Raw genomic sequence first — 72,089 nt, 5'->3', positions numbered from 1 at the left:
TTCATGGTTTATAAGGTCAATTGATTTTTGACAGGGGTGCCAAGGCAATTCAAACAGGAAAGAATCATCTTTTCATTAAATGGTGCTGGGACAACTGAATACCCATAGGCAAAAGAATGATGTTGACTTCTTCCTTACACCATATACAAAAATAAACTTCAAATGGATCATAGAGCTAAATGTAAGAGCTAAAACTGTAAAGCTCCTAGAAAAAAACTATAGGAGTAAATCTTTGTGATTTGGGGGTGTTCTGGTTTGCTAATGCTGCTGTTATGCAAAATAACAGAAATTGATTAACTTTTATAAAGGGGATTTATTTGGTTACAAAGTTACAGTCCTGAGGCCATAAAGGTGTCCAAACTAAGGCATCAACAACAGGATACCTTTACTGAAGAACAGCCAATGGTGTCTGGAAAACCTTTCTTGGCTATGAAGGCAGGTGGCTGGCATCTGCTGATTCTTTGCTCCAGGGTTCTAGTTTTAAAATGGCTTTCTCCAAAATGTCTCTGGGTTTGTCTCTCTTAGCTTCTTCAGCTCCTGTACATCTAAGTGTCAGGGGTCCTCTTTTAGTTTCTTCAGGGCATCTCCAAACATCTCCAAGCATCTCCAAGTGTCAGCTCTTAGCTTCTCTCCAGAATGTCCTGCTCAGCTGCTCTGAGCTAATTCTGTTTGTGAGCTCTTTTATAGGACTCCAGTGATTAAATCAAGACCCACACTGAACGGTGGGACCACACCTCCATGGAAATAATTCAGTCAGAGTTATCACCTACAGCTGAGTCACATCTCCAAGGAAATACTCAATCAAAAGGTTCCAACCTAATCAACACTAATACATCTGCTCCCACAAGACTGCATTAAATAACATGGCTTTTTCTGGGGAACATAATATATCCAAAACAGCACAGGGGGCTATAAAAAAGCACAAGCAACAAAAAATAAAATAAATTGTATTTCATCAAAATTTAAAACTTTTGTGCTTCAAAGGACACTATCAAGAAAGGGAAAACACATCTTGCAGAATGGGAGAAGATATTTGCAAAGCATATATCTGATAAGGTGCTAGTATCCAGAATATATACAGAACTCTTACAGCTCAATAATAAAAAAAAAAAAAAAAAAATTAAAAATGGGCAAGGGATTTGAATAGACATTCAAAGAAGATATAAAATGGCCCAATAAGCAGATTAAAAGATGCTCAACATCATTAGCCATTAGGGAAATGTAGATCAAAATCACAATGGGATAAAATTCCACTAGGGTGGCTATAATAAAAAAACTAGATAATAACATGCTAGCAAGGATGTGGAAAAATCGGAATCCTCACACATTGCTGATGAGAATGTAAAATGGTACAGCCACTTTGGAAAGTTTGGCAGTTCCTCAGAAAGTAAACATAGAGTTACCATATGACACAGCAATTCCACTTTTAGCTATGTACCCAAGAGAAATTCAAATGTATGTCCACATAAATACTTGTACACTAATTTCATAGCAGCATTATTAATAATAGCCCAAAAATAGAAGCTACCCAAATGTCCATCAACTGATGAATGGATAAACAAAATGTTTTGTATCCATACAATGGAATATAATCATCAATAAAATGGAATGAAGTGCTGATACATGCTACAACATGGATGAACCTTGAAAAAATTATATTACATGAAAGAATCTAGTCACAAAATGCCATATACTGTATGATTCCTTTAATATGAAATGTCCAGAATAGGTAAATATGAAGATGCAGAAAGTGGATTCATGGTTGCTTAGGGATGGGCATGGGAGATGGGGAATAACTGCAAAAGGGTATGGGATTTCATTGGGGGATGATAAAAACATTCTAAAATTAGATAGTGATGATGGTTGCACAACTCTGTGAATATACTAAAACCACTCTGTATACTTTAAAGGAGTGAATTTTATGATATGTGAATTGTATCTCATAAAGGTATTTTTAAAAGAGTTCATTTTTCTGTGAGAGCTTCTCATTTTAGCTGTACTGAACTCACTCTTGTTTTCTACCCCTGTGGTCTTGTACTTGCTGTATCTGGAATGATCTTCACAGTTATGTCTACCTGGCAAATTCCTATTTATTCTTCAAAACCCAGCTCAGACATCACCTCTTCTGAGGCTTCGGTCCTCCCAGGAAAACAAACACTTCTCCATGTTGCCTCTTTGTTTTGTACTTACATGGACAGTTACATGTCTCATCACTGTATTGCCGCACTTTGTTTTCCTTTGGCTTGGGTCTCCCTGTAGATTGTGTTCCTCCTTTACCACAGGGTCCATTGCTTACCATATTTGTATCTGTCCTCGGTGCTCATAGCAGCTCCTAGACATAGCAGGTTCTCAGAAGCCCTTGTTAAATCAAATTCAAAATTTTGAAAGCATATGGGACAAAGAAAGCAACAAAGCATTACATAAGGTTATGGTCACAAATGGTATTTCCTAACTAGACTCCTAAGAATGTGCTACTAACATGACATTTGAGGCTCCTGTGGTTATAAATGTTCTGAAATCTATCCTTCTATTATACTGGCTCCACTGCCAAAAACCAGCTAGATTTCCTTCCTCCCTGGCTTTTTCTCTCTCCCCCTGTCTCCTTTTTTTCCTTCCTTCCTTCCTTCCATTTTATTCATTAGTCAACTAATACATATTTTTCCATTTAAATTTTTTTATCTTTAACCTTTCATTTTGAAATAATGACATGCTTACAAAAAAAAGTTTGCAAAAATGGTTCGAAAAACTCTGATAGGCCCTTTGCCCAGCTTCCCAAATGTTAACATCTTACAAAGCCCCAGTACAATTATTAAAACCAGGAAATTAATACTGATACAATGCTATTAATAACTTACAGACCTTATTCAGATTTTGCTAACAGTCCCCTTAATGTTCTTTTTCTAGTCTGGGATCCAATACAGACTCACAATCATGTCTCATTAATTTCCTCCAATCTGGGACCAATTCTCAGACATTCATGAGCTTGACACTTTTGAGAAGCACAGTGCAATTGTTTTGAAGAATGTCCCTCAATTTAACAAAATCGTATTGAATATTTACTGTACTAGGCTCTGGAGGACTTTAGCCTAGATTCAGTCCTTGCCCTCAAGAAGTGGATCTTATAGTGGAAAGGAGCAGAGAGACACAAATTAATAGGCAATTACAATGCAATGCAATAAATGCTACAATAGACGTAAGAGTACAATAGAGAATGAAGAGGACATTAGCAGGCAGGACTGGTTAGGTCTTGGAGGACCTGGAAAGACTTCTTGGAAAAGGCAACATCTACACTAAGAGCATAAGGATAAGAAGGGGTGCGCCAGTTGGAAAGTGAGGACCTTTCAGAGAAGAGTGTTCCAGACAAAATTTAATTCATCGAGCATTTGAGAATACCACAGTCATTTTAAGGAATAGCCTACATATTCCTTGTAAAAATCTTTATAATCAGAACCACATTTGAACATCTTGAAGTCATCTGCTTTGACCTTTTCTGTCTTGTCAGAATTTATTTTAAAACCCTTGACATTCTGACATTCATCCTTGTACTTCGGCAATTTCAGAAGTCTCGTTGATAAAATTAACTTCAAGAAGGAACAATAAATGTGAAGTTAAAGAAAAAAAGATTTTTTATTGAGGTGAATTAATACAAGTAAATTCTGAGGTACATGAGCCTCTGAAGATAATTAAGGGTGATATAAAATGAAATTAATTTATCAGAGAGACTCTGGCCTTGGTCATAGTCATGAAGCAATCACATAAATGTCATCATAAAGTTAGACAAAATCATGCAATTGTGTAACCTTTTTGTATCTTGTAATGCCCAACAGGAATAGTTTCCATTTGGACACAAATGTCATGATCAGATTGTGTAAGACGTAGCTGACCAGAGTCATTTAAAACTGGGCATCCACAGGTTGACTTGTAAACAGGAGACTGCCATCACTCAGGTTCAAGTGTTTCGGGTTGGAAACCTTTGAATAAGATTGTCTGCTGTGCTTTAGAAACAAATTATTTAAGGAGAATAAAATGGGGCTACAGGTAAGCTGTATACCTAGAGCACATCTTTAACCCCTTCCTTTTTTTTTTTTTTTTTTTTTTTGTTCTGTGCATTCCCTTCTGGTAACAGCCTTGTCCCCCCACCTTACCCCAAAATGAAATCATAATCCCTCATCTCCTTTGCCACCATGATTAGCTTGAAGGGTGGAGGAAATACTTCAGCAAAGTAAATCTGAGCTTTTTGCTGGGATATTTCAAACTGGACTGGGAAAAGAAGCCCCATTCCTCTCTAGTTGTGGAGTTAAGTGAGCAGGAGTCTGGAAGCCATGGCAAGACACGTATCCCCTCAATATTGAGAAAGCTCCAAAGCAGACAGGGGAAGAAACGAAGAGGCTGTGCAACAGCTCTGATGGCATTGGCTGAACCATCCTTTGTTCAGTTGTATTTCTTTCTTTTTACTTGTATTTATTTTTAACATCTTTAATGAGATAGAATTCACATAGCACACAATTCACCCGTTAAAAGTGCACAATTAAATGATTTTTAGTAGATTCACAGAATGATGCAACCATTACCACAATCAAGTTTGGAAGATTTTCACACTCCAAAAAGAAATAGATTTTCTCTGTTATACTTTTCTTTATTTCATCTATTTCTGCTCTAAACTTTATTATTTCTTTCCTCCTTGCCTTGGGTTAAGTTTGCTCTTCTATTTCCAGTGCTTTGAGATGGAAAGCTAGGTTATTGTTTTAAGATCTTTCATCATTTTTAGTATAAATTCCCAGTAAGTTTCCCAGAAACTTATGTATTTCCCTCCAAGCACTGCTTTAGCTGCATCCCATACATTTTAGTGTGTTGTGGTTTCATTTTTATTCATCTCAAATTATTTTCTAATTCCCTTTCTGATTTCTTCATGAGTGTGCCACTTAATTTCTACATATTTGCTAATTTCCCAACTTTCTTTCTGTGGTTGATTTCTAATTTATTTCCATTGGGGTCTGAGAATCTACATTGTTTCATTTTAATCCTTTTATGTTTATTGAGGCAGAAGAATAGACTCAATCTGAAAGGTCTTGGAGAACTTTCAAAGGGCTTTAAAAAGGGGTTGACATTTAAGTTACAGAAAGATCACTCTGAGAAAAGTGCAATGAGTGGATTAGAAGGGAAGTATATGGCAGGAAGGAAGACCAGTTAAGAGCCAATTGAAAATAAGTCACACAAGAGATGACAGCTTACTGACCTAAGGTTGTGACATGAAGAGGGTAGACAAACCAAAAATATATTCAGGGAGGAATATCACCAAACATGAGAATTAATTAGATATAGGGAAGAAATCTAGAATGACTCCTGAATTTTAATCTTGTGTGACTAGATAGATGCTAGTAATATTGACTGAGAAAAGGAAAATACAGTAAGAAGCAGGTTTGTATGTGGGACAGGTGGTGATTTTGCTTGTTTGCTATTGAGTATGTGGGTCATGAGCCCAGGAAAGTTTTCTTGTTAGTTTATTGGCATATAAAGGAACAGAGACACTAGAGATATGAATGCAACTCTTCAGAGGTAATTAGAGTGAAAAGAGAAAGGCCAAGGGAAAGTAGACGGGCCCAGGCATTAAAGGAGAGGGTGAGGGCAAGAACCAGTGAAGGTCTTTTTGACCAAAAGAAGAAAGAGCAATGAAACAAAGTTTCAGTGGCTGAGAGATTTCAAATGAGTCGAGATGTCTCTCTGGAGGGTATTCTTACGTGTTACATAGATATCCCTTTTTAGTTTTTAGTGTATTGGAATAGCTAGAAGGAAATACCTGAAACTGTTGAACTGCAACCCAGTAGCCTTCATTTTTGAAGACGATTATATAACTATGTAGCTTACATTGTGCGACAGTGTGATTGTGAAACCTTGTGGCTCACACTCCCTTTATCCAGGGTATGGACAGATGGGGAGAAAAATGGGAACCAAAATTAAATGAATAACAGGGGGGATGGGGAGGATGGGATGTTTTGGGTGTTCTTTACTTGCATTCTTATTCTTATTTTTATTTTTTTTCAGAGTAATGAAAATGTTCAAAAATTGATTTTGGTGATGGATGCACAAGTAAACGATGGTACTGTGAACAATTGGTTGTACACTGTAGATGTTAGTAGGGTATGTGAATATATCTCAATAAAACTGAATTGAAAAAACAAAAGAGCCAGTGAAGGGCACCAAGTGAGGGTGATCATGCCAGGAGAGCCCCCAGAGGCCTGCTGTGCAGAATTCATCATGTGAGAGTCAACAGGAGTGAAATTACCCTACTCCTTCAGAATCAACCACACATGAGTCTATACAATCGTTTTCTGATATTCTTCTGACAAATATTTGATTTTTGATAAGTCACAGCTAAACATTTATTTTTCTTCCTTAGAGTCTGTCTACAAGGACAGCTGCTGTTTCTGTCAGGTATTTCTTCCCCCTTCTTTTGAAAACAGCAATTCCAGGGGAAGTGTCAAACCAAATGACCCCACCCTCACCCATCAAGGAGATCAAGAGTGACAGGGCCTGTGTCCAAGATTAGGCCAGTCAGGTCTGCACCTCTTAGAATTTGAATCTTGAGTTATGGAATTCAAAGCAGTGAGAGCTCACCTGAATTCCTGCTATATCCTGAAGAGACTGCACACTGTTTCCTCCTATTTAGAACCCAAAGCTGCCCTAGGTTTATCCAGCCAGAGCCAGTGCTGGAACTAGGGTGAGGTGAGTGAGGCGCTTGCTTTGAGTGCAAAATTTAAAAGGATGCCAAAAAACTCGGTAATCAAGACAAATATTTTAATACAATATTTTAAAAATCAAATGTAATGCAAAAATCCACAATGAACAAAATATCAAAATTTTCAGGACTGAGTTAATGTTACTAATTTTTCCTTCTGCCTCAGGCAATATGGCTTGGCATGGGACTGTTTTTTTACATTTTCCTCTGATTCCATAAGCCAGTTCATATCCTTCCAATAAATTTCACCAATAAATTTGCCATGAGTTAGCCAGAAAATGTTTCCTTTTCTTACAACAAAAATCCTGAATGATATGGAGTCTGATGTGATAAGTACAATTCTAACCAATCTGCCTTCTACTTGAATGGTTCTGTGTTGTCCCAATACAAACCTGAAACTGACCTTACATGGAAGAGTGTTTAAAACCAGAGATAAAAAGCTACCAATTGGAATTGAATCTCAAAATAATTATGTTGAGTCAAAGAATTCAGATTTTAAAAAAAAAGAGTACATACTGTGTGATTCCACTGATATAAAACTAGAGAAAACACAAACTGATCTATAGTAACAGAAAGCAGATCAGTGGTTGCTGGGGAAGGGGGCAGAGAGGAATTACAAAGAAGAATGAGATTTTTGGGGTTTCACTATCTTGATTGTAGTGATGGACTCAGGCATATGCATATGTCAAAATCTATCAGATTGTACGCTTTAGAATACGCAGTTTATTCTACGTCAATTATACCTCGGTAAAGCTGCTTTTAAAAAGCCACCAATTAGCTTTTAGACTTTGAAGATATACAATAAAATAATTTCCACTTTTGGAGACCAGAAAATTTGCTTCAATGCTACATGTTTTAAGTTGATGTTTTAGATGTTTGATGCATTTGGCTTTTTCCATTTCTTCCTTTTTCTATATGGAGGTAGATTTATTAATATAATCAGAAGTTGTTCCAAGGAGATTGCTCCCATAAGGAATGTTTTCCTAAGATTGCAATGGAATAGTAATTTAGTCTATGAACTGCAAAATATTCCAAATGGGAAATGCAGGAAAAGTATATATAACGTGTTGTTCTTTTAACCTGATTTGCTACCCATGAAACTCTGCAGTACAGATAGTTATTAACATTTGAATTAGTTGTCTTCCCAAGATCATCATCCATTTGTAAGATGTTTGTCTCTTAGGTCATATTTTCTCAAAGGAATAATGAGTTCCTAAACTAATCCTCCAAATCCTGTTTTAGCGTAGCCACAAATTCAGCCTTGAAAATAAAAAGGAATAAAAAACTTTTCTTGAAAAATAAGTGTTACTAGTAAAGAAAATAACATTTAATTACAAAAAGATTTTTTTCCTTTTTTAATTCAACTTCAAAACTCACCCTTGAGGGAGAGTACTTGCATACAGAAGTTGAATAGATGGTCAATGGAGCATCTATGGAAATTCTGAAGGGGGCTTTTAGGTACATTGAAGGGCTTTAGTGGCTTATAAAGAATATTAGCTGGTTCTCTATTATTTTTAAGTCCACTTTATATTATAACTTTCCTCATCCAACCAAGTGGAGATAATTGATAAAGTAATTTTTGATAGTCAGAATTTATGTTTGGCTTTGCCTTAGGTCTTGGAGCCAGTTTCCTTTCCCTGGAATTTGGCATATATAATGCTTCAGACTTCAGACTCCCTTTTCAAGCCTGCTTAATGCAATATAAAATCAACCATGGCAAAGGGAAAAGAGCTGGCTCTTCTCGTTTCTCCTTTCCTATCCATTCTCCCTGCCTTAGCATAATCTATATGCTTTCTTAAAAGAAATTATTTTTGCAAGTCTTATAAATCAATGGGTTTCTTTCTTATAAATCAATAGATTTCTGTTTTGTTTGTATGTTTTACATGCATTCATTCATTTTAAAGAGTGCAAATAATTTTTAATTTAAAAACTAATGTTCGGTTACCAAAAGGATATACAGAGGCGGGGCAAGATGGCAGACTGGTGAGCTGTATGTTTTAGTTACTCCTCCAGGAAAGTAGGTAAAAAGCCAGGAACTGCGTGGACTGGACACCACAGAGCAATCTGTCTTTGGGCATACTTCATACAACACTCATGAAAACGTGGAACTGCTGAGATCAGCGAAATCTGTAAGTTTTTGCGGCCAGGGGACCCGCGCCCCTCCCTGCCAGGCTCAGTCCCGGGGTAGGAGGGGCTGTCAGCTCCGGGAAGGAGAAGGGAGAATTGCAGTGGCTGCTCTTATCGGAAACTCATTCTACTGATTCAAACTCCAACCATAGATAGACTGAGACCAGACACCAGAGACTCTGAGAGCAGCCAGCCCAGCAGAGAGGAGACAGGCATAGAAAAAAAACAACACGAAAAACTCCAAAATAAAAGCAGAGGATTTTTGGAGTTCTGGTGAACACAGAAAGGGGAAGGGCGGAGATCAGGCCTTGAGGCGCATATGCAAATCCCGAAGCAAAGCTGATCTCTCTGCCCTGTGCACCTTTCCTTAATGGCCCTGGTTGCTTTGTCTATTAGCATTTCAATAACCCATTAGATCTCTGAGGAGGGCCGTTTTTTTTGTTTTTTTTTTTTTAAATCCTTTTTGCTTTTTCTAAAACAATTACTCTAAGAAGCTCAATACAGAAAGCTTCAAAGAATTGAAATTTGGGCACGTCAAGTCAAGAGCAGAACTAAGAGAGCTCTGAGACAAAAGGCAATAATCCAGTGGCTGAGAAAATTCAATAAACAACACAACTTCCCAAGAAAAGGGGGGTGTCCGCTCACAGCCACCATCCTGGTGGACAGGAAACACTCCTGCCCATCGCGAGCCCCATAGCCCAGAGCTGCCCCAGACAACCCAGTGTGACGGAAGTGCTTCAAATAACAGGCACACACCACAAAACTGGGCGTGGACATTAGCCTTCCCTGCAACCTCAGCTGAATGTCCCAGAGCTGGGAAGGGGGAGCAGTGTGAATTAACAGAGCCCCATTCAGCCATCATTTGAGCAGACTGGGAGCCTCCCAACACAGCCCAGCAGCCCAGAACTGCCCTGGGGGGACGGCACTCACCTGTGACATAGCACAGTCATCCCTCAACAGAGGACCCGGGGTGCACAGCCTGGAAGAGGGGCCCACTTGCAAGTCTCAGGAGCCATACGCCAATACCAAAGACTTGTGGGTCAGTGGCAGAGACAAACTGTGGCAGGACTGAACTGAAGGATTAGACTATTGCAGCAGCTTTAAAACTCTAGGATCATCAGGGAGATTTGATTGTTAGGGCCACCCCCCCTCCCCGACTGCCCAGAAACACGCCCCACATACAGGGCAGGCAACACCAACTACACACGCAAGCTTGGTACACCAATTGGGCCCCAAAGACTCACTCCCCCACTCACCAAAAAGGCTAAGCAGGGGAGATCTGGCTTGTGGAGAACAGGTGGCTCGTGGACGCCACCTGCTGGTTAGTTAGAGAAAGTGTACTCCACGAAGCTGTAGATCTGATAAATTAGAGATAAGGACTTCAACTGGTCTACAAACCCTAAAAGAACCCTATCAAGTTCAGCAAATGCCACGAGGCCAAAAACAACAGAAAATTATAAAGCATATGAAAAAACCAGACGATATGGATAACCCAAGCCCAAGCACCCAAATCAAAAGACCAGAAGAGACACACCACCTAGAGCAGCTACTCAAAGAACTAAAGATGAACAATGAGACCATAGTACGGGATATGAAGGAAATCAAGAAGACCCTAGAAGAGCATAAAGAAGACATTGCAAGACTAAATAAAAAAATGGATGATCTTATGGAAATTAAAGAAACTGTTGACCAAATTAAAAAGATTCTGGACACTCATAGTACAAGACTAGAGGAAGTTGAACAACGAATCAGTGACCTGGAAGATGACAGAATGGAAAATGAAAACATAAAAGAAAGAATGGGGAAAAAAATTGAAAAACTCGAAATGGACCTCAGGGATATGATAGATAATATGAAACGTCCAAATATAAGACTCATTGGTGTCCCAGAAGGGGAAGAAAAGGGTAAAGGTCTAGGAAGAGTATTCAAAGAAATTGTTGGGGAAAACTTCCCAAATCTTCTAAACAACATAAATACACAAATCATAAATGCTCAGCGAACTCCAAATAGAATAAATCCAAAAAAACACACTCCGAGACATATACTGATCACACTGTCAAACATAGAAGAGAAGGAGCAAGTAATGAAAGCAGCAAGAGAAAAGCAATTCACCACATACAAAGGAAACAGCATAAGACTAAGTAGTGACTACTCAGCAGCCACCATGGAGGCAAGAAGGCAGTGGCACGATATATTTAAAATTCTGAGTGAGAGGAATTTCCAGCCAAGAATACTTTATCCAGCAAAGCTCTCCTTCAAATTTGAGGGAGAGCTTAAATTTTTCACAGACAAAGAAATGCTGAGAGAATTTGCTAACAAGAGACCTGCCCTACTGGAGATACTCAAGGGAGCCCTACAGACAGAGAAACAAAGACAGGACAGAGAGACCTGGAGAAAGGTTCAGTACTAAAGAGATTCGGTATGGGTACAATAAAGGATATTAATAGAGAGAGGGAAAAATATGGCAAACATAATCCAAAGGATAAGATGGCCGATTCAAGAAATGCCTTCACGGTTTTAACGTTGAATGTAAATGGATTAAACTTCCCAATTAAAAGATATAGATTCGCAGAATGGATCAAAAAAAATGAACCATCAATATGTTGCATACAAGAGACTCATCTTAGACACAGGGACACAAAGAAACTGAAAGTGAAAGGATGGAAAAAAATATTTCATGCAAGCTACAGCCAAAAGAAAGCAGGTGTAGCAATATTAATCTCAGATAAAATAGACTTCAAATGCAGGGATGTTTTGAGAGACAAAGAAGGCCACTACATACTAATAAAAGGGGCAATTCAGCAAGAAGAAATAACAATCGTAAATGTCTATGCACCCAATCAAGGTGCCACAAAATACATGAGAGAAACATTGGCAAAACTAAAGGAAGCAATTGATGTTTCCACAATAATTGTGGGAGACTTCAACACATCACTCTCTCCTATAGATAGATCAACCAGACAGAAGACCAATAAGGAAATTGAAAACCTAAACAATCTGATAAATGAATTAGATTTAACAGACATCTACAGGACATTACATCCCAAATCACCAGGATACACATACTTTTCTAGTGCTCACGGAACTTTCTCCAGAATAGATCATATGCTGGGACATAAAACAAGCCTCAATAAATTTAAAAAGATTGAAATTATTCAAAGCACATTCTCTGACCACAATGGAATACAATTAGAAGTCAATAACCATCAGAGACTTAGAAAATTCACAAATACCTGGAGGTTAAACAACACACTCCTAAACAATCAGTGGGTTAAAGAAGAAATAGCAAGAGAAATTGCTAAATATATAGAGACGAATGAAAATGAGAACACAACATACCAAAACCTATGGGATGCAGCAAAAGCAGTGCTAAGGGGGAAATTTATAGCACTAAACGCATATATTAAAAAGGAAGAAAGAGCCAAAATCAAAGAACTAATGGATCAACTGAAGAAGCTAGAAAATGAACAGCAAACCAATCCTAAACCAAGTACAAGAAAAGAAATAACAAGGATTAAAGCAGAAATAAATGACATAGAGAACAAAAAAACAATAGAAAGGATAAATATCACCAAAAGTTGGTTCTTTGAGAAGATCAACAAGATTGACAAGCCCCTAGCTAGACTGACAAAATCAAAAAGAGAGAAGACCCATATAAACAAAATAATGAATGAAAAAGGTAACATAACTGCAGATCCTGAAGAAATTAAAAAAATTATAAGAGGATATTATGAACAACTGTATGGCAACAAACTGGATAATGTAGAAGAAATGGACAATTTCCTGGAAACATATGAACAACCTAGACTGACCAGAGAAGAAATAGAAGACCTCAACCAACCCATCACAAGCAAAGAGATCCAATCAGTCATCAAAAATCTTCCCACAAATAAATGCCCAGGGCCAGATGGCTTCACAGGGGAATTCTACCAAACTTTCCAGAAAGAACTGACACCAATCTTACTCAAACTCTTTCAAAACATTGAAAAAAATGGAACACTACCTAACTCATTTTATGAAGCTAACATCAATCTAATACCAAAACCAGGCAAAGATGCTACAAAAAAGGAAAACTACCGGCCAATCTCCCTAATGAATATAGATGCAAAAATCCTCAACAAAATACTTGCAAATCGAATCCAAAGACACATTAAAAAAATCATACACCATGACCAAGTGGGGTTCATTCCAGGCATGCAAGGATGGTTCAACATAAGAAAAACAATCAATGTATTACAACACATTAAAAACTCGAAAGGGAAAAATCAATTGATCATCTCAATAGATGCTGAAAAAGCATTTGACAAAATCCAACATCCCTTTTTGATAAAAACACTTCAAAAGGTAGGAATTGAAGGAAACTTCCTCAACATGATAAAGAGCATATATGAAAAACCCACAGCCAGCATAGTACTCAATGGTGAGAGACTGAAAGCCTTCCCTCTAAGATCAGGAACAAGACAAGGATGCCCGCTGTCACCACTGTTATTCAACATTGTGCTGGAAGTGCTAGCCAGGGCAATCCGGCAAGACAAAGAAATAAAAGGCATCCAAATTGGAAAAGAAGAAGTAAAACTGTCATTGTTTGCAGATGACATGATCTTATATCTGGAAAACCCTGAGAAATCGACGATACAGCTACTAGAGCTAATAAACAAATTTAGCAAAGTAGCGGGATACAAGGTTAATGCACATAAGTCAGTAATGTTTCTATATGCTAGAAATGAACAAACTGAAGAGACACTCAAGAAAAAGATACCATTTTCAATAGCAACTAAAAAAATCAAGTACCTAGGAATAAACTTAACCAAAGATGTAAAAGACCTATACAAAGAAAACTACATAACTCTACTAAAAGAAATAGAAGGGGACCTTAAAAGATGGAAAAATATTCCATGTTCATGGATAGGAAGGCTAAATGTCATTAAGATGTCAATTCTACCCAAACTCATCTACAGATTCAATGCAATCCCAATCAAAATTCCAACAACCTACTTTGCAGACTTGGAAAAGCTAGTTATCAAATTTATTTGGAAAGGGAAGATGCCTCGAATTGCTAAAGACACTCTAAAAAAGAAAAACGAAGTGGGAGGACTTACACTCCCTGACTTTGAAGCTTATTATAAAGCCACAGTTGCCAAAACAGCATGGTACTGGCACAAAGATAGACATATAGATCAATGGAATCGAATTGAGAATTCAGAGATAGACCCTCAGATCTATGGCCGACTGATCTTTGATAAGGCCCCCAAAGTCACCGAACTGAGCCATAATGGTCTTTTCAACAAATGGGGCTGGGAGAGTTGGATATCCATATCCAAAAGAATGATAGAGGACCCCTACCTCACCCCCTACACAAAAATTAACTCAAAATGGACCAAAGATCTCAATATAAAAGAAAGTACCATAAAACTCCTAGAAGATAATGTAGGAAAACATCTTCAAGACCTTGTATTAGGAGGCCACTTCCTAGACTTTACACCCAAAGCACAAGCAACAAAAGAGAAAATAGATAAATGGGAACTCCTCAAGCTTAGAAGTTTCTGCACCTCAAAGGAATTTCTCAAAAAGGTAAAGAGGCAGCCAACTCAATGGGAAAAAATTTTTGGAAACCATGTATCTGACAAAAGACTGATATCTTGCATATACAAAGAAATCCTACAACTCAATGACAATAGTACAGACAGCCCAATTATAAAATGGGCAAAAGATATGAAAAGACAGTTCTCTGAAGAGGAAATACAAATGGCCAAGAAACACATGAAAAAATGTTCAGCTTCACTAGCTATTAGAGAGATGCAAATTAAGACCACAATGAGATACCATCTAACACCGGTTAGAATGGCTGCCATTAAACAAACAGGAAACTACAAATGCTGGAGGGGATGTGGAGAAATTGGAACTCTTATTCATTGTTGGTGGGACTGTATAATGGTTCAGCCACTCTGGAAGTCAGTCTGGCAGTTCCTTAGAAAACTAGATATAGAGCTACCATTCGATCCAGCGATTGCACTTCTCGGTATATACCCGGAAGATCGGAAAGCAGTGACACGAACAGATATCTGCACGCCAATGTTCATAGCAGCATTATTCACAATTGCCAAGAGATGGAAACAACCCAAATGTCCTTCAACAGATGAGTGGATAAATAAAATGTGGTATATACACACGATGGAATACTACGCGGCAGTAAGAAGGAACGATCTCGTGAAACATATGACAACATGGATGAACCTTGAAGACATAATGCTGAGCGAAATAAGCCAGGCACAAAAAGAGAAATATTATATGCTACCACTAATGTGAACTTTGAAAAATGTAAAACAAATGGTTTATAATTTAGAATGTAGGGGAACTAGCAGTAGAGAGCAATTAAGGAAGGGGGAACAATAATCCAAGAAGAACAGATAAGCTATTTAACGTTCTGGGGATGCCCAGAAATGACTATGGTCTGTTAATTTCTGATGGATGTAGTAGGAACAAGTTCACTGAAATGTTGCTATAGTATGTAACTTTCTTGGGGTAAAGTAGGAACATGTTGGAAGTTAAGCAGTTATCTTAGGTTAGTTGTCTTTTTCTTACTCCCTTGTTATGGTCTCTTTGAAATGTTCTTTTATTGTATGTTTGTTTTCTTTTTAACTTTTTTTTTCATACAGTTGATTTAAAAAAGAAGGGAAAGTTAAAAAAAAAAAAAAAAAGAAAAAAGACAAACAAGGAAAAAAAAAAAAAAAAGATGTAGTGCCCCCTTGAGGAGCCTGTGGAGAATGCAGGGGTATTTGCCTACCCCACCTCCATGGTTGCTAACATGACCACAGACATAGGGGACTGGTGGTTTGATGGGTTGAGCCCTCTACCATAAGTTTTACCCTTGGGAAGACGGTTGCTGCAAAGGAGAGGCTAGGCCTCCCTGTATTTGTGCCTAAGAGTCTCCTCCTGAATGCCTCTTTGTTGCTCAGATGTGGCCCTCTCTCTCTGGCTAAGCCAGCTTGAAAGGTGAAATCACTGCCCTCCCCCCTACGTGGGATCAGACACCCAGGGGAGTGAATCTCCCTGGCAACGTGGAATATGACTCCCGGGGAGGAATGTAGACCCGGCATCGTGGGACGGAGAACATCTTCTTGACCAAAAGGGGGATGTGAAAGGAAATGAAATAAGCTTCAGTGGCAGAGAGATTCCAAAACGAGCCGGGAGATCACTCTGGTGGGCACTCTTACGCACACTTTAGACAACCCTTTTTAGGTTCTAAAGAATTGGGGTAGCTGGTGGTGGATACCTGGAACTATCAAACTACAACCCAGAACCCATGAATCTCGAAGACAATTGTATAAAAATGTAGCTTATGAGGGGTGACAATGGGATTGGGAAAGCCATAAGGACCAAACTCCACTTTGTCTAGTTTATGGATGGATGTGTAGAAAAGTAGGGGAAGCAAACAAACAGACAAAGGTACCCAGTGTTCTTTTTTACTTCAATTGCTCTTTTTCACTCTAATTATTATTCTTGTTATTTTTGTGTGTGTGCTAATGAAGGTGTCAGGGATTGATTTAGGTGATGAATGTACAACTATGTAATGGTACTGTAAACAATCGAAAGTACAATTTGTTTTGTATGACTGCGTGGTATGTGAATATATCTCAATAAAATGATGATTAAAAAAAAAAAAAAGAAAAGGATATACAGAAATGACAGAGTGGGACTTCCAAGGCTAGGTCATAAATGACATTGTGGCTTCTGCCTTGCTGTCTCGCATCCCTTGCAATGGGAAAGCCAATTGCCATATGAGGAAACTCGAGCAATCCTATGGAGAAGTATGTGGCAGGGACTTGAGGCCTCTTGCCAAAAGCCATGTGAGTGGCCATCTTGGAAGTGGATCCTCTATCCCCAGTCAAGTCTTCAGATAAGACTACATCCCCAGTCAACATCTTGGCTGCATCCTCCTGAGAGACCCCTTAGCCACTGAGCTAAGCCACTCCCCAATTCCTGACCTACAGAAATTAGGTGAGATAATAAATATTTATTGTTGTTAAGAAAAAAAAAAAAAAAAAAAAAAAAAAACTAATGTTCAAAGATCTCTTTGTATCCCAGGTTGGATTATGAAACAAATAATATATATATATATATTGATTGTGCCAGTTTGAATGCATTGTGTCCCCCAAATGCCATTATCTTTGTGGTCTTGTGTGGGGCAGACCCTTGGGTGCTGGTTGGATTTGCTTGGAGTGTGCCCCACCCAGCTGTCGGAGATAATTTTGATGAGATGTTCCCATGGAGGCGTGGCCCCACCCATTCAGGGTGGGCCTTGATCGGTGGAGCTATATAAATGAGCTGACTCAAAGAGGAAAGAGAGTGCAGCTGGGAGTGATGTTTTGAAGAGAAGCAAGCTTGCTAGAAAGGAACGTCCTGGGAGAAAGCCGTTTTGAGGCCGGAGCTTTGGAGCAGACGCCAGCTGCCTTCCTAGCTAACAGAGGTTTTCCGGACACCACTGGCCGTCCTCTGGTGAAGGTACCTGATTGCTGAGGTGTTACCTTGGATGCTTTGTGGCCTTAAGACTGTAATTGTTTAGTGAAATAAACCCCCGTTTTATAAAAGCCTATCCATCTCTGGTGTTTTGCATTCTCCAGCATTAGCAAACTAAGACATTGATTTATAAACATCCCTTTTAATGTAATTGGAATTCTGTAGCAGAAATCTCCCCATCTAACTTTATGATAGAACTCTAACGTGTTTTCAAGAGTCAAATCAGTGGTGACTTCAGAAAACTGGAGATTAAAGGGAAAAAAACCTAGTTCAGAAAACAGAGCGAAAGCCTAAATACAAATAAAGAAAGCAAGAACCAACAATGACATCTTCAACCTGGTGAATGCAGCTGATCCAAACCTTGCAGTTTTGAAACATCACATATGTAAAAACTCTTAGAGTGATTTCCAGCTCACCAAAGAGAAAGTGCTGCTCTACATGACAAATTACAATGCTAAGGCAGATTGAGGGAGAAATACAATCAACCATTTGTTGATTGTTTATTTTTTTTAATCATGTCCTCAAGCATCTACAGATGTAAGGGACCATGTGGCCTCAGACTGGAGCTGTTTGCAAACAGCAGGATTGCCTGGCCCAAGAAATGGCACTTGCTGTGAAATGAAAGCTGCCCCACTAAAACTGTGTTTGGTTAGCACCTAGGCCTGTGAAATTGGCATAGCACATTCTTCATGGGCATGCTGCCAGCCGAGCAGATGGGAATGAATGTAACCCTGCCAGAGAATCAGTGTGTGCAGTGAGTTCACAACTGTGGGTAGATTCCTTTCCAAGAAGGTTGCATCTACTTAGTCTGCCTGGCAGAAATTTATGGCTTTCATGTCTTCAAATGGCATTAATATGTAAATAATTCCCCAAATCAGTGGTTCTGGAAGTGTGGTTCTGTGAACTAGCAGCATCAGCACCATCTGGGAAATTGTTAGAAATGCAGATTCTTGGGCCCCACCCCAGACCTACTGAATCAGAGAGGTAGTCTCCAGCAATCTGCTTTAACAAGCTCACCAGGTGATTCCAATGCAGATGAAGTTTGAGAACCTCTGCTCTAAACCATTGTCTCTCAGACATTAGAATTGAGGTTTTTATTGTTTGTTTTTTTTAATACTGGTGCCTGTGTCCCAGCCCCAGTGATTCTGATTTAATTGATACAGGCTGCAGTCTGGATATCAAGAGTTCTACCATCTCCTCAGGTAATTCTAGAGTGCGGCAAAGTTGAGAAGCACAGCTCTCAGTAATCAGAGACAAGGCACGGCAAAGTCCAGGGAGGTCACTAGGCATCCTCCGCCCTCAGACAATGAAGTTATAGGCTGTTGTGGCAGCCCATGGCTTGAGCAAAACAGGCCTGCAGATCTTGGTGCACAGCAGTCTACATGACCTAGGCAGCTAATGTTTAACCTATTGTCTTTGTAAGCCAGTAAAGAGAAAAAGGGTAAATTGACCTTAAAATGTACCTAACGCAAGCTTCAAGGACAAAGCTTCAGACCTCAGTAAATGCAGAAAAGTCTTTTTCCTAGAAGATATAGATTTTTGTTTAAATAATTCTTTGATCAATGGATCACCATTTTTTAAGCCTTTAGATAATAGAAAACGTATAATCTGTGGCTTTGGGGAAAGTCCTCTGTGCTCTGTGAATGACGTAATTACTTTCAAGATCACCCTTTCTCACAGCACCATGTTTAAATTTGCTTCCAATTCCAGGGTGCTTTTAAAAATCTCATTGAACTGGGCGTCTTTTGATGTAATATCCCAAAACCCTATTCTACTTGTGTCTCACCCCTCTGTGTCCCCCAAACACTAAACTATCACCTTCAGCCAAGGAAATGATCTGCTATCAGAAAACATAAACTTCAAACATCTAAATTAGATAATGAAAAGAAGAAAAGAAAGCCCCTTTAAACCACAAAGTTACCCAGCACACTTGGTATTCTTAAGTATTTGATTAAGAGAATAAAAGCAGGAAAATTTGAAGTGCCAATTAATTTACTGTACTTTCTCAATGCCTTTCACATCAAGGCACACATAGAAATGATAATATTTGCACATCCCACTGGAGCAAATGGGAGGTGCTGCTGACCAGATGATCCCCTGAAGGCTGAGGGATCAAGATCTTTCCCATAGCAAATTCACTGTTGGGAAGCTCTCAATTGATGAAAATCGAATACATGGAAGGAATCTTAATTTAAGTCTATGGAAAGTGAGATTTAACAAACAAATATTTGGTGTCCCTTCCATTTTTCAGCAACCAACCTTCTGTAATATGACCCTTGTTACTAATACTGACTCTGTTGAGGTTCAACTTAACCCTGATAAGAAACAACATTAGATGAGAAGTGACTGGACATGACTTCCTGGGGTGGAATATCAGTTCTGCCATCTACCAGCTGTGTGACTTGGACAAGCAATGCAATCATACTGTGTCTCAATTTCCCTACATATAAATTGGGGGAAGTGATAGTACCTATTTCAAAGGGTTATTGTGCAAATTAAATGATCTAAGGCATGGAATACATAGTAAGCTGGGATTAAGTGGTCACTATTATTATCAGCAGTGATTATATTTGATGATGACATTGGGTGGACCTATTGCTAGCCCCCAGTCTCATGACTCATGCCTCAGCTCAGTTTCCCCTGCTTCCCCAACAGATAGATCTACTAAGGGAGTGGACATCCAGTATTCTAACACGTGCACAGTACAAGGCACAGCAAAGTCCAGGGAGGTCACTAGGCATCCTCCGCCCTCAGACAATGAAGTTATAGGCTGTTGTGGCAGCCCATGGCTTGAGCAAAACAGGCCTGCAGATCTTGGTGCACAGCAGTCTACATGACCTAGGCAGCTAATGTTTAACCTATTGTCTTTGTAAGCCAGTAAAGAGAAAAAGGGTAAATTGACCTTAAAATGTAACTTTAAAATGTGAAATGGGAAGCAGACAGGAAGTGAGAGGCTCTTGATCTCACAAAAGGGCAACAATGTTAATCTAGTCTACCTGCTTCCTGGCCCCAAGTGTTAATACTCTTGTGGTTATTTACAAAGCTCCATCCTATAATTCTTTCCTTCCTGCACCAACCCCCCCCCCCCATGTCACAGTGACCTGTTCCTGAAACAATACTCCCCCATCCTTAGGAATGCCTTTGTCTTAAACCCTTATAAAAGGCTTTCTGTCCTCTTTGCATCCCTAAGTAGTCCTCCCTGTGAATACGATGCCCGCCTGGACTGAGAGAGGCGTCATGATGTCTCCACAACTTCTCACCCTGTAAATAAGCCTTGAATAAAAGTTCATGTATCAGAAAATGTTCATTGTCTTCTTTGGCTTCTGGATTGGCATGGCCCTCATGGGCTACGACAATTGGCAGAGCCAGCCAGGAGAATCAAATAGCTGCCAGCCAGAGACTAAGGAAGTCCTGGGCACTGATAACATAAACTTGGGGAGGGGAAAGGAGAAGGCCCTGGGTGGGATACTGGGGAGGCCTGCAACGTCTATGTGGGGAGGGCTGCCCACCCTCCCAGAGGAATGGATGTCTATGTGAGGAGGGGTGGCTACCCTCCTAGATGAGTGGAATCTGCCGAGGGAGTATGGAAATGTTTATAACTCTCTGGCTGGACAAATAGCCATCCTGCATCAGGCCACAGGACCACTGGGGATTCAGAAAGAAAAAAAGGGCCACCAGATTGTGGCTGCGGAGTGCTGGCCATTGTTAGAGGCTGTGTGCGCCGCTACTGAGGAAGCTTTAGCAGCTAAGGTGGCCGTAAGCCACCTCGGAGGTAAATTAAAGCTAGAAAAAGATATGAGGCTAGCACAAGCGGAATTGAAAGATGCTCTGGATAAAAGTTTAGAAATATTGGCATACCAGCACACTAGAGTAAGAGGGCATAAGCTGCCCAAAGGGCAAGTTAGGTATATCCTGGCTTCCCCTGACTGGGACCCTAAAGTGTGGGACCCCGTTGATTCCTCATCAAAAGATGATGAGCCCCTGTCTGACTGGGAAATTGATACTAAGGAAAGTAGGTGTGCTTGACCTCTGGTCCAACAGAGGGTTAAAGGAAAGACAGTTCAGCTCCCTGATCCCCCATGGAGGGAAGACAGTGGGTCAGTAGCAGCAGCTTCTAATCAAAAGGTGCTCATTTCATCCTGGGATTTTTCCCTGGCTGAATTAAGAGATATTAGTAACCAATATCGACAAAAGCCTAGGGAGCCATTAGTGAACTGGTTGCTCCTGTTTAACTTTGTGTTAAACCTTGCTAATATGTTATTTAGAATATTTTTAGATTTTTTTCCAGTCAAACTTTGTTAGCCTTCACGTCGGGAAAACAACAATAGACATTTGCTGTGCTTCCACAAGGATACCTTCAAATATGGAAACCTCCAGAAGAGCCTGACTACTCTATCAAGTTCTTGGGTATTGTCTGGTTGGGTAAAACTAAGGCTATTCCTTCAGTTGTTGTTGTTAAAATGCAAAGTTATCCCACATTGCTTACTTCTGAACAGTTGATAGCATTTCTTAGTTTATTAAGTTATTGGGAAGTGTTTATATTCTATTTAGTAAGAATTTTAAAACCTTTGTACACCCTAATTAGAAAAGGAGAAGTGTGGGAATAGGATTTTCCACAGCAGGCTGTGTTTAAAAAGACTAAGTGAACTATTTTGCAAGCACAGGCTTTAAGGCGGGTGGACCCCGATATACCCTGTGATTTGGATATGGCCAGTGCCAATATTGGCTTTGGGTGGGGTTTGTGGCAAAGGCAACAAGCTACATGTGTACCTATTACATTCTGGTCCCTTTAAAAGAGCAATTGTGCACAGTTTGTAATCTTCTGTTGTGAGTGTTGAAGGTCTAACTCAGGTGCCCAGTGACCTTACAGAAGCCCATATCCATACAGGTATGAAGCAGATACAGGACACTATAAATGAGCCCTATTTGAGGGAGTGCTCAGGTGTGCACACTGTAAAAATGGAAAGTCTACCTCCTATGATGAGATATTTTTAACACTGGCACTTTAAGTATGTGAAAGAGTAGCATGCTCTGTTTCCTTATGATCCTACCGAGGTGGCTCCTCCCATTGATGGACAAGGAAATACACCTAACTCTGCAAGGATTGGCACATGGACAACCTGCTACCTGGACAGCCATGACTGTCCAGCCCAGTACTGACACCTTCTGGTGGGAAGACATCTGGACTGCCTGCCACAAATGTAAGGTAACCGTTTTTCATGTCTCTGCCCACAACACCAATTCATTACCAGGTAACATAGAAGTGGATGCCCTAGCAAAATTCCATAGCCTAACACCAATGATGCATGAAGTCACTGAATGGCTGCACCAGAAAACTAGCACCAAGGACACCAGATTCCTGTCACCTGGTGGCAAGTAGACTATATTGGCCCCCTTCCTCTGTCCAAAGGGACAAAATATGCCTTCACCACCGTGGATATGGCTAAACACTTAAAGGATGATAGAAACAATGGACTGAAAGACTGTATCAGCATTAAGTCCAGATAAAGGGAGTTGTGCCTTCAAGCCACAATGGGGCAATGATAATAACTTTCTCTTGCCTGTGCCACAAACACTAGAAATTGGGGAAAATAAGGTCAATTGGCTCTGGTTCTGGCCCTTGCAGCCACACTGGTTGAGAATCCTAAGCCCATGGGTATTAGAATTACATAGGAAACTAACTGTAGTTCTGACACTGAAGGGCTCCCTGCAGGAGGAGAAAACATGGTATTTAAAACCCCCTCACCTGGAACTCTCTATCTGCTATGAAGATTCAGCTTATATATTGTTAAATCACTCAGCTGTCCAATTTAATGCTTACATATGTTGTTAATTCTTATTTAAGAAAATATGTGTTGTTATTTCAATAATGCATTAATTAAATTAAAAAAAAAAAAAACAAAAAACAATGAAAAACATATGCAGAGCCCCCTTGAGGAGCCGGTGGAGAATGCAGGGGTGTTGGGCTCCCCCACCTCGATGGTTGCTGATGTGCTCACAGACATTGGGGACTGGTGGTTTGATGGGCTGAGCCCTCTACCACAGGACTTGCCTTTGGCAAGACTGTTGCTGCAAAGAAGAGGCTAGGCCTCCCTAAAATCATGCCTAAGAACCTCCTCCCGAATGCCTCTTTGTTGCTCAGATGTGGCCCTCTCTCTAGCTAAGCCAACTTGGCAGGCGAAATTACTGGCCTCCCCACTATGTGGGATCTGACACCCACGGGAGTGAATCTCCCTGGCAACGTGGATTATGACTCCCGGGGAGGAATCTAGACCCGGCATCGTGGGATGGAGAACATCTTCTTGACCAAAAGAGGGATGTGAAAGGAAATGAAATAAGCTTCAGTGGCAGAGAGATTCCAAAAGGAGCTGAGAGGTCACTCTGGTGGACACTCTTAGGCACAATATAGACAACCCCTTTTAGGTTCTAATGAATTGGTATAGCTATCAGTAAATACCTGAAACTATCAAACTACAACCCAGAACCCATGAATCTTGAAGATGATTGTATAAAAAGGTAGCTTATGAGAGGTGACAATGTGATTGGAAAAGCCATATGAACCACACTCCCCTTTGTCTAGTTTATGGATGGATAAGTAGAAAAATTGGGGAAGAAGAAAAAAGAAAAAAAGGCACTCGGTATTCTTTTTTACTTTAATTGTTCTTTTCCACTTTAGTTTTTATTCTTATTATTTTTGTGTGTGTGGTAATGAAAATGTCAAAAATTAATTTTGGTGATGAATGCACAACTATATAATGGTACTGTAAACAGCTGAATGTATGCTTTGTTTTGTATGACTGCATGGTATGTGAATATATCTCAGTAAAAGTGAATTATAAAAAAATAATGCATTAACTAAAATGTTTTGAGTATTTAGCATTCTAACAAGTCTGATGTTAATGGTAACAATATATTGTGAAATGTTTGCTTAGGAACAAACTCCAGAATTATTTTGGTTAAACCTCACAATGATCAAGGTTGGAAAATAGTAAAAACTAGATATAGAATAAAACTACTGCCTGGTAGTTTTATCCTTTAGCTATTTTAGCCCAGGTGGTACTTGTGCTAAACGGTGAAACTCATTAACTAGGCCACAGCACTACTTGCCAATAGGTTTATTATCTCTTTGTACCACTATATTATTACTATGTTGTTTATTCTATTGTTGTTGTGAATTATGGATATAAAGTCTGTTGTATGGTCAATGCAAACTGTTGTGCAGGGGTGGATTGTGGCAGCCCATGGCCTGAGCAAAACAGGCCTGCAGATCTTGGTGCACAGCAGTCTACATGACCTAGGCAGCTAATGTTTAACCTATTGTCTTTGTAAGCCAGGAAAGAGAAAAAGGGTAAATTGACCTTAAAATGTAACTTTAAAATGTGAAACAAGACAGGAGGTGAAGGCTCTGGTCTCACAAAAAGGCAACAATGTTAATCTAGTCTACCTGCTTCCTGGCCCCCAAGTGTCAACACTCTTGTGGTTATTTACAAAGCCCCATCCTATAATTCTTTCCTTCCTGCACCACCCCCATGTCACAGTGACCTGTTCCTGAAACAATGCTCCCCCATCCTTAGGAATGCCTTTGTCTTAAACCCTTATAAATGGCTTGCTGTCCTCTTTGCATCATGCGATCAACTTCCCTGTGAATGCAATGCCAGCCCGGGCTGAGAGAGCCATCATGATCTCTCCCTGACATCTCATCCTGTAAGTAAGCCCTGAATAAAAGTTCATGTATCAGAAAATGTTTGTTATCTTCTTTGGCCTCTGGACTGGCATGGCCCTCATGGGCTGTGACAGCTGTATTCAGTACAAAGCCCCCAGACCCCAGGGACAGGTGCTGACCTAATAGATCTCAACTGAGGATGGTATGACAAGCTAGGGGATATTTAGAAATGTTCGGAGACTTCTCTAATTCTACAATGGCTACCAGCATTTGGCCAGTGTTGCTAAATATCCTGGAATACACAGAAAAACCCTAGCCAAAATGGTGGTAGGCCCCATATTGAGAACCAAGAAAAAACGAGGCCAGATCCCAGAGTCATGACTGGGGTATGACAGATCACCAGAACAGGAACTTGAGAACAAGAACTAAGAATGAACACCAAGGTACAAATGTTTATTTGTTTATTAAGGACAACTCTTAACACAAACATCTATGGAAGGAAGGGGACAAAAGCAGGGTTGGGCAGAGACAGAAGTCAATCTATTTCAGCTGACCCCAGAGGAAGTGCTAGAGCTAGAATGGCCCATCAAAGTTGTCTCAAATTGGTCCAGGATGGCAGGGACTTGATATTCCCTTGATCAATCATAGGATATGGGCAGCTGTTCCGGTTTGCTAATGCTGCCATTTTTCAAAACACCAGAAATGGGTTGGCTTTTTAAAAAGAAGTTTATCTGGTTACAAAGTTACAGTCTTAAGGCTGTAAAGTGTCCAACAATAGGGTACCTTCACTGAAGAATGGCCAATGGTATTCAGAAAACCTTTGTTAGCTGGGAAGCACATGGCTGGCATCTGCTCTGGAGTTCTGGTTTCAAAATGGCTTTCTCCCAGGACGTTCCTCTCTAGGTATCTGGGGGTATTCTCTTAGTTTCTCCCAGGCAAACTCTGGACTAGCAAAAGTCTGCTTTCAATGGCCGTCTCCAAAACGTCTCTCCAAACTGCAGCTCCAAAATGTCAGTCCTTGCTTCTCTCCAAAATGTCATTCTTAGCTGCTCTTATAGGACTCCAGTAAACTAATCCAGACCCACCCTGAATGGCTGGGGTCCATGTTTCCATGGAAACATTCAATCAAGAGGTCACACCCTAATCAAAGATGTCACTCACAGTTGGGTGGGTCACATCTCCATGGAAACACTCAATCAAAAGACTCCAACCTAATCAACACCAATACATCTGCCCCCACAAGATTGCATCAAAGAACATGGCATTTGGGGGGACATAATACATCCAAACTGGCACAGAACCTGTGGGAAGGGTGTGGCCTTGAGCAAAACAGTCCTTCTCAAATACTGCCCATGGCTGCCCACCCACAGCTCTCCTAACAGCTAAGTTAACAAATCCTTCATTAAAGGAGGATCTGGGTGGCAGATCACAGGGATGGACAAAGTATGTTGAATAACACAGAAGCCTAGTGGTCAGTGCTAGGACACTGTGTCCCAGGTCAGCTTTGCATTATGAATGCCCTGATTAGAAAACATTATTTCAATGTCCAGAGTTGTGTTGTTGTCTCTCTAGTAGGGAAGTTGTGCATAAACAGGACAGTGATCACTTAGCCTTACTTGGAATTGTCTGAAAGAGGATTGGTCAATAACGCCACGGAACATTTCCAGACTCTACAGCAAGACACTCATTGTCCCATTATCTGTTCTTGCCTGCTCTTACAGGCAATTAACATGTTCAACGTTCAGGCTCATTGCCTCCCAGCATGGTTGTGTTTTAAGCATTACTTCTCTCTTCTTTCTTCAACCCTTCCCAGAAGACATGAACAGCTATTGTCTATGCTAACCCCTGTCATAGGATTTTGTAGGAGTGGGCTTTTGACACCAGCTCTGGCTTATTCAATAGTATAGTCCTGCCTTGAATGTATCTTCTTGGTTTGAACTCTATTAACTCACTTAGTCCTGGTCAATCTCTTTTCCCTAGAATCTGGACCATGTCCTTGATCCCTACATGCTGTCTGGGATCCTGTTTTAATCTAAACTAAGATAATGTTACTCATTGAGTATTGCTAACATATCCACTGCTCAGAGAATCTTACTGCAGGATCCCGGATCAATTTAATTAGACACATTAATTTGGATTTTATGATTTTGACTTCTGGCCCAGCTTCCTTGGAAACTGGCCCTATAGTCAGGTCAGTCCCCCAAACCTTTGGCCCTTATGTTATGGGAATGCTCAGGAACGACTATAGTTTGTTAATTTTGGGGGGGTATGGTAGGAACAAGTTGGTGGAATGTAATTATTTTAGGTTATTTGTTTTTCTTATTCCTTTGTTTTGGTTTTGTTTGAAATGTTCTTTTTTATTGCTTTTTAATTTTTGATAAAATTTTAAAAATAAAAAATAGTCTACAACTTTCCAGGCTATTTGGGGTAACTCTAGCTCCCCCAAAACTCTGGGCAGTGGCTTTGCCACTTAGATGTTTTCTGTATAAATAATATATTAACCATTCGATACCAATCTTATCCATTCAAAAAGGACTTTGCAAGCATTAATATTATTCTTTCATATCACTCCTATAATAGTTTCTTTGGTTGGAAGGGGACAGAAAGTCACTCAAGTTTCCTCAAGTAATGGTTGTTTATTGTAAAACTCAATGATGGAGGCCAAGGTCTCATGGGTATTAAAGAACAGGGACCAGACCTGAAACAGAAACTGGAATTGTATCCAAGGACCCTCAGGGGCAGGAGCTCTGACTCTTCTGTCAAGTGCTCCACCATTAGCATGACCCAGCATCTCCCTGTCTCTTCTTCTTTTTCTGTCTTCTTGCTACTTCTCCCACTAAAGACTGTCTCATCTTCTCATTTGAGCTTCCTCGTAATCTGCGTTTGCTCTTGGCGTCTATTCCACATTATACCCCTCTCTGCATTCTTTCATATCCGTTCCTACTATTATCCAACTGATCCTCTCTGTTTCCCACAGCAGAATCCCATGAGTGAACATATGATTAGTCCAGCTTGCTCCTCTCTAAATAGAGCTTTTTGAGCCAGGCCACCTCACTAGCTGCTCTCAAGCCTATATTTTGACTCATTCCAATCAGCCATACGGGAGGCATATTTATATGATACAAAACACAACTACCTTTGTCTGCCTCTTAGCAGAGGCTGTGGATATAAAAAATACTGTGATAGCCATGTCCATTACAACCACATTTCCATTTCTTCCCTCCTTAGGTTCTAGAATAATAATACCTTTCTAGACAGAGTGACCATGAGTACATCTGGGTCAATGACATCTCTGGCATCAATATAATTCAGGAACATTTGTCTGGTACAGCTGAAGACAAAATGACTGACCTAAAGATTGCATCAGCAGCAGTATCTGCAGATGCCTTCCCAGCTCTGGGGACCACCAACATATATCCATACCAGAGAGCATGTGTCAATCAATGCAAGACCAATTTAAAGCATTTAACTTTATTTTATGGCACATTTTTACCCCTGCTGGTCAATTATTATTTTCCTAATTTGGGCATAGCATAAATCCACAAAATCCTTTCGACAAATGTATCATTTTTAACAGCAAATTGGTTTTAGTTCTTGGCCTATAAATTCTAGTACTATATCTAGCACATTAGGTTTTAACAGATGTACTAATTAGTAATGTTTTAAGTAGCATAAAATAGTTCATCTTGTATGGACAACATGCTAAGGAAGATATTCCCCAAACTTGGAGACATGGGAAGCTATTCTTGAGATATCAAATCTGGCCATCTGAGTAATGTAGAGCAGACTGAACTCATTTGCTAGCTTAGCTTCAGCTCTTTAGGGTTTGGAAGCTTCTAGGCAGGAAAACAAGCAGAAAAGCTGCACTGTGGGTGCCCCCAAGTGGGTACACTCTGGTATGCATGCTGAGAAGTTGTTGGCCAGCTCCTCTAACATTAGGTCATGACTCTGAAGTGTTTTTAAAGATGGAAAAAAAGCTATAAAAGTGTGTGGGTGCTTCAGCACACCTCTCTCTGTGTTATAATATCAAGTGAAACAATATTTAATGTTTAGGGTTATAACAGATCATTTATTTTCTGGGAAATAGAGGAAAGTTTTCCAGTTATGCTGCCATATAAAAGTATGAAATGTAAAAAGTACGGGCTTTTATTTGTTTTTCTTATTCCTTTGTTTGGATAGGGTTTATTAATTTTCTTGGGGTATGGTAGGAACATTTTGGAAGCACAATAGTTATTTCAGGTTACTTGTTTTTCTTAATCCTTTGCTTTGTTTTGTTTGACATGTTGTGGTTTATTTGTATTGTTTGTTTGTTTGTTTTAATTTTTCGATAAATAAAGTTAAAAAAAGAAAAAGAAAATGTATGGGCTTTAATGTCAGCCAGAACTTGACTTTGACAATTGGGCAGATTTTAAAATTCTTGACAGCAACATTTTGTGACAAAATACAATGGAGCAAGGTCTACAATACTTTGAGAAGTGAAACAGCATTATGTTTAAATAAATAAGCAAGAAACATCAAGGAACTAAATAAACATGACTAAAAATCAAAAGGCTTTGGTTTCTGTTTCTGACAAAAATGGAGTAACAGGGACCAGATTTACACTCTACCTGAAACAATTAAAAAACCAGAAAAATGCATGAACAATGATGCCTAAGACATTGGACATCAGGCAATCAAGGACAGTGATCCCTGAAACAAATTAGATAAGCCCCATGCTTACTACTTGGGAAGAACTTCCAGGCTAGGGCACGGGAAGAGGGAACCTAGGCAGAACTCAGTGGCCTCCCTGAGGGGAGTTCAGAGAAGTCGAAGTGGCATAAATTCCCAGGGCAGAGAGTACGGGAAGGGAGAGAGCTGAACAAAGAAATTCTGGAGATCTGCAGAGAATCTCCCTTAAGTGTACAGTTGAGTACTCAACAGGAGTGCTGAATAGAAAACTGCACAAAGCCAGTGTGTATACATTTAACTGTCCATTAGTCTATTTCTGCCACACACGCACACATGCACACACATACACACACTCCACAAGGTAGGAAACTTGTTGATTTTGTTCACTGTGTTCCCAGTTCCTAGAACAGTGCTTCAGTAAATATTTGTTGAATGGATGAATGAATAAATAAATGAATGATTACAAAAATGTCAGAAAGAATAGACACAATTTGTCAATAGTGAATCCCTCTGCAGAAGGGAATGGGGGTGCAGATGAGAAGAGAGACACTTATTTTACTTTTTGTTTTGTTTGGATTTTTTGTAATTTTTAGAGTTTTGATATAATCTGAGACTTACAAAAATATGGAAAGAATAGTTTTAAAAAACTCCCATAAACCCTTTACCCAGCTTCACCATTTGCCCCATATGTTTCCTTTCTTTCTCTCTCCCTCTCTCTCTCTCTCTCTCTCTCTCTCTTTTTTCTTCTCTTTCTCCCTCCCCTCCCATCTCTGATTTGCTAGTAAATTGAGATATTGTGGCCTTTTACCCCTAAATACAGCAGTATGTAAACAAGGACATAACCTTATATACCACAGTACAGACATCAAAATCACCAGAAATGTCAACATTGATGCAATACAATTATCTTTTCTATGATCCATTTTCAAATTTTGTCAATAGTCCCAGTGATGTCCTTTACAACCATGTTTCTGCTCAGTCTAGGATGTAATCCAGGGTCACACATAATATTTAGTTGTCTTATTTCTTTAGTCTCCTATAATCTGTAATATTTCCTCAGCATTCGTTTGTCTTTTATGACTCTGATTTTTTTTTTTAAGTGTACAATACCAGGTCAATTTTTATAGATGACCAGTTATTTATAGATGACCCTCAAATTTTGGGTTTTCCCAATTTTTTCTTATTATTATATTCAGGTTATGCATTTTTTTTGCAGGATTATCATAGAAATGATGTTGTGTTCTTCACAGGGCATCATACTAGGAGGCATATGAGGTTGATTTGGCCCAATATTGGTGATGTTGTCTTTGACCACTGGTTAAAGTGGTGCCTATCAAGTTTATCCATGGTAATATTAATATTTTCTCTTTGTATCTAATAAATCCGAGGAGGGGAGATAACTTTGAAACTGTGTAAATGCCCTGCTCCTCATGAAATTTTCACACACTAGGTTTAGCATTCCTGAATGTTTCTTGCCTAAATTATCACATAACAGTAGCAAAATGGTGATTTCCAATTCCATCATTCCTTCTATATTTGCTAGTTGGCATCCCTCTGTAAAGAAGAGTTTTGTCTTCCACCTTACCTGTCTATTTACCTATCTGTCTCTATCTATCCATCCATCTACCAATCCATCTATGTGAATCACTGTAAACTAACAGATTCTCATAAATTCCATTACTATCATTATTTATTTGGCCACTTAGACTGTTTCTAATTTTCCCAGTGCCAAGTCCTTCAAGGTCATTCCTATGTCCTTTTGACGTATTCCCATCACTCCATGAGTACATGCTTACTTTCTGGTATAAACTATTCCAGACTTATTCTTTCCTTGCCATTTTAATTTTCTTTAGTGGAGAAATGTATTTAGAAATCAAGATCTGAGTGCTAGATGAGCTTAATGTAGCTAGGGTATCATTGCTTCTAAACTCTCTTGGCAAACAGAGCTATACATTGATATAAATCCATATTCATATATATCCATTTCCATAAATATGTATTTAAATAGATAGGTATGTTTGTATTTCCATATATGTGTTTACTTCTATATAGGTATATTTCCATGTATATTTCCATTTATGTGCATATATATTTACATGTTTTTTCACATACACACATGTATATCTATATACCATGAGTTCAAATTAATTTCCATGTATATTTCCATTTATGTGCATATATATTTACATGTATTTTCACATACACACATGTATATCTATATACCATGAGTTCAAATTAATACTTCCAATTCCAATCCAAAACATATAGTCATTCCAGTGTCCCCTTTCCATATTTATTTATAATTCCCTTCTTCAGTGATGAACATCATAGCTCCCATTATAGTCAACGTACTTCTCATTTGCTTGCTCCAAAAACAGAGTTGTTTCAGAATTGCTAAAACATAAGCCATTAAGAAAAACAACTTAATAACTTAAGTTTAATATTTGTTTATAGTTCTTTTGGTTGTTAGATGAAGGGTATATAGTCAAATATTGCATTCAGAAGTTACTTGGGTTATTTCTCTGTCCCTTTAGTGTCGCTATAGTAATGATTGTAAATTCACTTAGTTTCTGTTTGTATTTCATTTTAGGGGTTTTTCTCATTCGTTTTATTTTATTGGATTTTTTTGAGTTTGTAAAAGATTAACACGACTCCAAAATTCAAAATTATACAAAAAGGTATATTCATAAAATAATCACTCTCCACATTGCTTCTACCCTTCTCTCCTTCCCCTGTAAGTAAGCAATCCATTAATTTGTTATTCTTTTTTGTGTTTCCTTTTGCAGTACTAAGCAGATAAATGAATATTTTCTTCGCTCTCATTTCTAAAAAAAAAAAAAGGAATCATGTCAATATGCTTTTTTACACTTTGCTTTCCTCACTTAATATCCATATCAGTTCACAGAAATATTCCTTGTTCTTTTATACAATTGCACAGTACTCCATTATTAAAGCTGCACAATTGTTTATTCAATCATTTTTTCATATATGAGCACTTAACTTGTTTATATTTTGCAATTGCAAACAGTGCTACAATGAGTACATATGGATTGTTCATATTGTTGGAGCTGCATCTTCTGGGTGTGTTTTCAGAAGTGCGATTGCTAAATCAAACCGTAAATGCAATTCTCAAATTAAATTGTGGTGATGGTTGCACAACTCTGTAAATATATTAAAACCCACTGAATTGGACATTTAAATGGTTGGATTTTATGGTATGTGAATTATATGTCAATAAAGCTGCTTTTTAAATAGGTAAACACCTATGTGGTTTTATTACATATTGCCAAGTTCCTGCACATAAGGTTTGCAGAAATTTGCAACTCCACTAGCAATGTGTGCAAGTGCCTGTTTCCCCTCAGCCCCACCAACAGAACGTGATACCAAGCTTTACAATTTTTGCCAATGCATTAGGTGAGAAATTGTATCTTTATAGTTTTTAACTTCATTTCTCTTATTAGGAGTGAAGTTGAACATCTTTTCATTTGTTTAAGTTCATTTTCATATATTTTGTGTGAATTGTTTCTTCATGTGTTTTTGCCCATTTTTCTAGCAGGTTTTTGGTCTTTTTATCCCTTAAGTTTTAGGAATTCTTCACACGTTAGATAGATTAGCCTGACAGCAGTGATAGATATTGCAAATATTTTCTCTCAGCTTGTCATTTGTCTTTGCACTTTTTTTTTGCCATGCAATTTTTAAATTTTTATGTTGTCAAAATATCAACCTTTTCTTTTATTGCATCTGGATTTTGAGCCATAGTTAAGAGTCCTTTCCCTATATTCAAGTTATAGAGGAATTCATCATCCAAGTTTTCTGCTATTCCATGTGTGGTTTCATCTGTTTTATATTTGGACCTCTGATCCATTGGAGTTTGTTCTAGGGTGTCTATGGTGAGAGGTATGGCTCTAAGATTATCTTCTTCCAAGTGGCTATCCTATTTTCCCTGTACCATTTATTTAAAAGTCCATCCTTGCCTCAGTGGCTTGAGATGCCACCTTTATCATAGGCTGAATTCACATGTACTGGGGTGTGTATCTAGGCATTCTATTCTATTTCAATGATGTCTCTGTTTATTCATGTGCTGGTTCCACACTGGTTTACTTATAGAGGCTGTATAGGATGCTCTAATACCTGGTAGAGCTAGGTCCCCATCTGTGGTAGTCTGGAAGCTGTTATGTACCCCAGAAAAGGCCATGGTATTATTAGTTTTTTAACCACGCCCAACTGGCTTGTTTTATTGAGAAGGGGACGGAGCGAACAATGTGAAGACAGTTGGGAGTGGAGGTTGGGAAGAACACCCTTCCCTCCCCATACATGCCCACTGCCCCAAATAAAAAATAACCACCTATGGCGAGCAGCTGAGACAGTGATTGAGGGGGAAGGGGAAGGAGACCCGAAACTCGAGCGCAGAGGTGAAGAGACTTTGCGTGCTGGGAGGGCCCGGAGGCAGCGTCTGCCAAGCAACGTGAGGACAAGCCTCTGCATCTTCCACATAGGTGTGTATAAATATAGAGATAAGTTGTTCTCTCCCACCCCCCTTTTCCCTTCTGCTCTGTGCCGCTTGCCGCGGTCCCCAGCTCCTCTGTACGCGTGAGGGTGAAGGGAAGCGGAAGAAACAAGTCATCACCGGATTGCCATCAGATCCACATCCATCAGCTTCTGGATCTTCTGCGCTGATAGGGTTCTTGAAGTGTTCGCTGAGAGCCTCGGGATCCTTCTGCATCTGCTCCAGGATGAGCCGCATGGCTGGGTCACTCATTATCTGCTGCACCTCAGGGTCAGCCATGGCCCGAAGCTTCACGTCCTCGGGGTTGTCTTGGCGGTTATACTGGACCATTACACAGCGCTGGTAACCGTCGGCCGCCTCCTTACAGTTGGAGTCCAGTTCTAGTGCCTTCTGGTAGACATCCATGGCTTTTGTGTAGTCTTTCATTGCTGTCAGGGCAGCTGCTCTCCGTGTATAACCCTTGATGAAGATTGGCTCTAGCTGGATACACTCTTCACGGTCCTTGAGTGCCAGTTGAAAGTCAAGGAGTTTGGTGTAGCAGGCAGCTTGATTGCTGTATAATTTGGTGTCTCGTGGGTTCCATTTGATGGCTTCTGTATAATGCTTCATGGCCTGGGGGTAATCCCCTTTCTGAAAACATGCATTGCCTTTGTTCTCCAAAACGAGGTCAGGGTTAATATAGGCCAACAGCTCTTGCTCTTTCAGGATTTTCTCTGCCTGCTAGCATTTCTTGAGCACATCTAGGGTCCAGTGCTCTGCCAAAGATTTGTTGTAGAAATGGATGGCATCTTTGTACTTTTCTTCTTTGAAGTAGGAGTTGCCAATCCAGGCGTAAGCTTTGGCAATCTGTCTATAGTCTTCTCGGTTTTCTCTCCCCACTTCAATGGCCTTCTCACACAGCTCCCAGCATTTATCGTAGTTGCCCTTTTCAAAGTATACGGCTGCTTGATTGGTGATGTAGGTCATGTTGGTGGGATCCAGATCCTTGGCCCTGTCATAATGCTCCAAGGCTGTGGCAAAGTCTTTCTTCTTGTAGGCATTATTCCCCAACTCTTTGTCTTTCAGGGCCTGTTTCTTATTCTCTGGAAGGTCTTCTTCCCTTGGCTCTGGTTTGGTCTCTTTTCTGGGAGGAGGCGGTGGAGGTGTGGCAACCTCTTCCTCCTCATCCACACCACTCAAATCATTGAGAATGGTTTCGTGCCCAGGTCAGACGGCTTGTTTCGTAGTTCCTCTATCAGGTCCTGGTAGGTGGGATCACTGAGCAGCGTCCTTGTCCTGGGATCACTCACCAACTCCTGATACAGATTAGGCATGTTGAAACGGTTCATGAATTTCCTCTATGCCAATCAGGCCTCCATATTCTGTAAACCCTCTTTGAGCTGAGGGTTATTTGCTTCATGTTTTAAACCCTCCTCATAGGTTCGTTTCACTTCTTCAAACCGGTTTAAGAACTTAAGAGCTGCTGCTTTTCGTGAATAGTCCTTGCCGCAGTCAGGCTTCAAGTCAACGGTTTTGCAGCCATCCTCGTAGGCCTTCTGGTAGTCTCCTTTCTTGACATAGGCTGCTGACAGATTGCTGTAGAGCACATGGTTTTGGGGATCCAACTTGATTGCTTCAGAGTAGCACTGTAACGCATCATCAATGTTACCTGCACTCAGGGCCTTATTGCCCTTCTCTTTGAGCTTATTCACTTGCTCCATAGCCCAGTGCAGAACCCCATTGACTCAAATCCATCTGCTCTGCATTTCCCAAGGCCATAGTCTTTTAATCCATTCCTGTAGGTGCAGACCTATTATAGGTGGGACATTTTGATTAGGTTATTTCAATTCAGAAGTGACCCACCTAATTCGAGGTGGATCTTAATCCGCTTAGTGGAATCCTTTATAAGAAGATAAAACACATACAGAAGCAAAGAGATGAAATCCAGAAAAGCTCATGGAAAAAGCCCCAGAGAAGCTGAGAGACAAGGACACACCCAGAGAAGCTAGGAAAGACAGAAGCTAAAAGAGAGAAACATGCAGCCAGAATCTGGAGGCAACAAAACCCAGGAAAGAAGGACCAGCAGACCAGCCATGTGCCTTCCCATGTGACAGAGCTATCCCAGATGCCAGCAGCCTGTCTTCAGTGTCCAGGTATTATTGTTTTGATGCCTTGAGCTAGGACAGTTAAAGAACTGTAGATTGTAAGCTAGTAAATCCCTATTGTAAAAGCCAACCCATTTCTTCTAGTGTATTGCATTCTGGCAGCTTTACCAAACAGAAACACCATCATAGCCTTCCTTTTCAGCATTTTCTTAGCTATTCTTGCCTGTTTATTCTTCCATATGAACTTTGTTGTTGATTTATCTAGCACTATAAAAAAGTTATTTTTGTTGCAATTGGGTTAAATTTGTCATTAATGTAAGAAGCACTTGGCATCCTTTCGATGTTGAATAATGTGTCTCTTGATTTAAGTCAATTTTTAAAAAAAATTTCATGAGAATTTTAAAGTTTTCCTCATGTAGGTTTTGCATGTTTCTTGCTAAGTTTATTGCTATGTATTTTATCTAATTTGTTGCTGTTGTGAATGGGATTTTCTCTGTCATTATATCTTCTAACTGGTTCTTGTTTCTGTATATGACAGCTATAGATTTCTGTGTATTTTATTTTATATTCAGAATTCTTTTACTGTTTAAGTTAGTTGTATTTTTTATTCTTTGGGGTGTTCCAATTAGACCTTCATATCATCTGCTAAAAAAAGAAAAGTTGTATGTCTTTCTTTTCTAATCCTTATGCCTCTAGTCGACTGCTCTTGTCCAATGTCGTTGTCTAATTACTCTAATATAAAGTTAAATAAAAGTGAAAATAAAGGACATCCTTGCCTTCTTCCTATTAGTGGAAATGTATCCAGTGTTTCCCAATTACGAAAGATACTGGATTTAGAATTAAATATTTATTTTATCATCATTTTACAAAAGTATTTTACAAAAGTATAAATTCATATTTTTAATATGGGAGTGGATGTTAAATTTTGTCAAAGCCTTTTTCAACATCTGTGGAGATAATTATATGACTTTTTTTTCTCCTTAGTTGCTATGCTGTATTTTATCAATGGATTTCCTAATAATTGAGCCAACCTTGCATTGCTTGAACAAATTCCACTTGGTCATGCTATGCTATTTTCTTAATGTGATATTGGATTCTGTTTGCTATATTTTATTCAGTATTTTTGTGTCAGCATTTTCTTTTTTTTGCATAGTCTTTTGTTTAAGGTATCGATGTTATACTTGATTCATCAACAGAATTTGGAAAATTTCCTTCATTTTCTATAATCTGAAACAATGTGTCATTGGGACTCTGTGCTCTATGAAACCTTCTGAGCCTAGTGCTTTTTGTGTGTGAGGTAATTTCTTGATAATTTGTTCTATTTCTTCTACATAAATTAGTTTGTTTAAGCTTTCTGTCTCAATTTTGATAAACTATAATACCCTAGGCAAGTATCCATTTCATGTAGGTTTTTAAATTTATTTGCACAGAAGCCTGCAAAGTAGTCTCATGATGTTTTTATATTTCTTCTAGTCACTGGGTTATTTTCCCCTTGTCATTTCTTATTATTTCCATTTGTAATTCCATCTCCCTTTTTAAATTAGATTAGCTCATGCTTTATCTGTTTTGTTAATTTTTTCCAAAACTCAGGATTTGAATTTTTAAATTAGATTTACTCTTCAATTCTGCACTTCATTAATTTCTAATTTTATCTTTATTACTTCTTTCTTCTCTTTACTTTGTTGCTCTTTTCCTAGACTTTTTGAATTGGGAATTTAACTTATTTATTCCAACCCTTGTTTGTATACTATGTATCTTTAAGGCTATGATTTTCCCTTGATTACTATTTTAAGAGTTTCTCTTAGATCCTGATATGTACTGCTTTCATTATTATTTCTTAGAAATATTGAAATTTTAATTTGTATTTCCCTTTTCTCTTATGAGCTGTTGACTAGAATATTGCAATTTCAAAAAAAACTCTGGTGGAGCATATTTTGTTTTCAAATTATTATTTTATTATTAACGTTTGGTTTACTGCATTGTCAGAATCTTATTTTCAGTATTTCTACTCTGCAGAGCTTACTGATCATTCTTTGTGACCTACTATATAATCATTTTTGTGAATGTTCAATATGTGTATAAGGTGTATTCTCTACACTTGGGTGGTAAAGTACATCTTAGATTCGTAAGATCAACCTTAGTGATTATCTCGACATTTTCTATATGCTAACTATTTTTGGCACCCTTGATCTATATTGTACTGAGAACATTATGTAAAAGTCTCTTTTTATTAGAGTGTTTCTTTTATTTTTACTACAACATTGTGCAGTTTCATCTATATAAATGTGGTTCCTATGTTATTTGGTAGTGATATACTCAGAACTGTTGTACAGTCATTGCGGATTGTGACTTTCAGCACTAAAAAGTGTCCTTTGTTACATTTTTTATTTTTTATTTGAGTTTTACTCTGTCTCAAGCCCTTTCTTTTTTTTAATTAAGATTTATTCACTTATCATACAATCATCCAAAATATATAATCCATTGATCACATTACCATCATATAGTTGTTCATTCATCACCCCTATCTTTTTTTAACATTTTCCTTGTACCAGAAAAAGTGAAAGTAAGAATAAAAAGTTAAGAGTAAAAACAGAACACCCAAATTGCCCCCCTGCCCTATTTTTCATTTAATTTTTTGTCTCCGTTTTTCTACTCATCCATCCATACACTAGATAAAGGGGAGTTTGAGCCACATGGCTTTCCCAATCACATTGTCACCCCTTGTAAGCTCCATTGGTACACAATCATCTTCAAGATTTAAGGCTACTGGGTTGTAGTTTGATGGTTTCAGGTATTTACTGCTAGCTATTCCAGTTCATTAAAACCTAAAAAGAGTTATTTATATTGTGTGTAAGAGTGCCCACCAGAGTGCCTTTTGGCTCCTTTTGGAATCTCTCAGCCACTGAAACTTTATTTCATTTCATTTCACATCCCCCTTTTGGTCCAGAAAATGTTCTCAATCCCATGATGCCGGATCTAGTTTCCTCCCTGGGAATCATATTCCATGTTGCCAAGGAGATTCACTCCCCTGGGTGTCAGATCCCATATAGTGGGGAGGGCAGTGTTTCACCTGCCAAGCCCTGCTTTCTTATTGTTTACATTTACCTGGTATACCTTTGCCAATTTCTTCATTTTTAGCCTTTCCATATCACTTTATTCTGCATGTGTCTCTTGTAGATAATACAAAGATGAATTTTCCTTTTGACACAAACTGCAATTTTTTTTCCTTTAATACGTGTGTTAAATCCGTTCACATTCATTGTTATTGTTTAGTCTGAACTCTTTCATACTGTTACAATTACTATATGACATATGTGATGTGTTTATGTGAAGCCTTTTCTTTACTCTTTTATATATTTTTAAAATTGTTTGGTATTTAGGAGGGTCTGTATGTTTTGTTTTAGGGCTTCACTCAGTACTTATACCCTGTTTAATGCTTTAAACTGCTGTCTTTATTTAGCTTTTTATTATCTGAGATATCAGATTTTTTTTTTTGAGCTATCAGATTTTAATGGTTTCCTGTGACACCCACCTATCATCTAGCAGCAATGAGCAGGAATTTGAGAAATAGCTCTACTTGAAATTGATGTTTATTTTTTACTTACAGGTAATTTGAAGATTGTGTTGTTCTTTGTCTTCTAGTTGTGCAGAAAGTGTGGTATTTGTGTGTTATATTTGTTATTCTTGTTGATCTGTACATTTTATTAGAAAATGTATTGAGAGATATGTATTTAGGTTAGTGTCATCACTCAGGTTTTCTGGAAATTTGCTTGAATATTGTACTGCTCATAGAATTAGGAAGGAAAGAAAGCAAATAGGAAGGGCAAGGAACTGCTCATTTCAAATCTGAAAAGCAGCAGCTGAGAAAAATATAAAGCAGAACATCAAACATTTTCAAATGGCAAAGAATGAAATATCAAAAGCAACTTGAGCAGATATAATTTAATGAAAGAATACTAAACTACTTCCATTAAACAAATCTTTAATTCAGTCATCAAAATATTCATAAATAATCTCATTTTTGTGGAATCTGTACAAGTTTTCTTTTCATCAATTTAATTTTAAAAAATATTTCAGAATAGATTTAATGAGTAGAATAAGTGTTATAAAAATAAGAAGAAGAAGAAGAAAAGGGATGTCTGGCTAAGCAAAGACATTATACTTAAAAGCAAATAATAACATGATATCATGGTCCTTGGGGTTTACACTAAATTATGGATACTGATTGATTTACCTCCTTCCATCTTAAAACAGACAAATATCTATTAGTTAAACATCTTTCTGTTAAATATATCACTTCTACATATTGTTTATATTCAGGGCTCTCATTAAAATTGTAATTTAGAAAGTATGCATTTACTAGCAATCTACATTCACTGAAACACTGTTTTTTCCTCTTTATTTGGAATTGGAGGTTTAGAATATTGTTATTTTCCTACCAATATAATTAACATATTTGCTTATTACATAGAGAATTCAAATTAGAATAAAGCATGTATTTTGCCACCAAGTTACACATGTCCACAAAAATAGGTAATTGTGAAAAACTGGAGACTATTTAAATGTCCATTAATAGGGAAATATAAACATTTTTATACACACACACATATTACTGGCATAAATAGAATTTTTTGTTTGGTTGGTTGGTTGGGGATTTTGACTGCCAACGTTCTGAATCCCTTGCATAAATATAGGAAATTCCTCTTATCATGAGCTTGGTGGACGGCAGCACCCACCTCTCACCATAGAAGAGGAAATGGCTGGGAGTAATTACTTTCCCAACCTCCTTTGCAGCTAGGGTGTGGCCACATAACATGAGCCTTATCCAATTAGATACAGCTGCTAGAACTAGTGGCCCAAAGAAGCAGGAAGAATATGTTCTAATAGTGAGTTATGGAAGCTGTGGCAACATCTCTGGAGGTAGCAATAGCATTGCAAGCTGTGGTATTGTGGTTTGGAGGCAGAGATGTCCTCATTGCTCTGTTTTGGAAACATGATTTTTATGTAGCCCTGACAACTGTCTAGCTTTTCTTTATCCTAACCATTTTTTAATCTGGTATTCCAGGCCTACAGAAGGTTCTAGGACCTCTTGAATATCTTTTCAATAAATCCCTTTTCTGCTTAAATCTATTATTTGCAATTGAGGACTGAGCAATGTATATGATTAAAACAGTGAAAAAAAACTTTTAAAAAATGTCAGTGTCATGAGAGACAAAGAAAGACTAAAGAAGTGTTCTAGATTATAGGAATAAAGAGATACAATAACTGAATGCAATATGTGATTTTGGACTGAAGGGAAAAATTCTATAAAGGACCTTATTGGGTAAATTGATGAAGTTGGAATATGGACTTTTGATTGAATAAAAAGTATAGTGGAAATACTTTAAATTTAACAAATTTGATATAACTGTATTGTGGTTATATAAGAGATTTTTCTTGTTTTTAGGAAATATTCAAAGAAATATTGAGGGGTAGAGGGTCATGACACATGTAACTTATTCTCAAATGGTTTAAAAAAATAAATCATAACGTATATATGTCTGTATGTAGATAGTCTATAGCCAATACCATACAAATACACACACACACACACACACACACACACACACACACTGCATGAGTATACACATAAACACACACAGAGAGACAGAGACAGAGACAGAGAGAGACAGAGAGAGAGAGAGGGCATGTATAGAAAATGTTTAAAAATTGGTGAATCAGGGTAAAGGGTAAAAAGGAATTCTCTGTATTGTTCTTGAAACTTTTCTGTAAGCTTTGAAATTTTTTAAAATAAAAAATTTAGAAAGATAATGAGGTAGCCCCTGAAAAAAATCTTAGCTAATTACCAAAAACTTTGAGACAAATCCACAAAATTACTGCAAATTCTTTGACAAACAAAATATGCCATATGTTAAAGGAATGTCTACCCTCTAAAGATATTGGAGTATATTAACCAATTCTTTCTTTTTGAAAATTGAGAATCAAATCATAAATGTTTTTCATGAATGAGAAAAAAATATGGATTATAAGTAGTTCAAGGGGATCTTAGAAATCACCTAGTCTTCTTTCAAAGACAGAAAAACCATCTAAATTCCCTCTTTCTCTATGACAGAAAATTATAGGATGAATAATGCTGTACACATTTACTGATGGTTTTAAAAATATATGACCCATTATTCTAAAAACTGGTAAATGAAGAAATAACCATTTATCCTGCTTTTTCTGTACTAGCTAATACAAGACAACAAAAATAATTGATGAGGGAAAGTTCTTCTTTATTGAATAATTCCACCTAATGAAGAAGAAATTATAGAAAAAGAATATCATCATTTTGCAATCCCAGTGAAATAATGGATCCAGGCAATAAATCAACAGCCACTAAAACAGTTAAGTAAAAAACTGATGGAGAACTTTGTAATGGATGAATCAGGCTGAACTCACTGATAAATTTTAACACCAGAAAAAAGACAGATTTTACATGCCACATAAATGATGCATATAGGAAGTACACATCATCCTGTGAAGAGTCTCAAACAAACAAACAAAACTGAATCTGACCAAGCCTCTAGATCTGACTACCAATTTACAGGAAATACAGGGCTCAGATGAACATTTAAATAACACTCTGAGGATAAAATTTGCAAAAATCCAGAATATGGGGAATTCTATATGACAAATAAACCAGTTTGCTCAACTAATAAATTTGAAAAAAGAGGTAAAATCTATAGATTAAAAGAGACTTAAAGAGACCTATCAACTAATTACAATGTGTAGAACGTTTCGGATCCTCAATTTCAACAAAACAGCTATTAAAAGTATTGTGAGACAATCAGAGATACCTGAACACTGGATGGATATTTGACAATATTAAGAAATTATTGTTAAATATTTTAGGTGTGATAATGGTATTGTCATCATGCTTTTCAAAAAAGATTCCTACTAGAGATCATACTTAAATATTCATAATCAAAATATTTTGATGTCTGTAATTTGTTTCAAAATAACCTGGGGTAAGGGGGAAAGGGAATGGAGGAGGGGGAAAACAGAACAAACAAGATTGACCATGTGCTGATAGTTGTTGAACCTGGGGGATGGGTGGGGAATATATTCCCTTGACTTTTGAATATATTTGAAATCTTCATTTTAAAATTTTAACAGTTATTTTAAAGATATTGAGAAAGTTTTGTGTTTATTGAAATTGAAAGCCAGCTAATACATTTTAGTTGAAAAATCAAAGTATAAGTTTCTTTTAATTTTTAAATTTTAATTTTTATTTTTTTAAGTCTTTCTTATTGAGCTATATTCACATACCATGCAGTTATACAAAGCGTACATTCAGTTGTTCACAGTACCATTATATAGTTGTGCATTCATTACCAAAATTAATTTTTGAACATTTTCATTACCACACACCAAAAATAATAAGAATAAAAATTAAAGTGAAAAAAGAACAAATTAAAGAATTAAAGTAAAAAAGAACACTGGGTGCCTGTTTTTTGTTTTTTTGTTTTTTTGTCCCCATTTTTCTACTCATTCATCCATACACAGGACAAGGGGAGTGTGGTCCATATGGCTTTCCCAATCACATTGTCACCCCTCATAAGCTACATTTTTATACAATCATCTTCAAGATCCATGGATTCTGGGTTGTAGTTTGATAGTTTCAGGTTATTTACTGCTAGCTATTCCAATTCATTAGAACTTAAAAAGGGTTGTCTATATTGTGCACAAGAGTGCCCACCAGAGTGACCTCTCGGCTCCTTTTGGAATCTCTCAGCCACTGAAACTTATTTCATATCCTTTCACATCCCCCTTTTTGGTCAAGAAGGTGTTCTCCATCCCACAGTGCTGGGTCTAGATTCCTCCCCAGGAGTCATATTCCATGTTGCCAGAGAGATTCACTCTCCTGGGTGTCACTTCCCATGTAGGGTGGAGGGCAGTGATTTCACCTGCCAAGTTGGAGGGCCGCATCTGAGCAACAAAGAGGCATTCGGGAGGAGGCTCCTAGGCACAATTATATGCAGGCCTAGCCTCTCCTTCGCAGCAACAGTCTTCCCAAGGGCAAGTCCGGTGGTAGAGGGCTCAGCCCATCAAACCACCAGTCCCCTATGCCTGTGAGCACATCAGCAACCACCGAGGTGGGGGAGCCCAACACCCCTGAATTCTCTACCAGCTCCTCAGGGGGCTCTGCATATTTTTTTTTCATTTTTTCTTTTTAATTAACTTTTTTTTTAATTAACTATATAAAAAAATTAAAGAAAACATTTCAAACAAACCGTAACATAACAAGGGAGTAAGAAAAAGACAACTAACCTAAAATAACTATATTTTACTTCCAACATGTTCCTACTCTACCCCAAGAAAATAACCTAATATAGCAACATTTCTGTGAACTTGTTCCTACCATACCCATCAGAAATTAACAAACCATAGTCATTTCTGGGCATTCCCAGAATGTTAAATTTACCCATGATAGCTTATCTGTTCTTATTGGGTTATCACTCCCCCTCCATTAATTGCTCTCTTATCACTAGTTCCCTACATTCTACATTATAAACCATTTATTTTACATTTTTCAAAGTTCAAATTAGTGGTAGCATATAATATTTCTCTTTTTGTGCTTGGCTTATTTCACTCAGTGTTATGTCTTCAAGGTTCATCCATATTGTCATACGTTTCATGACATCATTCCTTCTTCAAAGTATAAGTTTTTATTTAAAAAAATTAAAAAGTACATTCATAAATATCCATGTAAAAACACAATGATAGATCTAGAAAGATACACACTAAACTTTCAAAGTGGTTACTTATAGGGAGAAAAACAAATATTGGGGAGGAGGGTATACAAGAGCTATCATTTTTGCTCTATGTAATTTTGTGTTATTTACATTATTTATAAGCCCATGTTGATGTATTACTCATAATTTAAAATGATAGTTTGTTTTGCTCTTCATTTTAAAGAGAAATTTGGTTGGGTTTCAGAGCATGGGATGAGTAGGCTAGAACTCCAAATTAAATAAAAACTCTTAAGCAGGTGACCTGTAGTGTGGAAAGGAAATAGCAGATCTCAAGGGCAATGCTGTTTGTCCAGGTAATTTGAGCAGCAGCAGTAGCAAATAGAGACAGTGAAGAAGACTTGGTCCTAATTCTTAACTTCCAGTCCCCTCATTTATTTTGTTTTTAATGTTATATGTTTGGGTAACGTATGCTTTGGTGAGATAACTAAAGTTTCAGAGGTTCCTGAGAGCCTGCCTACAGCAAAGCAGCCAGAGTCACAAAGTGGCTGTTAAGCAAAGGTTGTTTGGGGGTTGGGAAGTAGACTACTTAGGCTACAGCAGAGGATTTCAATAGCAGAGTAGCAGGTGGAAAACAGAAAAAAAAAAAATGTTTTTAATCTTATGTTGATCAGTATATAGTTTATGTTGGTTCTTCCCTAAAGAAATGTCTTAGGAAAGCAGTCTCACAATTGCATGTAATAAATGAATGAAATGTTCATTGAGTGAATGAATCTGAAGGAGAATAAAAGAAGATACACAGATTAAATAAGAATAGGTTAATAATAGGTATTGACCTAACTACAGTGGTTTCAGTGGGGGAAGAAAAGAAAAGGATATGTCTCAACTTATGCCCCAGAGCCACCTGGACAGGACCACTGTAAGGTCAAGAACGGTGAATCCGGAAGCCTTTGACTTTTACCCTCAAGTAAACAATCAGTGAAAAATGACATCACTGAACTGATACTTCCTTGTATCCCCTGGCTTTTATTCCAGTTCCCCTACCAGTCAATACCATTCATTGATGATTCTCCTCTGGCTCTCTTTCTGCAGGGTTTTTACTGACAGCAACTTTGAATCAATGAAGGCCAACTTGAAATTATATTCCAAGTTTCTGTTCCTTTACATTCAAGTGCATTTGGCAGCACTACTTTTTTATCATCTTCCTACCTGTCTAGAGAGGTCAGTCTTCCTGTCTTGTTCACTTCTGTCCAGTTTCTTGGGTACCTGGATTTTTCTTTCCTATCTGCCCAGATTTTAGGTGCCCAGGATGGACCTGGTCCTATGACCCAGCCAACCATCTAGCATATGCACTGTCCTCTTAGAGATCATGCCGTCATTTGTCAGGGCATGCCTCCCTGGCCTTGTACTAAATGAAGGTCCTTAATGAATGGCCAAGCCCACATTACATTAGGCATCTCAGTTGCCTGAGTCCCAACATCAAGGCCCATCCCATCTTCTGATTTGGACTCCCAGATTAATGGGCCATGCCTGGAATCAGACAAGAGTTTCACTACTTTATTAGTTTTTTGCTGCTGTAACAAATTACCACAAACTTGGTGGTGTAAAGCAACACAAGTTTGTTATCATACAGTTCTAGTGATTAGATGTCTGAAAATGAGTCTCACTGGGCTAAAATCAAGGTATTGGCAGGGCCACATTCCTTCTGGAGGTTTTATGGGAAAATCAGTTTCCTTTCCTTTCCCAACTTCCAGAAGCTGCCCGCATTCCTATTTCTCATGCTGCATCACTCTGACTCGGCTTCCATTGTCTCATCTCCTTCTGTGTCTCTGATTCTCCTGCCTCCTTCTTCCACTTATAAGGATCCTTGTGACTACATTGCACCCACCCAGATAATGCAGGATAATCTCCCCATCTCACGATTCTTAATTTAGTCATATCTGCCAAGTCCCTTCTGCCATGTAAGGTAACATATTCACAGGTTCTGGGGCTAGGTTGTGGATATTTGTGGCAGGCCATTATTCTGTATCCCACAACTACCTTCCATAGGACTAATCTGAAGAAGTCACAGTCTTTCTGTGGGGGAAGAAGAAGTCACTTCTTCTGAAGGAAAATAATGGGGGAAATTAAATAATTTAATTGGTTATTTCAAACATTTAAAATTGACTAAATCAGATGCACAATAGAGTTAAATGTTAATGTTGTATGATTTTTTTAAAAGATAAAGTTGAACAGGAGCCCTCAAGAAATTCGAAGTTTCACTGGTTCTTTGAAGCTATACTCCTGTAGGGCATCTTTTTGTATTCCTCTAATAGTAGGAATTCTCTGAAAGAACATGAGAGAACTCCCTTAAATGGTCAAGAAAGGCAGATAGGATTTTACCAAAGAATAACTTGAAACAACTGATAATAGAATTTGCAAGTAAATAAAATGTGGCTACAATGAACATATGGTCATGCTCCTAAAATGATTGACTGGCCCTGTAAGACTGTACAAGACTGAGCAAAAAAATGACCAGATAAAACAAGTGCTTTTCTAATGCATGGCTATCCAAATTGGATTGTTCTCATCACAGAGGAATGGCACCCTCTAAACTAAAGCCTTAAACTGCTTTGTATTTTGCTTGGCTTTCCTGCAATTATTGATCATGGGTGCTTGTCCGATCATGATTTCTACTTCAAGTTCAAATACAAGTTATTTTGCACATCTTGCTTATCATTCTCCTCTAGTCCAGATCAAGGAAGGCAATTTCAACAAGCACTCTAGTTTAATTCCTAAATGAATCTTGAGGCTTCCACTTACAGATCCCATTTCGTAGAATATGTTTCCTTCATGTTTACCTCTGAAACTATACTTCTCTTAAAATTACTATATGGTCATTACTACTTTAAGCCAAGTTCCCTGACTAGGGAACATGAAACAGGAAGCTAATCTTATCAAAGTCCACTGATTAGAAATTCCTAGAAGGGCAAGGTAGGAAAGGAAAAATCTGAGACTGTTGATTTGAACAAACTAATGGAGTAATTGATTAAAATCAATGATGTAAAAGGTGGCCCAGGAAAGAGTGATTAGTAGTTTAACCATGTTATTCCTCCATATGGCCATGATAATCCAAAAGTGTAGAGAAAATAAAGCATTATTCAAGATGGTTTTCTCATACCAGGGGAAGCTCTATAATTTCCTAAGTTGATGTAGATCATCAACCTCATATATCACATACTCCTGGACTGGGAATATGACACTTAAAGACCCCACTGGGTTGGAGTAGCAGAAAAATGTGATAAGAAAGTAAGAGTCCTCTGAAATATTTTGTTAATGTTGTGAAATTTCTTATGTCTTAACCAGCTGCTAAATATCTTAATATCTGTGCCAGCCAAATTTGGATGGATTTAATTTCTTTTTTCTTTAAAAATCATGCATTTTCCTTTCCTAATATTTTTTCTTTAATAGAGAAGTTGTGGATTTACAGAACAATCATGCATAAAACACGGGATTCCCATATACCACCCCACCACCAATACCTTGCATTGGTATCAAAAATTTGTTACAATTGATGATAGCACATGTGTATAATTGTACCATTAATAAACTCCATGGTTTGATTTAGTATTCACTGTAAAGTGTAGTTCCATGGATTTTCAAAAAAAAAATTTATTCCTTTACCATATATACGATCTAACAATTCCCCTTTTAATTACATTCAGATATATATTTCAGTGCTGTTAACTGGGTAACAATGTTGTGCTACCATTCCAAACATTTCCGTCATTCCAAATAGGAACCCTATACATTTTAAGCCTTAACTTCCCATTCCCTACTCATCCCTATCCCCTGGTAACCTATATTCTAGCTCTGGCAATTGTGAATAATGCTGCTATGAATATCAGGGTGCAAATGTCTGTTCAAGTCCCTGATTTCAGTTCTTTGAGGTATATGCCTAGTAGTGGAATTGTGGGGTCATATGGTAGCTCTATACTTAGCTTTCTGAGAAACCATAAAACTGTCTTCCATAGTGGCTGCACCATTTTACATTGCTACCAGCAATGAGTGAGTGTTCTTATTTCTCTGCATCCCCTCTAAAACTCGTTATTTTCAGTCTTTTTTTTTTAATAGCAGCCATTCTAATGGCCATGAAATGGTATCTCATTGTGGTTTTGATTTGCATTTCCCTGATGGCTAATGATGTTGAGCACTTTTCATGTGCTTTCTGACCATTTATATATCTTCTTTGGAGAGTTGTATATTCACATCTTTTGCCTATTTTTAAATTGCAATGTTTGCCTTTTTGTTGTTTGGTAGTAGGATTTATTTCTTTATATATTCTGGATATTGACCTTTATTGGATATGTGGTGTGCCAGTTTGAATATATTGTGTCCCCCAATATTGGACAAGATTAGAAAAGGAGTTAAGCAGAAAGGATTTGTGGAAAGTCCTATTGCCTGATGGCTTTGACCCCTGTGTGCTTCATGTGAAACCAACAAATTTTTGCGAGATCTTTATAGACAGAGATGCTGCGGGTCTGGACTGGAGGAGACAGACAAGGAAAAAATTGAAGGAAAATTTTCTTCAAAGACAGCCATGGAGGTTGAGGTCTGGGGCTGGGAGAGCGGAGTGGCCTACATGCATGGAAAGGATGAATTTGCCCTGGAGGTCAAGGGCAGGCCTTCCACCCTGATGCTCAGGAAATGTTCTGCCACCCCAAGCCCCAAAGAGCGTGGAGCATATTCCCAGGGAACTGGGGAGAGCCTGGTTGCCACCACACTGTTCTGAAGAGGTTGAGTGTTTTCCTTGGAGATGGAAAGGAATCCAGGAGCTGCCCCGATGTTTGAGGAGGGTAGGGCCGAGAAGGCGGTCTCCACAATGTGTGGCTATGTTGGAGCACTCACCTAAGCATTTGGAGAGGAAAGGGCTGCCACAAAGGCCCTTAGGAAGGGTTAGACTCCTGCTCTCTCAAGCTCCAAGGAGGCAAGGTCTTTCTGTTAATGACTCTCGGACTTTGAAATCTAATGGAGTTTGTCCTGTGGGTTTTAGGAACTGTTTTGGTCCCTTGAACCCTGTTTTCCTTACTGTTTCTCCTAATGGCAATGGGAATGTTTATCCTATGACTGTCCCTCCTTTGTATATTGGAAGTACATAACTTGTTCTAAGTTCACAGATCCACAATTAGAGGGGAATTATGCCTTAGGACTGACCACGCCTATAATTGATTTTGATAGAATTTTGTACTTAACTATTGTTACTGAAATGATTGTTACCGAAATGACTGTTATTGAAGTTTCTGTGACATTGTTGTGGGATGAATGTATTTTGTATATGGAAAGATAATGTCATTTTGGGGTCCAGGGGGTGGAATGTGCCAGTTTGAATATATTGTGTCCCCCAAATGCCATTATCTTTGATGTAATCTTGTGTGGGCAGACATTATCAATGTTGATTAGATTGTAATTCTTTGAGTGTTTGCATGGAATGTTCCCCACCCAACTGTAGGTGATAACTCTGATGAGATACTCCCATGGAGGCATGGCCCACCCATTCAGAGTGGGCCTTGATCAGTGGAGCCATATAAATGATAACAGAAGGAACTCAGTGCATCTATGAGTGACATTTTGAAGAGGAGCTACAGCCAAGAGGGACACTTTGAAGAGAGCACAGGAGCTGCAGATGAGAGACAGTTTGAAGACAGCCGTTGAAAGCAGACTTTTGCTCTGAAGAAGTTGAGAGAGGACAAATGCCCCAAGAGCAACTGAGAGTGACATTTTGGAGAGAAGCTGCAGCCTAGAGAGGAACATCCTGGGAGAAAGCCATTTTGAAACCAGAACTCTGGAGCAGACGCAGCCACATGCCTTCCCAGCTAACAGAGGTATTCCAGACACCACTGGCCATCCTTCAGTGAAGGTACCCGATTGCTGATGTGTCACCTTGGAAACTTTATGGCCTTAAGACTGTAACTGTGTAATCAAATAAACTCCCTTTTATAAAAGCCAATCCATCTCTGGTGTTTTGCATTCCAGCAGCATTAGCAAACTAGAACATGTGGTTTACAAATATTTTCTCCCATTGTGTAGGTTGTTATTTTACTTTCATGATTAAGTCCTTTGAGGCACAAAGGTTTTTAATTTTGAGGAGGTCCCATTTATTTTTTCTTTTGTTGCTTGTGCTTTAGGTGTAAAGTCTAAGAAACCATTGTCTTACACAAGGTCCTGGAGATGCCTCACTACATTTTCTTCTAGGGGTTTGAGAATTCTAGCTCTTATATTTAGGTCTTTGATCCATTCTGAGTTGATTTTTGTATATGGTGTGAGGTAGGGGTGAGGTAGGGAGCCTCCTTTTCTTTTTTGCTAATGGAGATCCAGCTTTTCCAGTCCCATTTGTTGAAGAGATTGTACTTTCCCAATTGAGTGGCCTTTGCCCTCTTGCCAAAAATCAGTTGGCCCTAAATGTAAGGGTTGATTTCTGAGCTCTCAGTTTGAGTCCACTGGTCTATGTCTGTCCTTGTGCCACTACCAGGCTGTTTTAGTTACTGTGGCTTTGTAACAAGTTTTAAGTTCAGGAGATGTAAGTCCTCCAACTTCATTCTTCTTTTTCAAGATGGCTTTAGCTATTCAGGGCCCTTTATACTTCCATATAAATGGGATAATTGGCTTTTCCACTTCTGCAAAGGTTGTTAGAATTTTGATTGGATTGAATTGAATGTATGAATTGCTTTGGGTAGAACTGACATCTTAACAATATTTAATATTCCTATCCATGAACATGGAATGTACTTCCATTTATTTAGGTCTTCTTTGATTGCTTTTAGCAATGTTTTGTAGTTTTCTGTGTACAAATCCTTTACATCCTTGGTTTGATTTATTCCTAGATATTTGATTATTTTAGTTGCTATTGTGAATGGAATTTTTTTTCTTGATTTCTTCTTCTGATTGTTCATTGCTGTGTATACAAACACTACTGGTTTTAGGGTGTTGATCTTGAACCCCACCACTTTGTTGAATTCATTTATTAGCTCTAGGAGCCTTGTTGTGGATTTTTCAGGATTTTATGTAAATGGGATCATATCATCTGCAAATAGGGAAAGTTTTACGTCTTCGTTTCCAATTTGGATGCTTTTATTTCTTTTTCTTGCCTAATTACTCTGGCAAGTACTTGCAGTACAGTGTTTAGTATCAGTGGTGACAGTGGGCATCCTTGCTTTATTTCTGATCTCAGAGGGAAAACTTTTGGTCTTTCACCATTAAGTAGGATGCTACCTGTGGGCTTTTCATATATGCCCTTTACTGAATTGAGGAAATCTCCTTCAGATTCCTAGTATTCTAAGTGTTTTTTATCAAGAAGGGATGCTGGATTTTGTCAAATGCCTTTTCTGTTGAAGAGATTGTTCTTTCTCAATCAAGTGGCCTTTGCCCCCTTGTCAAACATCAGTTGGCAAAAATCATTAATTGAAATGATCATGTGGGTTTTTTCCTTCATCCTGTTAAGGTGATGTGTTATATTAATTGATTTTCTTACACTGAACTGACCTTGCATACCAGGGATAAATCCCACTTAACTACAGTGTATAATTCTTTTAATATAATGTTGGATTCAGTTTGCTAGCATTTTGTTGAGGATTTTTGAATCTATATTCATAAGATATTGGTCTGTAGTATTCTTTTCTTGTGGTATCTTTATCTGGCTTTAGTATGTGGGTGATGTTGGCCTCATTGAATGAATTAGGGACTGTTCCCTCCTCTTCAATTTTTGGAAGAGTTTTTGCAGAATTGGAGTTAAGTCTCCTTGGAATGTTTGGTAGAATTCCTCTGTGAAGTGATCTGATACTGGGCTTTGCTTTTTGGGGAGGTTTTTGATTACTAATTCAAAATCTTTACTACGAATTGGTTTGTTGAGATCTTATGCTTCAATGTAGGTAGTTTGTGTGTTTCTAAGAATTTGTCCATTTCATCTAGGTTTTCTAATTTATTGGCATACAGTTGTTCATACTATCCTCTTTTAGTCCTTTTATTTCAGTGGGGTTGGTAGTAATGTCCCCCTTTTCATTTCTGATGCTCATTATTTTTATCATCTCTCTGTTTTTCTTTATCAGTGTAGCTAAAGGTTTGTCAATTTGATCATTTCAAAGAACCAACTTTTGGTTTTGTCAATTCTTATTAGTTTTTTGTTTATTTGTTTGTTTTCTATTTCATTTATCTCCATCCTAATCTTTGCTATTTCCTTCCTTCTGTTCCTTTGGGTTTAGTTTGCTCTTCTTTTTCTAATTCTTCCAGTTTTGAAGTTAGGTCTCTCATTTGAAGTCTTTCTTCTTTAAATGTAAGTATTTATGGTTATAATTTTTTCTTTCAGCACTGCCTTCATTGCACACCATAAGCTTTGTTATGTTGTATTTTCATTTTCACTCACCCCAAGACATTGCCTAATTTCACTTCCGATTTCCTCTTTAACCCATTGGTTGTTTAAGAGTATATTGATTAATTTCCACATATTTGTGATTTTTCCATTTCTCCGTTATTGATTTCTAGCTTCATTCCATTGTGGTCAGAGAATATGTATTGTATGATTTCCATATTTCTGAATCTGAGACTTGTTTTGTGACCCAACATATGGTCTATCCTGGAGAGTGATCTATGTGCACTGGAGAAGAATGAGTATTGTGTTTTTGTTGGGTAGTGTGTTCTAGATATGTCTGTTAGGTTAATTGGTTTAGAGTATCATTCAAGTCTTATACTTCCTTATTTATCTTCTGACTAGATGTTCTATCCTTTTTTTAACTGTAATTTTATTGAGATATATTCACACACCACATAATCCATCCAAAGTATACAATCATGGCTCACAGTACCATAAGATAGTTGTGTGTTCATCACCACAAGCAATTTTAGAATGTTTTCATTACTCCCCCCCAAAAATAATAAAGTAAAAATAAAAATGAACATCCAAAACATCCCATACCCCTTATCCCCCTTCTTATTTATATATTTTTTGTTTTTATTTTATTACTCAACTGCCCATATACTGGATAAAGGGATTGTCACAAAGTTTTCAAAATAACAGGGTCACACAATAAAAGCTATATGGTTATACAATCACCATCCAGAATCAAGGCTACTGCATTACAGTTCTACAGTTTTGGGTATTTCCTTCTAGCTATTCTAATACACTAGAAACTAAAAAGGAATATCTATATAATATATAAGAATAACCTCCAGAATGACCCCTCAACTCAATTTGAAAACTCTTTGCCACTGAAACTTTATTTTGTATCATTTCTTTCCCCCATTTTGGTCAAGAAGGGATTCTCAATCTCATGATGCTAGGGCCAGGCTCATCCCTGGGAATCATGTTCCACATTGCCAGGGAGATTTACACTCCTGGGAGTCATTTCCCATGTAGGTGGGAGGGTAGTGAGTTTTTGCAGAGTTGGCTTAGAGATACAGGCCACATATGAGCAACAGAAGAGGTTCTCTGGGAGTGACTCTTAGGCTTAGCTTCACTATTGGAGGGATAAGTTTCATAAAGACAAGACTAGATCAAAGATTTGGCTTATTAAATTGGGAGCCCCTATTGCTTAAGAGAATAGTAGGAATTCCCCAGGTGGGGAAGTTTAATAGTTCCACATTGTTTCCTAGTTTCTCAAGGGGACTTTGCAAATACTTTTTTTTTTTTTTTAATTTTCTGCCCAAAATATTCTGGGATGTATTGGGGTATTACATTAGTCTGTACAAAATAACAAGAACTCATTCCCCATTCTAGCATCCATGTAATTACATAATTTAAATAAACTGACCAGATAGATTAAATTAGATAGTGTGCTACAGAAAATATAAATTTTGTACCAAACAAACCTTTTTTCCTTTGGTCTCACACAGAAGTTGGAGTTTTAAAATACAGACAATATCATCCTTTACCCTGTATTCTAATTTACCTTAGTCCTAACCAAGTCCAATTCAGTCATATCTCTAATTGTGGTTTGATCTCTCTTTTAGCTTCTTTAACAGTTGCTGTATGGAGTAATGCTGACTTTCAGAGCTGCATAGCTCTAACTCTGAGTTTCAGGTGTCACACAGTTACCCAAATTTCCAGGGAACTACCAGGTTATACACAAAGAGCTCAGCATCTCAAAATTTAGAAATAACTGTTAAAACTCAGGGATTGAACACCCTGCGACTGTGCGCGCCTTGGCATTCCAGGGCCGACCTTGAACTGATAGGAAGTTTGGGAGCCGCTGCTGTCTCTCATCCATGCACCTTGACCGGGAGCAGAGGGAAGATGGCAACATGAAGGACCGCTACACCATCCACAGCCAGCTGGAGCACCTGCAGTCCAAGTATATCACCACTGGCCACACCGACACCACCAAGTGGGAGTGGCTGGTGAACCAGCACCAGGAATCGTACTGCTCCTACATGGGCCACTTCAACCTGCTCAACTACTTCACCATCGTGGAGAACGAGAGCAAGGCATGAGTCTGCTTCAACCTGATGGAGAAGATGCTGCAGCTGTGCAGGCAGCCAGCCAACACATCCATGGAGAACTAAGCCCCGCCATCCCTTGCACACCAGCGCCTTCCCAGAGTGTCCCTCCCGTCCTGCCCTCCTGGGGACCTGGAACACAGCAGTGAGAGACCATCGGGACCCCTGAAAACTGGGACCGTGAAGAGCTCCTAGAGCCGGCCGGCGTTGGAGGAGGCAGCCGGGATTTGGAAGGTCATTTTTGGCTGGTTGATTGCCAGTGTTGCTTTTTTCCATAAAGCTTAGAAGTTGTTCTATTAAAAAAAAACAAAAAACAAAAAACAAAAACAAAAAACACCTCAGGGATAGATGTGACTGCTGTAAGAGCTTACAATCTAAGAAGCTTTACAATAAGACTTACTGAACATTCTGTACTCCTTAATCATCAGTTGCCCAATCTCTGCTCCCATTCTATCACTGGATAACCTATGCTCTTGAATTCAATTCTCAGCATTTACTCATTACAGTTAGTTTATACTAGTAAGGCCTTACAATATTTGTCCCTTTGTTTTTGGCTTATTTCATTCAACATAATGTCCTCAAGATTCATTCACCTAGTTGCATGCCTCACGACTTCAGTGTTCTATTCATTTTTTGAGAGTGGTTATTAAAGTCTCTTACTATTTATGTAGAACCATCCATTTCTGCCTTCTTGCTTCATATTTTTTGGGGCTCTGCTATTAGGTGGATATATATATTTATAATTGTTACATCTTCCTGATGAATTGTCCCCTTTGTCAGTATATAATGTATCTTTGTGCCTTGTAACTGTTTTTGACTAAAAGTCTATTTTATCCATATTAGTATAGCCACCCCAGCTCTCTTTTGGTTAGTACTTTCATGGTATATTTTTTTTCTATTCAATCACCCTCAACCTACTTGTATCTTTGAATTTAAGCTGATTCTCTTGCAGGTAACATATAGTTGAGGCAAGCTTTTTTATCCATTCTGCCAAACTCTGCCTTTTGACTGGAGAGTTTAATCCATTTACATTTAAAGTCACTACCGATAATACAGGACTTTCTTCTGCCATTTTGCTATTTAGTTTCTGTAAGTCTGATATCTTTTTGTCCCTCACTTTCATTAAAGCCTACTTTTATATTTATTTGATGTTTTTTGTTGACTATACTGAGTGCCTTCTCATTTCCATCTAGTTATATTTTGTATCTCTTTTCTTTGTGATTACCATGTGGTTAACATTTAACATCTATAATATATAACAATCATATTTGGTTTGACATCAGCTTAAATTCAATAGCATGTACATATACTTTTCCTGTACCCCTCTATACCACCATCATTGTTTTAAAGGTTTTGTTTAGTATGTCCACCTTCTCTTGTTTGTGGGTGTTTTCCAAATTTTTAAAATCTTTTTCCCTTGGATGGGCAATCATTTCCAGTTTCTTTGTTTGTCTTGTACTCTTTTGTTACACACTGTACATTTTAATATTTTAAAATGTTAACTTTGGGATTTATTCCCTGAGATGTCTATTTCTTGGTTTTGTAACCAGCTGGTGATAAGACAGAGATTTTCTTGTGTTTCAGCCTTCTTATCAGAAAGATCTGTCCAAAGCAAATGGAGGGTATAAGATTTTACCTGTCTTTCTGGGTCTCTGTCATGTCCTGGGCTTTTAATTGTTAGTTGTTTTGCAGTTCCCCTGTTTACATGAGTTTGGTTGTCCCCTCTGTTTCCCAGGAGACAGACCTCCGTCTTCTGGGTGTTTGAAGCTAGCAGGCCTTTGCTGCAGACTGTCTGCTCTATAATTTTTTTGCATTCCTTTCATTGTCTCAAGCTGCTCTTGCCTGGAGGGCAAATTCTGGGAGGAGAAACACATTGGAGAGGACTTTCCCAAGTTAGATTTTCCCAGCCAAAACAGGCCAGTGACCCATGTATGGGGTACAGACCAGCTCCAAAGATTCCCTGGGAGGGGATCAGGAAATGCACCAAGGGCTTCTCTGATAGCTCCCCAAAGCTGAGCTTTCCTGGCCTGCCCAGAAAATGCAGCCCATCAATTAACTGTCCCCCAGAGTCCTGAGGAAGTGTAGCACCTTTTAAGTCTCCACCTCTTCCACCGACTGTCCCCATCTGGGGAGGGCTGAAACAATGGCTGCTGTTGCCTTTGTCCAGGATGGGCTGAAACAATAGCTGCCCTCAAAACCTAGCCTCCAGTGATCTAAAGTCACTAATCAAAAGCATGATCAGTGATCAGCTGTGCCCACCCTTGTTCTTGGGGAATAGGGTTTTTGTGTCCCTTTCTGTCACCAGCAAGCTAGCCAGGGGCTAGACAACTCTGTGGCCTGCCACTTCATGGAGAGAGCAATTTACTGTTCTTTGCCATAATTTACCAGCCTCTTCCTCCTGCTCTTCCCTGGATACTATACAGTGTTCTTCTGGCCTACAGAGTTTCAAAAATAGTTGTTTCAGACACTTCCTGCCTGTTTAATAGTTATTTTGGTGGAAGGACTGAGTCCTGAGGCTCCCTACTCTGTCTTCTCCCCACAATGACCCTTTTAAGACTTTGGGTTTAATTTCTTAAGGGAGAATAAGGACTTATAATTAACTGAAGTCTTAAACAAAAAATAGCTGAAATTGATATCACACCTTTCTATCACATCCAAGAAACACCAGATTCAGATAGGAAGATATGCACACATACACAGAGCAGATGCTTTGAAACAGATCTTACCATAGATAGACTAGAGTTTGCATATAATTTGAAGAGTATTGGGTGGGACTACTGTCTCAAAATATCCAATCCCATCACTGAAGACTAAAATTCAACATGTAGTAATGCTTCCCTTTGGTTTAATTAATGCAAGCACCACAGAAAAGGTAATGCAATAAATGTTATCACTTATGAATTACTAAAACTTCCCTAATATATGTGTTTTTTACATATTAAATTAATTTTTGCTATTGTAACATACCAAGTAATACAGAGGTACATGAAAAAGAAGTTAATGGTTCTCCTTTTCCTCTCCAAATTCCTCTCCAACACACTCAAAAATTTGCCTACTACGGACCATGTATGTTCTAGACTGCATGGATACAGCAATGATCAAAACAAAGTCCTCGCTCTCATGGATTTATATTCTAATGAGAAAGTCAAACAAACAATAAATGCCAGGTAGCAATAAGTGCTATGAAGAAAAATATAGGGAAGTGATCCAGGAAGGCCTCTCTTAAGAGTTGACAATTGAGCGAAGACCTGAATGAAGCTGTGAGCCACATGGATATGTAGGGGAAGGGAACCGGTTGGCATGTTTGAGGAACAGCAAGGAGGCCAGTGTTTACGAAGCAAAATGACAGGCTTTGCCAACAGAGGGCACTAGAGGGACACTGAGGTCAGAGCAGGAGGAAGGGACCTTCCTTTCTTCTAGTGTACTGTACTGTTTTCCGCAGAGAAGCCAGTGGGCTGGTTTGCAGGATGTAGTCAGCAATCCTCGAGGTTCACTTATGGCCTTTGCGCTCTGGAATTTTCTTCACCATAGGTGGACTGTCTGTTCCTGTGGCAGACACATCCTCTCCCCTAAGTTTCTAAATTTCTTCCTTGCTGTTGTCTCTCCCTCAGCTAAAGGTAGAAGCTGCTTCCTGTAAGTGCTATTACTGTACCCCTTCGAGTATACTCTACCCCTCTGAGTAGCCATACACTTTTACTAGTTCATTCTTTATGTCAAATTTCCTCTTGTTCTAACTATTGGTATGGTTTCTGTCTCCTGACTGGTCTCTGGCAGATACATATCTAACAAGGAAGAGAAGAGAAATGCAAGTTAATGCAAATTTTGTGTAAGAAAGGTTATTTCTGCTCTAATCACAGCCCACAAAGACTGAAGAGCTTCAGAGATGAAAATCTATAGAATTATGTTTCGGTTTAGGATTGTGTTCAGCTGCACATAACAGAAACCCAATTTAACATAATCAGTGATGTAAACTAATATTTATTTTCTCATGTAACATGAAATTGATTAATAGCCAGTTTAGAGCTGTTGGAGTTACTCCAAAAAACATTAAGAACTCAGCCTCTTTCTAGTTCCCAGCTTCTCCATCCTTAGTGTGTGGCTTTCCTCACACCTGTAAGATGGCTATCCCACTTCCAGACATTGGGTCCATATTCCAGGCAGAAAGAAGAAAGAGCAAAGGAAAATAAATCTATCCCTTTTCTAAGAGTTCTTAGAGGCACTGCTGAGTAACATCAACTTACATATCATTCACCATTCCTAACCATAAAGCAATCTGGGAAGCTCAGTATTTTTATCTGGGATCAAGGTTCTGGAAGTAAGAAAAAAGGGGAGAACAGATGTTGGATAGACAACTAGCTTTGTCTGCCACAAATTAATTGAAAAATGAGTAATTTACTAACTTTTGAATGGGCAAGAGTCACAGAGGGACTTGATATCATATCCATATACTTTTTCCTATTCTTTTAAAGTGGTCTATCCATATTAAATATCAACTTTAACATAAATAGTTTTCCCATCAATAACTAGCTTATATTTTCAGAAAAAAAGGGTGGAATAAAATTTACTTTATTAGTATGTTTATTTTGTTTTCATGTAACTCTCTTATTTATACTATAACCGAAACCATTTGGACCTCTGAAAGGACATGGTGAGACAACATTCACTTTTAATTACTTACTATATTCTCTGGGATCCCTTTAGTAAATATCCTATTCCACTATACTAAATGGCATGAAAATAGTCTCAATAAATTGTAAAGAAGCCAAAAATGAAGTTTAAGGATGAGAATTTCTACACCAGAAAGTGATTGTTGGTCTAGGCAGTTGATACATGAGTGCTAGAGGTTACAAGTATTTAAGACATACCCAGAAGTCTTTTCTATCTAAATCATCCCATCTCAAATCCTAGCTCATCTGTTTTCAATGAAGCGTTTTTTAACCAGGCCAGTCTCTTTTCTTAAACAGTTTTGCTTAGCACACCATACAACTTAGTCCTGGAAGATATACTAATTTTCATTTTTTCCAGTTTTTCATATACCTCAGTTCAGTTTTTCATATACCCCAATTACATCGAAAGCCTTTACTTTTCCCTGTATTCTCACTATGTTCAAAGTAGGGGCATCATAGTTGCTCAAGGGGCTCACCTTGATTGATTGATCCTACAGTTAGTGCAGATTTAAAGGGCTACTTTTTAAAAAAAGATAAATTGATACCAAACTAGAGCCAATCATGAGAATGAAAACTTTTGTACAGAAAAAAGAAATGTTATAACAGAGCCCCCACATATTTTTAACTTAGATTTCTGATGTTAAATTTCCACAATTAGTATTTTTTTACCACACTTGTGTGAGAAAGCTGGTGAAAATTTGTTAGCATATTAAAATTAAAACTTTCAAAATAGATGATTTTAAAATTTGTCCATGTAGTCTGGTCAGAATTACCTTACACAAATTAACAGTAATAACACTATTCCATGCCATTACTTCCAGGATAGAGGAGTCAGTCACTGAGATATATGCTTCTCTCCGTCTGGACTGCTATGAGCCAAACCTGGAATTCTGAGCTAAAATTCCCTGTTAAGGCCTAAGCCCAGAAGTCCCAGTGTCACTTCCACTGCATTCTACTGGTCAAAGCAAGTGACAGGGCCAGCTCAGATTTAAAGGGGAAGAGAAAAAGACTCTGCTGTTCAATGAGATGAGTGGCAAAGTCACATTGCAAAAGGACATGCAGGAGTAAAAGGATTGTTGCGACTACAGCTGGAAACGATCCATCACACTTTTCACTGCCCCATTCCTTTTTCCCCATGCCACCATCACCCAGTCTTATAGTATACTGCCAAACTAAGATGCCTCATAACTAAATATGACTGTCTCCCCAGTCTAAGAAAGAAAACAGAGAGGATTAAATTAAATATTAATCCTCTCAGATGGTGCCTTTTTCTTCAAACGCCATCAGTGCAAATATTCACCTCCTATCAACATGGGTCAGTGTAAGTCCAAGATCGATTCCCTCCAACTATCAATGCAAATCTTTGGATACAAAAACATGCAAAGTCTGAGAGAATTTCTCTAGACTAGCACCTTGAAGGCATGGCATGGCCATGGTCAGGGTCCTCAACAGGACAGTGTAGGCTGGGCTTCAGAAACCCTAAGCCCAGTTTCTGGCTTCCAGCCTATGTGAGGTGAGATATGCTTTCTCATTCTTTATTCTTTCTTCATCTCACAAGTAATTATTAGATCCTTTGACTCTCTCTCACACACACACGCATACATTCACATATAATTTCCATTCTTTGAACACCTGATATTCTTCCATAAATATTTAGAACTCTGATAGAACTCACAAAGGATATGTTGTTGCCTCTTCTAGGCAAGTTCATGTGCTTATTGATGTGTTGGCAGTGCAGAGATTCAGCATAGGTTGTACCTCTCCCTGCCGCAGGCAACTAGCTCATATGCACTCTGGAACTTACTGCTATTGATTTAGTGCTGAAGAGACTATAATTTCTCTCAAACCATTTCTGCACACAAATCCTATTAGTCAGAGTAATTTTTACCCTAAGAGAATCTATTATTAAAGTATAGGGCATTATTGTTTATCCTACTTTAGACATCACATACTACAGATTAGAACTGAGTACTTGAGAAAGTACACTAATAATGTCTCTTTGAACTGGACATGTGAAATATCTCTATTTTATGGGCTATAGGTTGAACCTAAAATTATTAGCGCTCATGTAATTTGTGAACCATTTGCATTTGATATTGGATCAGTGACAGTCTTACTTATTCTTTAAGTTTTAGTTCTCCCCGAAGTTTCAGCTAGATAATACCGTACTTTTGTGCTAATTAGAAAAAGCTTGATCCTCTGGGTTGATGTTATTCCATACCAGGGAACTAGGCAGGGTGGAGTAGGATTTCAGCCCCCAGTCATTGTTTCCTCAGGGCATCCTAGACATTTAATCTTTTATGTTGACTTTGCCACTTCCAGTAGCCATTGTGAAAATCACTAAGCCAAATTTACAGAATTTAAGGCTATAAAAAGACCAGAATTTTTTTTAAAAGTCATTTCAGTGAGAAATTTCTATATTCATCTGAAGAAAAGTATTTGTCCAAAGTTACCCAAAAAACAGGTGTTAAAGTTAGTATGTTTTTAAAATACTCAGACTTTTTTTGTCCCAGGGTCTATCTGAAATGTATATCACAATCCCTTAATTCTTCCAATTTTAGGACTAGAAGAAAAGTTCACTACCCTCACTTTACCCAAAGGCAGCTTTGTACCCCAAGCTCCGAAACTCTTAGATACTCATTCTCTCATCACTCTGCCCCAGTACTTCTGGGTCAGGCTCTCTCTCAACCGAACATTAGCCATACTTCTGGAACCCTTTTCCGGATTCTTTTAAAGAAACGTGTTCATTTTGCTGGGGACCCTAATTTCTTCAGTCAAGTATTGAATGAAACACACACACACACATACACACACAGTCCTATTTCACAGAGGCTGAGAACGACAAGGAAGGAGCCCCTCTCTACTAAAGAGAATTCTCACACAAAAAAAGTCACAACTGAAAGAAAAAGGCCCACTATCCTACGACCAGTTCAGATCAAAGGCGAAGCAGTCTGTACCGTCCTAGGACTCTGCCAGGAATAGTATTCAATTTCTTCTTCTTGGTTTCCTTTTACCAGCTCCCGCCCGCCAGCCCGTCACCGGTAGCGGTCGTTGTCCTTCCCAGCTGGTTACCAATAAAGTTGTTACAAAGTGACCTTGAGCGTCTTCCCTTCTGCACCCGATTCCCCGCCTTCTCCATCCGGGTGCTGAAACGCGGGTAAGAGCAGGACCGCGCGTGCGCGCTCAGCCCCACTCCTTCGACCTCTGCCGCCGCAGCTGCTACCCGGGAAGGTAGGTGGAGGGTGCGGGAACCGGGCCTGGCCAGGGTGGAGCAGTTGTCACTGGGGACCCATTCATTCTTCTGGCGTCTCGCTAGGCACGGGCTTAAGCTATCAACGTGAACGGGAATCTGCCGGCCTTGGGTGAAAAGGGCAGGCCCCTGGAGGGCACTTGACCTTAAGCTTCTTTACCTCTGCAGAGAGAAAGCGGGAGAAGAGCCCACGTCTCCTGTCACCCAAGTCCTCCAGCCGCGCCGCCCCGAAAAGTGTAAGATGTTTGCCTGCACCAAGCTCGCCTGCAACCCCGCTCTGGTACGTAGCCCAGGCTGGGCCTTGGGACTGAGGGCCTGGAGCGTCCACATTGCTGAATGGGGCAACCTCCGGGCGGGGCATACCACTCTCCCGGGAACAGCTCTTCCCTCACTGGTTTACTCCAGTGTCCTTTTCTTCCTTTCCTCTTAAATCTGGGGGGCATTTCACTTCGCTTCTCCTCTCTACTCGGGCGGTGGAGAGCCGCCAAGGACTAGCTGTCTGGCCTCACTCGATGTAGGTCACACCCTCCTTGCCCCTAGCCCGGAAGAGGCTTTCCCCAGCACTCCTTAATCACGCCGTTGTGTTGAGGTCGACTCGAAGGTTGGGGTGCGGTGGAGGATTAGCGGGGCCGCTGAGGCCTAGTTCGCTGCAGCAGCACTCCACTGCCTGTCTGTAGGTCAAACTCGCTGCTGCAGAGGGAGGGACTTTTCCTCACCCTGTGTGGGCGGAGGAAGGTGACGGGGAGCCGAAAGTCTTTCTTCCTGCCTCTGGGATATTATTCCCATAACCATTCTGGAGACTTTAGGTGAAGTGAAGATCTAGTGGGATTTGTCTTAGAATCAGGACTTGGTTCTGAAGGGATATTCTGTGACCTTAGTTCAGTGGACACTCAAGGGCAGACAAGCCAGACTAGAAAAACTCTTTATGGTAAGAGTCTTTCAGTGATTGTTCTTACACTAATGTAGAATTCCTTAAACTGCTTTTTTATTTTATGATTTAATGGGCATGTAGGAATATCTTGAAAGTGGTGGTTGCTCATACTAACTAATGGGCTATTTTAAATGACAAACGTTTGTAGTGACACTCTTAGTATACTTGTTAGTTCATTTAAGTTTACCAAAGAATGTAGTGTGTTCATTGCTGTTTTTCTGAGCTGAATTGTGGCAATACAGTAATTATTATTATCTTTTTAACTAATTGTTTTTAGAATTTTTGTTTAGAATATTACAAATAGACTACGTAGCAAGCTTTTAAATGTCATCAGCAACTTTTATGAAAATTAAAAATTTTATTAAAATTGCTTCATTTATTGTAAATGACCAAATAGTCAAAATAAGTACAAGTCAATATAGAAAAGTCATGAATTTAAGCATCAGATTTTTTCAGAATAATTTTTGCTGTTTGTTTTTATAGAACTTAGATGGTAGACAGGGGATCATTCTTGAAGTCTCCTGTTTCTTATTTAATACTTGGAATCTTTTTTATTAATAGATTCGAGCTGGATCCAGACTTGTATACAGACCAATTTCTGCATCAGTGTTATCTCGACCAGAGAATAGGACTGGAAAGGTAATAACAGTAATAATACAAATTAGGCAACACTATCAAAATAGGTCTTATGGTTTTAATTAGAGTGAGGAAAAAAAACAACTCATTAATGAATGGTTTGAGGGCAATCTTTTCTACCCTTTCATCCAAAAAATATGTAGAGGATGAGCTAATGAGAGAAGTTTCCTGTATCTAAACTTAACCACCCGAGTTGGCCATGAAATATTATGGTTGATATTTATATTTAAGAATATAGTTTTGAGTTGTTTCTTATATTTAAGGTTATAATAGTGACAGTTGATTGAAAGAAGTCTGGCAGCTTCATATACTGTGTGTAATTTTCAGCAACTTTATAAGGTATAGATATTGTTATCCCTATTCTACAAGATTAGGATTATTTCAAACCTTTGCTTTTTCTGCTATGCCGTATGTCCTCCTTTTCAAACTCAGCTATAAAATAGGTAACTAATTACTGATTTGACATTTGCCTTTTATCTCTATTTCTCTAGGGCTCTACAGTATTTAATCGGGCCCAGAATGGTGTGTCCCAGCTAATCCAAAGGGAGTTTCAGACCAGTGTAATCAGCAGAGACATTGATACTGCTGCCAAATTTATTGGTGCAGGTGCTGCAACAGTAGGAGTGGCTGGCTCTGGTGCTGGTATTGGAACAGTCTTTGGTAGCCTCATCATTGGTTATGCCAGGTAACCATTTCTATCTCTGAATAAGCTAGTTTAAGAGCATGCTTGAAAAGCTGGAAACTTAGCTAGTAGTTATGTTACTGAAATAATAGCTACTGTGTATTAAGTGCTTATTCTGTGCCTTGCACTATATTTTGAGGGCTTTGCAATGCATTCACTTTATCCTCATAATACCCCTTGGATAAAGGACTAGATACAAAGAAGGGTTGCTCTACTTGCCCAAGATCATAGCTAGTTAAGTGTCAGAAAATAAATTTTAACTCGGTCTGACTTCACAGTCTGAACTTTGTTAACCTCTATTGGAATATAATTTAATAGAGCACAGTCTTTTAAAAGTATTAATTTCCGTTTTATTATTTATATTGACACAAATACAGAAACATCTTACCTTTATCCCATATAATTGGGGTTGGAGAGAAGGGAGTGTCAAAAACAAGCAAAAGACATCTAGGCAAATACTCTTTCTTTACAGTTTCCAGAGATCCTACACACTAGTATTTTGATTCTTTAATATTTACCAAACATGTTGAAACAAATACAATTTTGAAGTAACAATCACGTGTTTTGTGTCTCTTGTAGAAACCCTTCACTGAAGCAGCAGCTGTTCTCATATGCTATCCTGGGATTTGCCTTGTCTGAAGCTATGGGTCTCTTTTGTTTGATGGTTGCTTTCTTGATTTTGTTTGCCATGTAACAAAAATCACTGCTTGAAATGTTGGCATTCATATTAATTACGGATGTTATTCTGTGTATCTTACTGTGACTCCAAAAACTGTAGTGTTGGTGTCATGGAAATGTACATTATTTCCACAGTCATTTCATTAAAGATGAAAACTTTAATTTTTGCTGTGATTTGTACTTAATCTACAATTCCAATGAAGCAAAGAGTGGTTGCTCTGCTGATAAAAAAAGATCTTAATGTGATTTTTATGGGAATTCTTTTATATAGTGTTCTGCACATTGTAATTTATTGGGCTTTTGTTTAATTATATAAAGGAGAAATATTTGAGTGCTTTGAGTTTCTATGGAATGTAATTAATTAAACTAAGCTAATCACTCAAGACGGTTTTTTGTCTTTAAAGGCTAATATGAATCACCTTCCAAGACTGAGTTGGCTGGTCTTAAACAGCTGGATCTAAAAATAAATCATGTCAGCTTTTTAGTAACTGCAGCATTGTTCAACTGGGGCAGGAAGGGAATTGGCCATGTTCTTTAAGCCAAAAATTGCTAAAGCGTTGTTTATGACTGTTCCTAACAGATGCTTATAGTAGGACTCTTGGGAATGATAGTTGGTTCAACAATATTTTGCTTCCTACAGTACACATTGCTTCTTGGTCAAACTTTCTATTAAAAGAAGAAAGTGGTGCTGTTATAGAATGACTGTTTTTCTCCTAGCAAATACACTGTACCATTTTATCATTTGTCATCTCAATTTGAGGGTTTATGTAAAAGTTAGACAATTAGGAAAGCTACATTTTACTCCTTTAGTTCCCTCTGCCTGATAATGACTTCATCTGAGGACAAGCAGTTATTTACCAGGGTTTCACAAAATATGGGGAAATCACCTAATCAGTCACTCAGGGTGCTTGTTTATAATGCAAAACCCTAGGCCCCAGACCTACTGAATTAGAATCTTTGGGCATGAGACTCAGAAATCTGCACTTTTTGAAAGGTTCCCAGGTAATTTTTGTGTGCGCTACTGTTTGAAAATCATTGACTTAGAAGATTCCTTTCTATCTTCTATAAAGTGAAACGAGGCCTAAAGAAAGCTCAAGAGCTAGAGCTACTATCAATTTATAGGTTGATTAATCAAGTCCCTTATCTAATCCCTTGAGCCTTCACTATTTTCTTGAAAAGCACTATCAAGTATTTGATTTCAACAGTGTAAATTACAAGGACCATACTATGTAACACAAAGTATAAAATACCAAAATTTTAAAAATCATAAGGATATACTTAGATCAGTCTTCTGTTCCAGGTTCATTTTTAATAAATTCAGCCTTGGAAAAGTGCTGAGTTGGTGGTTAAAGAGGCCTGAAACATTTGGCCTGGAACAGACTTCTTGCAAGAGATTACCCAGCTAAGAGAATCCCTGGGCTGTGACTGCATGGCCTTCATGTCACTGAGCCTCCTCCTGCCCCACCAAAAAAAAAAAAAAGTCTTTATAAAATCAGTATAACTTAGAAGTATAACTACAGGCTGTTTTACCTTGAAGGGGATGTTGGTCATCTAGGAGTATATTCCTCTACTTAATATTTTATCTCATAACAAAATATGTCTACAGAAATATTTATTGTGCACCATTTTTATAGGAAGTACCATCTCTCAGTTTATAAGCCTTGTAAACATATTAATGGCTTAATGCTTTTCACTAAGTTTTTAGTTTCCAAACAGGTCAATAAAGATGTTATTTTCATATCAAATGCCAGATGAAGAATACGCATGTTGATCAATTTGGCCTGTTTATAAACTCCAACAGGCAAGACCACCCAAGAGTGGTAGAATGCTAATTCCAAACTTTTTATTTATTCAGAATGTTCCTAAAAGCAATGATAGATTTCAGATTTTCAGGAATACTTTTTATTTGGTAATATGCTGTTAATGTTTCCTTAATGCAGAAATGTGGTATTTTTAGTGCCTTTGGGATTAACTAAAAATACAGATTTGAGTATGAAATGTGTCTTTGAACGTAAACAAGCTTGTCAGCTAGCTATAAACACTAGACACATATGTAAACAACTAAAATTCAAGGTAGAATGGTGAATTCCAGAAGAGTAGCAGAACGTGCTAAAATGTTCAGAGAGGGTAGAAATAATTTTTCTGGTGAAGGAATCACATGAAGTTCTATTTGTCTACAATTTAAGATAACCCTGGAAGAACTGGTAGAATGAGGACAGGCTAGAAGAAGAGGGTATCTTGGCTGGTGAATACCATGAGAAAAAGTAAATTAGCAAAGAATCAGTATGTAAGAAACAAGGAACTACCCAGGTATGGAAGGGAAATGATGTGCGATAAGGCTGCAAAGGCAGACTAAGCCAAAGTATGTGAACTGGTGGATAAGAGTGTGGGTTTTACACACATGACCACAAGCAGCCATTGAAGTTTTTGAGTTGTGTTTTAGAAAGGTTAATGAGACCAGTGCTGGATGGACTGGAGCAAGCAATGACCAGGGGTTACTATGGTAGCTTTGCTGAGATAACGAGGACCTGATCTAGAATGATGATCATGAGTATTTTTTAAAAGTGTGCAGACGGGAGGAGAACCTAAGATGGCAGCTAGGTGAGACAGGGCAAAAAAACACCTCCGTGAAAAATACTAGATAAAAACCAGAAAGTGACCCAAAATACTGGTTTCAGCGATGCACCAGCTAGACGGGGTCTGCTAGTACTACAGGGGCCGTATACTTGGTGAAACCGTGAGTGTGCATTCTGAAACGAGTGAGTAAGCTGGCTGGAAGACCCGCAGCTGCACTGTGGTGTGGGGAAGCCAGGGGTTGGCGTTTGGAGACTGACTGGTTCTTTAAAAAAAAACAAAAAAAGGGAAAAACCCAGGAGCGACTGCAGTTGTGACAATGGGAACCACGCAGTAAAACGGCAGGAGAGGGCTGAGCTGGCCTCTTAGTGTCTGGCCTGGAGGATAGCCTGCTGCAGAAACCTTCAGGGCCAGGGGAGCAGAGGGGAGAGCCGGAAGCAGAAAGAAACCCCACGGCTTGCAGCTGGCTCCCCGGAGGGCTGGATAAACTCCTGCCTGGGGCTGTGCCCACAGCCCAGAGCCCCGCCAGTTGTCCCAGAGCTGGGAAGGAGGAACTGTGCGAGGAGGGGGGGGTTGAGACGCCCCGTTCGGCCATCTTTGCATCAGGCTGAGAGCGCCCCTGCACGGCCCGGCGGCCCAGGGCTTCCCTTGAGGGACGGCACGCACTGGTGATGTAGCACAGCATTCCCTCAGCAGAGGTCCTGGAAGATCACAGCTGAGAAAGGGGGCCCGCTCGGAAAACCCAGGGATGCTACGCCAAGTCCGGTGGTTTGTGGGTCAGCAAGAGAGAGGGTCTGGGGCTGAACTGAAATGAAGGCTTAGACTCTTGCAGTGGCCTTGAATCTCCGGGAACCTGGGGGGTTTGAATATTAAAGCTGCCCTTCCTCCCTAGCCACCCAGACATACGCCCCACATTCAGGGTGGACGGCTCCAGCAACACACCCAAACTGAGTTCACCAACTAAACCCCACAAGAATCATTTCCCCACACACCGCGGGGACAAGGTTGAGGGGAACTGACTTGAGGGGTATAGGTGACTCACAGACGCCATCTGCTGGTTAGTTAGAGAAAGTGTACTCCACCAACTTGTGTTTCTGAAAAATTAGATTGGTATCTTTTTTTTTACAACTTGAAAGAACCCTATCAAGCAAAGCAAATGCCAAGAGGCCAAAAACAACAGAAAATCTTAATGCATATGATAAAACCAGACGATATGGAGAATCCGATTCCAAACATCCAAATCAAAATATCAGAAGAGACACAGTACTTGGCACAATTAATCAAAGAACTACAATCGAGGAATGAAAACATGGCAAAAGATTTAAAGGACATCAGGAAGACCATGGCACAGGATATAAGCGACATAAAGAAGACCCTAGAAGAGCATAAAGAAGACATTGCAAGAGTAAATAAAAAAATAGAAGATCTTACAGAAATAAAAGAAACTGTTGGCCAAATTAAAAAGACTCTGGATACTCACAACACAAGATTAGAGGAAGCTGAACAACGTCTCAGTGTCCTAGAAGTCCACAGAACAGAAAATGAAAGAACAAAAGAAAGAATGGAGAAGAAATCGAACTGGATCTCAGGGATACGATAGATAAAATAAAACGTCCAAACTTAAGACTCATTGGTGTCCCAGAAGGGGAAGAGAAGGGTAAAGGTCTAGAAAGAGTATTCAAAGAAATTGTTGGCAAAAACTTCCCCAACCTTCTGCACAATATAAATACACAAAGCATAAATGCCCAGCGAACTCCAAATAGAATAAATCCAAATAAAACCACTCCAAGACATATTCTGATCAGACTCTCAAATACTGAAGAGAAGGAGCAAGTTCTAAAAGCAGCAAGAGAAAAGCAATTCACCACATACAAAGGAAACAGCATAAGATTAAGTTGTGACTACTCAGCGGCCACCATGGAGGTGAGAAGGCAGTGGCATGACATATTTAAAATTCTGAGAGAGAAAAATTTCCAACCAAGAATACTTTATCCAGCAAAACTCTCCTTCAAATTTAAGGGAGAGCTTAAATTTTTCACAAACAAATGCTGAGAGACTTTGCCAATAAAAGACCTGCCCTACTTCAGATACTAAAGGGAGCCCTACCAACAGAGAAACAAAGAAAGGAGAAAAAGATATAGAGAATTTTAACAAGACATATATAGAACCTTACATCCCAAATCACCAGGACACTCATTTTTCTCTAGTGATCACGGATCTTTCTCCAGAAGGGACCATAAGCTGGGACATAAAACAAGCCTCAAGAAATTAAAAAAAAAAAAAAAATTGAATATATTCAAAGCACATTCTCCGATCACAATGGAATACAAATAGAAGTCAATAATTTTTGAATTGTAACTCCACTATTTACTTCCTATATGATACAAAATACACAAACTCTAATGACAAATCAGTGGTTTTGAACTCAATGTAAAATACGTAATTTTAGACAACTATATAAAGGTGGGGGAATGGAAGAGTATAGGAAGATAGTTTATGTGTCCTATTGAAGTGAAGGTGGTATCAAAGAAAAACAAGACTGTTATGGATTTAAGAGGTTAATTTTAAGCCCCACAGTAAACACAAAGAAATTATCAGAGAATATGACCATAGAGATGAAAAGTAGAGTATGGGTAAAGAAATGGGGGAAGGGGCAATGGGGAGTTAAGAAATGAGTGTAGGGCTGCTGTTTGAGGTGAAGGGAAATTTCTAGTAATGGATGGTGGGAAAGAGCATCACAACATTCTAAAGGTGATTAATCCCACTAATGGAATGCTAGGGAGGGGGTGGAATGGGAAGATTTAGGCTGTATATATGTTTCCACAGTTGAAAAATAAAAAATAAAAAAGACAGTCTAAATAGATGACAATTGACTGCCAAGGATGAACCTGGATGGGATCTGAGGATGGAGGACAGGAGGCTCAAAGGGCCACAGTTGAGACATAAGGAAAAGGAAATATAGAATGTAAGCTTTGTATCGTTGAATCTCTTGTACTTCTTAGCTGCGCTTAATGGGATTGCATAAAAGAATGTTCTTGTTCATGGGAAGTGTATATGTGAATTATAGTGTTTGTTCAAGCATGTGTGCAGCTAGCTCTCATATGTTCAGAAGACAGAGCAATAGATGATGGATGATAGGGAGGGAGGGAGGGAGGGAAAGAAATAGCGAT

At 38.7% G+C, this 72,089-nt stretch overlaps 1 protein-coding gene and 2 pseudogenes across 1 annotated transcript; 2 read left to right on the top strand and 1 right to left on the bottom strand.

Moving 5' to 3' along the window:
• Nucleotides 1-34,334: 34,334 nt before the first annotated feature.
• Nucleotides 34,335-35,924, bottom strand: LOC119544784 (annotated as a pseudogene).
• A 19,382-nt stretch (nt 35,925-55,306) lies between these two features.
• On the top strand, nt 55,307-55,567 carry LOC119544409 (annotated as a pseudogene).
• A 7,706-nt stretch (nt 55,568-63,273) lies between these two features.
• ATP5MC3 (ATP synthase membrane subunit c locus 3) lies at nt 63,274-66,507 on the top strand. The gene is made up of 5 exons (XM_037849402.1): nt 63,274-63,399; nt 63,587-63,698; nt 64,911-64,988; nt 65,477-65,670; nt 66,247-66,507. Exons 2-5 carry the CDS (start codon nt 63,660-63,662, stop codon nt 66,359-66,361), a joined length of 426 nt encoding a protein of 141 aa, XP_037705330.1. The 5' UTR covers nt 63,274-63,399; nt 63,587-63,659; the 3' UTR covers nt 66,362-66,507.
• The last annotated feature ends 5,582 nt before the right edge of the window (nt 66,508-72,089 follow it).

The sequence above is a fragment of the Choloepus didactylus genome, chromosome 9 (assembly GCF_015220235.1).
Source record: "Choloepus didactylus isolate mChoDid1 chromosome 9, mChoDid1.pri, whole genome shotgun sequence".
In the NCBI taxonomy this organism is placed as follows: domain Eukaryota; kingdom Metazoa; phylum Chordata; class Mammalia; order Pilosa; family Megalonychidae; genus Choloepus; species Choloepus didactylus.
Note: the sequence above shows the minus strand (reverse complement) of the source record. Positions and strands in the feature narration are given on the sequence as shown.

Bases quoted from the DNA above. Each gene is read 5' to 3' on its own strand.
- ATP5MC3 (XM_037849402.1), top strand. From the start codon at position 63,660: ATGTTTGCCTGCACCAAGCTCGCCTGCAACCCCGCTCTG. The intron at 63,699-64,910 runs GTACGTAGCCCA...TTTTATTAATAG, and splicing joins TCGCCTGCAACCCCGCTCTG to ATTCGAGCTGGATCCAGACT. The intron at 65,671-66,246 runs GTAACCATTTCT...TGTCTCTTGTAG, and splicing joins CTCATCATTGGTTATGCCAG to AAACCCTTCACTGAAGCAGC.